General features: G+C 29.2%; 7 protein-coding genes across 8 annotated transcripts in view; 2 read left to right on the top strand and 5 right to left on the bottom strand.

The window, feature by feature from the left end:
* The window catches only part of LOC130670175 (probable basic-leucine zipper transcription factor S), a 4,480-nt gene extending 3,628 nt beyond the window's left edge, over positions 1-852 (bottom strand). The window contains exon 1 of the mRNA XM_057473417.1: positions 726-852. Within this exon, the coding sequence (XP_057329400.1) occupies positions 726-782 (57 nt within the window). The 5' untranslated portion in view covers positions 783-852. The remainder of the gene's footprint in view (positions 1-725) is intronic.
* Positions 853-2,775: 1,923 nt separating this feature from the next.
* On the bottom strand, positions 2,776-4,146 carry LOC130669979 (putative ankyrin repeat protein RF_0381). The gene is made up of 3 exons (XM_057473146.1): positions 3,243-4,146; positions 2,893-3,165; positions 2,776-2,819 (listed from the first exon to the last, which is right to left on the bottom strand). The coding sequence occupies exons 1-3, from the start codon at positions 4,144-4,146 to the stop codon at positions 2,776-2,778; spliced, it is 1,221 nt and encodes a 406-aa protein (XP_057329129.1).
* Positions 4,147-11,612: 7,466 nt separating this feature from the next.
* On the bottom strand, positions 11,613-12,605 carry LOC130669978 (cyclin-T-like). The gene has a single exon (XM_057473145.1). It carries the CDS (start codon positions 12,603-12,605, stop codon positions 11,613-11,615), a length of 993 nt encoding a protein of 330 aa, XP_057329128.1.
* Positions 12,606-16,872: 4,267 nt separating this feature from the next.
* On the bottom strand, positions 16,873-18,189 carry LOC130669977 (putative ankyrin repeat protein RF_0381). Its single transcript, XM_057473144.1, has one exon. It carries the CDS (start codon positions 18,187-18,189, stop codon positions 16,873-16,875), a length of 1,317 nt encoding a protein of 438 aa, XP_057329127.1.
* Positions 18,190-22,988: 4,799 nt separating this feature from the next.
* On the top strand, positions 22,989-24,305 carry LOC130669975 (putative ankyrin repeat protein RF_0381). The gene has a single exon (XM_057473143.1). It carries the CDS (start codon positions 22,989-22,991, stop codon positions 24,303-24,305), a length of 1,317 nt encoding a protein of 438 aa, XP_057329126.1.
* A 6,026-nt stretch (positions 24,306-30,331) lies between these two features.
* On the bottom strand, positions 30,332-56,171 carry LOC130670171 (GATOR complex protein WDR59-like). Of its 2 annotated transcripts, XM_057473410.1 has the most exons (13): positions 55,913-56,171; positions 52,993-53,042; positions 52,788-52,929; positions 46,288-46,501; positions 42,597-42,880; positions 41,464-41,770; positions 40,154-40,971; positions 39,927-40,072; positions 35,309-35,515; positions 35,109-35,235; positions 34,808-34,837; positions 34,237-34,651; positions 30,332-30,828 (listed from the first exon to the last, which is right to left on the bottom strand). In XM_057473410.1, exons 1-13 carry the CDS (start codon positions 55,964-55,966, stop codon positions 30,689-30,691), a joined length of 2,934 nt encoding a protein of 977 aa, XP_057329393.1. In that variant the 5' UTR covers positions 55,967-56,171; the 3' UTR covers positions 30,332-30,688. The 2 variants fall into 2 exon arrangements, with proteins under 2 accessions (XP_057329393.1, XP_057329394.1); XM_057473411.1 differs by lacking the exon at positions 34,808-34,837 and having other exon boundaries at positions 30,333-30,828; positions 55,913-56,170.
* A 3,240-nt stretch (positions 56,172-59,411) lies between these two features.
* Positions 59,412-67,873, top strand: LOC130670176 (repressor of RNA polymerase III transcription MAF1 homolog). Its single transcript, XM_057473418.1, has 5 exons — positions 59,412-60,574; positions 63,261-63,410; positions 63,485-63,766; positions 66,671-66,790; positions 66,869-67,873. The coding sequence occupies exons 1-5, from the start codon at positions 60,492-60,494 to the stop codon at positions 66,951-66,953; spliced, it is 720 nt and encodes a 239-aa protein (XP_057329401.1). The 5' UTR covers positions 59,412-60,491; the 3' UTR covers positions 66,954-67,873.
* The last annotated feature ends 4,216 nt before the right edge of the window (positions 67,874-72,089 follow it).

Below are 72,089 nucleotides of genomic sequence, written 5' to 3'. Positions count from 1 at the left end.
CACTCTTTTTTATCAATTGAAATAAAATATTGAATGTCCAAAAATTGAGCAGTGGCCACAAATGGTACCTCCACCCTGTATGTATGCTATTTTTTCCGGCATATCTGGATATATATTTTTTCTTACGGGATGCCGTAAGGGCTAGTAATAAAACTACATTCGTTTTGAGTTTTATTTCTTACAGGTGGATTTTCATGTAGAAGATTAATTATGAATAACTAAAAATTTTTAAGTACAAGTATACCGGGTTTTTCCATTTTAGACATGTATCGGACAATAGTTTTTATGACGACTGTCTATACAATTAAATAGAGAGAAATTTAATCATTATCAGAACAACATTGAATTTTTCAGAGGGGACACAGGTTAGAAATTCACAGGTTAAAATTTTTGAATGAATAATAATAACGAACAAAAGGTTGCAATGCGCCTGCGCGAGCAAATAAATAAGATAGTTGGAGTATGCAGAGACAATACTTTCAAATGAAAATTTATTAACTTAATTAAATTTTTTTTTTTTTTTTTTATTTTTTATTAAAGAAAAACTCAAAACGAAAGAAATACTTTTTTACTTTTCCATGTCTTCTAATATATATATATATATATATATATAAGAAATTCTTATTCAGTTGTATATATTGCTAATACATATAATTGAATCTAATTATCAATATAATAACAACTTTTTTAAAAAATATTATAATTATAATAATTATTGTAATTACCCTCATTTCGGCGATCCCGATGAAGAAGCAAAGAATCGATAAACATTTGAGAGACATTTTATAAACTGTTTCTTATATGTACCGGAATAAAAATTAATGTTGACTGTTCTGACGCTCACTATTTTTTCTAACTAAATATTGTCGTATATATACTCAAACTAATTGTGAATATTATTGTTATCAAGGCCATGATGTCACCTCATGTACGACGCGTTTGACGCGTCAAAAAAATGAAAACGATTCTTCGAATGCTACCATTAGTAAGCAATTTTGGCCCTAATGATCATTTTTATTATTGTTATGTTATCACTATTTGTCATTGAATGTCTTCAGCAATGGAACTTGGTCAACAAAATTTCCCAAATTATTGATATTATAAAAAAATTACAGAAGACATTAAAAACCCTTTGCTAAAGTTTATAATTTTTGCGTATTAAATTAAATGAATAATTTTTCTTCGTGAGTTCTTAAGAAAGCTGAGATAAATCGAGTTATTGCGAATCGATAAACATGATTTTATAAGCAAATTATTGATACCTTTTTGTAGGAAATGGAATTTAGTCAACAAAGTTCCCCAAATTATTGTTACTATTATTTTTTTTCATTATAAGTCATCGGTTTTTTACACTAATTTCAATTTAATGACACTGATATGATAAGTATATTTTTTTAATGTTCAAACGTTCTAAACATTTTTAGCCTCTCATTAAAATTACAGGAGACATTAAAAACCCTCCTTTTGTTTATAATTTTTGGCGTATTAAATTAAATAAGTAATTTTTTCTCGTGAGATTTTAAGAAAGCTGAGATAGATCAGAGTTATTGTGAATCGATAAATAAAATTTTATGAGTAAACTATTCGCGTTACTGATGCCATAAGGGCGTATCCCGAAAAAAATAACCTTCAAAAGGCATAAGGGCGTATAAAAATTTTTTTTCCGGGAATCGACGTAGTTATGCCTGAAACGGGCAGAAATGCAAAAAAAAAAATCTTGTACGCCCTTATAGCACCCAGGGTATCTACCGGGAGCCATAAGGGCGTACGAAAAAATATTTTTCCGGGAAACAACGTACTTTTACTTAAAACGCGTAGAAATGACGAAAAAAAATTTTTTTCAAATTTGAAATTTTTCGGTACGCCCTTATGGCACCCGGAGTACCCACTGGGGGCCATAAGGTTGTACAAAAAAAAATTTTAGGGAAACGACGTATTTTTACTTTGAATGCATATAGATATGATGAAAAAATTTGTTTTTTCAAATTTGAAATTAACTTTGATCAAAATTTTTTGGAATACTTTTTATCAAATTAAAGTTTGGAATATTTATTTAAAATCAATATTTGAAGCAAAAATGTACTGATTTTTTTATGTTATTTAATTATTCTACTTTTACTTTACTTGTTTTATTTTGACATAGTTAGAGAACAATGAAAATACGAATCAAATTGAAAACAATTGCGAAAATTTTGATTGAAGGAAATTAATAAATAATTGTAATTGAAATTATAAATAATTAAATTCTAACTATAAATAATTAAATATTAAAATAAATTGTAACAAATTACACAACATTTAAAAATTACAATAATTTATTTTTGATATATAAAATATACAGATATGTAATAAAAGTAAACGAATTAAATGAATAATTACGATTTTAAATTACAACTTACGAACTACAAATTTATTAGAAATAACTGATGTATTGAGAATTGATTTTTGAAACCAAATTAGAATTAATTTTTTTTTTATGTTACAATCAATTTAATTCTTTTATATGGAACAATCTAAAATAATTAATATAAATAGTTATAAAACTATAAAAAAGTAAAAATAAAACTTAATCGATTTAATTACAAACTTATGAGATAAATAGTAAACTTAATGTCATATGCATAATATATGTATTAAAAATAAATAAACTAAATAAGTAATTACAAATTTACAATACTGCTAATGAAGATCACATATTTATTAATTATACTTATCAACACTACGATGAGTGTAAAACATTTCATTTCAATGATTTTATAATTCGACTTATGGTAACTACTGATTTGATACAAACTTAATAATGTTCCTTAAAAATATTTCTATAATTATTTCATTGTAATTTTTTTAAATCTTTATTGGTTAGCAATTTGAAAATATCCCTTGTAAAAGTACTTGGGAGTTGGATTTCATCGAAAATATCGTTAGTTAAACTAATAGCTTTGAACAACATTTTTTTTCGTCCTAATGCTTTTTTTAAACGATAACTTATCATTCCACCGTACAGTGGAAAAAGAGATGGAATGTCCAAATCAAAAATATCACTATCACTAACATACTTTAAACTAACAGCCAATTTGTGCTCACATTTATTACACAGAACACTATAAAATGTAACATTGCTCGTACAAACATATGTTATCTTCATTTTTTCTATTTCATTAAACACTGAATGCGTAATTCATCGAATTTTTCTTTATTTACGATTGCTAAATTTTGTTTATTAATATAAATATTCGCCGCACTGAGTTTTGCAATATGTTCGATAATTGCGTCATTAACTTTTGGTGAATTATTTAGATTTGAAGTAAAAGCTGTTTCACCATCACTGTTTATTAAATTGATATCAACACCAGCATTTAGAAGTTGTCTTATGATCTTATCGTCGATCGCGAACTCAATTGCATAATGAAGCGCTGAATTTTCACACACTGTCACTATATTTGGATCAACCATACTATCACTAAGGATCAATTCTACTGCTTCCGTGTTCAGGCATTTGACAGCAAAATGTAGAGAACTTCCTATTGAAAAACCAAAACCACTTACACTATTAACGTCTGCACCGTATGCCAGCAGAAGCTTTGTAATTAGTGAGTTTTTTTCACTAATAGCACAGTTTAGTGGTGTTAAAAAAGTAGTAACAAGATTCGGATCTGCATTACTTTTTAAAAGTAGCTCCACCATTTCTTCTTCACTTTGATCAATAGCAATTTGTAATGGTGATTTGGCAAAACACAATTCATAAAGAATCAATGTCCTATTCACATCGTCGTCTCGTTTCAATAAAAACTCAGGAATATCTTTATCATTTTCGGACACTGGATACCGAAAACGAGTAACATAAGGGTCCACAAGTACCCGAGCATTAACATCTGCCCCATAATTGATTAGACTCTCAGTTATAGGCAGGTACTTCATTATGACAGCAGTATGAAGAGCTGTACCCCAGTATCGGCTTTTTGAATGAACATCAGCTTTCTTGTGAAGCAAATAATCCACCAATTTTTTATCATTGTTGAAAGTTGCGATTTGAAGCAGCGTTAAACCACCCATGACTGGAACCACTGTATCAATATCTACGATAACTCCTTGTTCGATCAAGTTGCACACGTATTCGTAGGTATAGGTTAAACGGTTTAATTCCATTGTAATGAACTTTATTTAGTCAATAATTGTTGATTTTTAACCAATAAACTTTTGAGTTTATGAACTTTAACACTTTCCTGTTAGAGTCACTGTTCACTTTATAACAATTTAAAGTCAAATTATTGAAAGCCGCTGATTTCGAGTTTGTGATTTTAATACAAGAGTAACTTTCAAGAGTAACTATATATGCGACTGCTCGTCTCAAGATCAAAAACGATTTTAAATGATGATGTCTATGGTACCTTCCATGGTACCCCCACTCTTAAATATCCATGGTCATAATTTGTAGAGGAAGGGGCAATATAGAGTACTTCCGGAAATACTAAGTTTATGGGGATTCAAATAACAAAATAGAGAGAGGGGGGGGGGCTAGCAAAATAGGCCCCTTAAGTAGTTCTCATTTGTTTTACTTCTTTCTAGCCCCATCCCATGTTGTTGGTCTCAATATGCCACATTTGTTGAAAGTTACTTATCTTTGAATTTGGGGAAAAATGGGCCCCCAAAATAAAAGTTCTAATGTTTGATTTTTTTACCCTTTTACTTTTTCTAGTCATCTGCCATGTATTCGTAATCAGTATGCTCCAAAAATAAAATATTTTAATTTGGGGCAAAATGGGCCCTCGAAGAAATCTACTAAAATTCGGTTATTATTTTATTTCATCTGGAAAGCTAATTAATCAATTTTGATGTTTTGTATACAGATACATATGGCTTGCCGTATTACTTTTTATGTCTTTCAAATTATTTATCCCAATGATAACTCTATCTACAAAAATATTTGTTAAATCAAAATGTTAGTCAATAAAACAATAATAATTTATTTAAAATTTAAATAAACAAAATTACATGGTACTCAAAAACTAAAATCTTTGTCCATATAACTGACATTTTCTGAAATTTTCTAATCAAATAAATTGACATTATATTTATTATTTACTACTTTAAGTATAAAAAGAATAAGTTGTCTCGCTACTCATGTCTTATAGAATTCGAATGCATTGATTATGATGAATATGTAACACTAATTGATTTTAATTATTTTCATCGCTAAAAATATTTTTTTCCTGCAGAAATAACTTGAATTCATGAAATTATTATTTATGTACGATTTCTAGTAAGCAAATTTTTACAATATCATTGATTATTGCAAATAAAGAGTTCTAAACAATTTTTTATGTTTAGTTCAGTAACGCTTTAAGAGTGATTTAAAATTGTCATTGAAATTATTTTTGAAAATAATTATAATACAAGAATGGAAATTATCATCAACGAAAACAGTAATTCAGACTTCGAATTCTAATCATCACCATAGCCACAATTGTAATTCCAACTTTGATTCACAGTTATATCTCCATTCCACCAAAGTTTTTGTAAGTCATAATTTTAGTTTACAGTTTGAATTCAAATTATCGTTAGTGATAATTTTATTTTATAATTCAAATCAATATTGACTCTAAAAATTACTAAAATTCGAAGTCTAAATTAATATTATCTCTAAGAATAATTAAATTTTTAATTCTGAGTTTAAAATTATTGCTGAAAATAACTCTAATTCGCAAATTTAACTGTAGCATTGATATATATTGTAAAAGCATAGTATTTTTACTGCTATTAAAACTGCAAAGTCTTTTTTTCATACGAAAATTAAAGTATTTTTGAATCAGTATTGATGACAATGTTATAATTTTGCATTTAAATGAAATTTATAAAAAAAAAATTAACTTCTCCCAGTGAAAATAATTGTTTAAATTAATATTTTCGACGTGAAAATCCCAAAGTCCCATACAGGTCATTTAAAATTCTTAACGAATTAACGTAATGACACTAATGATGCCTAAAATTTTTGTTTAATTTTAATAATTCAACAACAAGGAACCTTTAATATATCTAAGACGACTATAGCAGTCGAGACGATGAGCCTATTGGGAATTCCTTATTGTTGAATAGACAAAAATTTTAGGCGCCATTAGTGTCATTACGTTAATCCGTATTCAGAGATGAATATTTTCTATAAGCAATTCTACTGTTGAATTGGTATTTGAGCACTAATGAGTGTCGTCAATAAAGCTTCGGTAAGACTTTTTGTGTCTAAGATAGACCTGAGTTAGGTCAAAATATCTCGGTTTATCTTAATGACATACATATACAATTAAACAATAGTACAATATAAATATTTGGAAGACTTGCATTTTCATAAATGTCATGAGCGATTAGCGTTGATGGATTTTTCTATGATATAGAATCTTCAATAATGGCCCAAAATCCATTTAAATTTTAAGACTAGAAAAATGACTAAGATAATTCTAGTTATTGAGAGATAGACTGGACAACTGTGATAGTCGAGACGATGGCATTAGTAAAGAAAAAAAATAATTCTAAGAACACGTTAACACCTGTATGGCGTCTAAAATTTTGCTTTAATTTTAATGATTCAACAATGGAGAACGTTTATTATAACTGAGACAACTATAATGTCTATTAGTCCATCGGCTGAAGAGGAGGTCCCGTAAACATTTTGTTGGCACCGGGTAAATCCAACTGTATCTTATGTATTTTGGGCCAAGGATCACGAAAATTGGGTCCATTTTGTTCTAAAGTGGTGCAAACAATTGTTTATAACAATTTAATTGTTTAAATCGAAATAACTCCCGAACAGCTGGTTTGTTGGGGCAGCGTAGAGGAAAAAAAATGTTCGGAATAAAAAAAATACACAAAAAAGGTATCATGTGTTTTTTTTGCATCTCAAATATTTCGCGAGATATAATAAAAAAAAGAGCCGGCGCTCGGACCTCTCCCTCGCGCACTACCGACTGCCTATGCGCGAGCTCTCTCTCTGCCAAATCGCGTCAGATGCTGGATAGGCCGGAATTTTTCTAAGTTTTTTACATTAAAAATAAAAAAAAAAAAAAAAAAAATCGATTAATTGTCGATACTACCAATCGACAGCATTTTTTCTGAAACGAATTTTTGTCGTATCGTCAAAAGACGTTTTTTTTTTTGTTCACAAATGTTATAAACAAATTGATTTTTTCAAAGTCCGAAATGGATTCAAAAAATCGAAAAAATGTCGATTCTACCAAAAAACATTTTTTGACGATACGACAGAAATTCGTTTCAGAAAAAATGCTGTCGATTGGTAGTATCGACAATTAATCGATTTTTTTTTTATTTTTCTATGATTTTTAATGTAAAAAACTTGTAGAAAAATTCCGGCCTATCCAGCATCTAACGCGATTTGGCGGAGAGAGAGCTCGCGCATAGGCAGTCGCTAGTGCGCGAGGGAGAGGTCCGAGCGCCGGCTCGTTTTTTTATTATATCTCACGAAATATTTGAGATGCAAAAAAAACACATGATACCTTTTTTGTGTATTTTTTTATTCTGAACATTTTTTTTCCTCTACACTGCCCCAACAAACCAGCTGCTCGGGAGTTATTTTGATTTAAACAAATAAATTGTTATAAACAATTGTTTGCACCACTTTTGAACAAAATGGACCCAATTTTCGTGATCCTTGGCCCAAAATACATAAGAAACAGTTTGATTTACCCGGCGCCAACAAAATGCTTACGGGACCTCCTCTTCAGCCGATAGACTATAACGAAGTAATAGGGGAACCTGGGGCATGAAGGCCCCCCTCAAAAATTTAGTAAAACTTTTTTTTCATTTTCGGTCAAATCATGTTATTTTTGATATTTTAAGCTGATCGGCGATATCTGGGGCATAATGGACCACCTGAAAAAAAATTTTCTACAAAAAATTTTTTTTTTTTCTAAACTAAAATAAATTTGAAAAATTTACCAATTAAAGCTCTTTTAGGTCAATACACTAAAAAAAAATTCGCGAAGTGTTTAACAGTTTAATATAAATTCATTGAAATGTTGAAACTCCGGACAGGAGTGAGTTGGGAATGACATAAAATCCACGTCACTCCGAGATCACTTCGCTAAAAAAACTCCCAAATTCCCCGTAAAAAAAAATTTTTTTTGTAATAGAATTTTTCATACAATCTATCACTAAAACTATATTTCTATACTATCTTTGTGTATTCATCAGGAATTCATCTGGAATTCATATATTTGTGTCAAAATATTACTTCTACATGATATTCAGCGGATCACCTGTGGAATACCGCAACTTTTTTTCACGGGCAATTTTTTAAGTTCATTTTTTACTTAAAAAGACTTGAAGATTGGGGGTGTATGCAGCCAGTTTACCGGGTATGGTAAAGATGGACCAGGGTTCGGATCTCCCGAATCTCCGTCGGGAAACCCACACGGAAAAATTATATATCCGTATATATTCGGGCAAATCTGAATATATGCCGCATATATAATTTTTCCGTGTGGGAAGATTGGTGGTAAAATTTGAGTTGCGGTTCATCAGAAAGAATAGTGAAAGAGTTACATGAAATTTTGTTAAAAGTTACTTTACTTTTAAAATTCTCTTTATTTATCATTTTAGTTATTACATGTTTGTTGTTACATAGTTTATGTTTCTTAAGTTATATTATTTTGTACCCGTTTGCTCGCAATTTTTACAAAGTTTATTGATATGTTTTAATTTTGTGTTTTTATATTTATTTAGTGTTTGTGTTTCATTTTGGCTAAAAAATTTTGTTAAAAAAAATCCCTTTATGTTAGAAGTTAGTTCTGAAAAAAATAACAACAATAATAGTCGCATCGGTATTGGCCACCCAATGAGAACTTATTTAGCAGTGGAGGAAAAATTTTCTCATCTGTGAGTGGCTCGCAGTTACCGATACAAAATAATAACAATAGTAATTGCGTCGGTATCTGCGATCCAATGACAATGTAATCCAAGTCACGAGAAAAATTTTGTATAATTTTCGGTGGCCTATAAAAATTATATGGAATTTTTCGGTGCTAAAAATTTTGACACTCGATGATTTTCTTTGACATCTTGGGTACTCAAGTGTAATTAATTTACTTACAGGAATAATAAAATAAAATAATTTTAATTTTTCAATCTACACTTAGAGAATTTTACGGTATTTTTCACGTAATATTTTATAGAAAAATTACTATACGTATCGTATAGCATGACGGCATTATAAAATTTGTAATTTTGACAAAGCAACATATTTAAATTTATATTAAAAATTTTTACTGGCTTCATCGCAATTTATTATACTGAATTAGAGTATTGAGTATAAAATGAAAGCAACAAATGAAAAAAAAATCGGTCTGTCAGTTGACCCTGCGGGCCAGCCCCAAAACTTCCCGCTGTTTTCAAGCTCAAGAACCTCGAAAACATTATTGTGAATACATTTTCGAGCTCGAAAATACGTTTGTATGCTGTTGTTTTCGAAAAAAAACGTTTTTCACCATTTTTTCTCCAACGATATCTCTCAAACGAATAAACCGATTGAGATGGTTGAGGTGGCAATCGACGCGTTTTATCAAATTCTAAAGCTGATCAAATTTTGAATTCGATTTATCGAGTCGTTTTTGAGATATTTCAGAAAAAATAAAAATTTTTTTTTTTTTAATTCTTTCGACAACGGTTCCTTTTGAACGAATAAACCGATTTTGATGGTTGAGGTGGCATTCGACGCGGCTTATGAAGCTCTAGAGCCCAGTTCATTTTGGAATCAATCCATCGAGCACATTAAAAGTTATCCAAAAAAAACATTTTAGCAAAAATTTTATTTTTGGAATATCTCTGAACGAGCCCTACCGATCAAGCTCAATTTTCTCACGGCTTCAAGATGTTGACAATCTGCGTCGAATGACACCTTAAAGTTCAAAAGTGGTTCATCCGTTCAAAAGATACAGGTATTTACATACGTACGTACGTACGTACATACATACACTCGGATATGATCTTGAAATTAGTCAGAATAGCTTCCTAGGACCTCAAAACGTCGACATCTGATGGAAATTCGATTTTCGTAAATCGGACCGAAACCAATAACTTCCCGAATTTTTGAAAATTTACAATTTTCTTAGCGGGAAGTTAAAAATTCATAACTTTCAAAATTTATTTCGATATTTTTTGTCTGCTTCCACTAATAAACCGATTTTTCTCTTCCCGACCTCAAAAATTCGAGAATTTTATATCAATAAAGTTTCTATTTATTTATTTTAATAATTCTAATTTTTGAGAATTATGAAAATCTTAATTTTCAAATTACGGCTTTCTTTTTAGTCCTAAGAAAAAATAATAAAAGACATTTCCTTTTTTTAATTAAATTCTGAACAACTTTTACTCGAAAAATTTGTTTATACGGCCAATATTTTCACCGTAATTCTAAAATTAATATTCATATGAATAATTCAAATTTTTGATAATTGTGGAAATCTTAATTTTAAAATTACGGCTTTCTTTTTAGTCCTAAGAAAAAATAATAAGAGACATTTTTTTTTTTAAATTAAATTTCCTAGGACTTTCGCTTGAAAAATTTTTTTCGACAACCAATATTTTTTCCGTAATTTCAAAAATTTGACACCAGTATTTATTATTGCTTGATTTTAAATTAAAGCAAAAATCTTGGCCCTATTTATGACACTGAAAGTAGCCGACGTCTAATTTTTGAATTTTTTTTTTAAACATGACATTTTAGAAAATTGCACCTATAGTTTTTTTAATTTTATATATGAGCAATTTTTTTTTTTTTAATAAATTCTTGAAAAATACATTTGAAAATTTTTAACTGTCTGCTAACTTCAGGATCATATTTTTTTTTTAAATTTTGTATTCGAAGATAATTTGTATTTTTTAAAAATAGAAAGTGATATTTTGAATTAAATTTTTGATTTTTATTCTGCATTCATTAAAAAATTTTATAAAAATTTAATTTGGAAAAATTAACTAAGTGCAGTAGACATCCGACAATTTTTTAATTACATCTAAAAAAATTAACAAGTAAAGTAATAAAATTTTTAAAAAATGCATCTACTGAATTTCGAATTGTCTAAATAAGAATTTTTTTTTTTTATTTTGTAAACATTTTAATTTATTATTTCAAAGTTTAAAAAATTGTCAGATGTTCGCTAACTTTACTGTCATAAAAATTAATTATTACTCTTAAAATAAAATTACTTATATAAAATAATTAATTATATTAAAATCAAAACAAAAAGAGGATTTCGTTTTATTAATATTTTATTTTTCAAAAGACATGATTAAGTCTATGGTGCATTATCATTAATTTTAATTACATTATTATTTAATTATTTACAAAAAATATATTAAACTTATTAAATAAAAAGTAAATTTTTAAAATATAGTTTACTATTTTACTATTTACTATTTACATGAAATACTTAATATTTAATTTATGAAAATAATAAAACCTACAATAATATTTTACAATAAAAAATAACTGGATGATAAATAATTATGTACAAAAAATTAAAAAATTATTGAAACTACAAAAGCTTACGTCTCTTAGCAGAACACAAAATACTGCCCATGTCGTAATTATTTTGACGCTTACGGCTTAATTAAATTCCAATGGAATTATCCTGAACTTCTACATCAGGAGGTGAAGAAGTCGATGATCCATCTGATTCAGATTTTTTCTTCATCAGTCTATCACGATACTCGTGATAGCTGATTTTTCGTCGAGTCCTTGGCTTCTCGACTTCAGGGTTACCGGAAACAATTTCTGGATCCGATGAACTGGGGGTCGTCGCTATCCGATTCACTGCAGTCACTTTGACCGATGGATTTTTAAATAATCCCATCACCCGGTTTTTTATCCTGGGTGACATTTTATCTAAAACCGCTTTGAACTCCCTGTCCATCTTAATCAGTAAATCGAAGGTCACTTTGGTGTCGAGGAGCCAAAACCAAAGATTCCCGTCTATGACTTGGGGAATCTTCCACTGCGATGATTGGATGGTGAAATAAATACAGAATGACGCCACAACTGCCGGTTTATATTTCACGCACATTGACGTCAACTGTAAAGTGTAATTAGCCATCTGCAGGAAAATCTTGCATAATTCCTTGCAAGCTTTTATTTCCCCACAGAATTTCTTGATGTAATAATGAGGGTGACTAACCCCCATCTTGAATCCAAGTGTTCCCAGAAGAAGTTGCTCATTTGAAGTTAGTGCCTTGACCTTCTCCTGGTTCTCGGCAAAAGTAGTGTCCAGTTGGTGAACTTCATATTTGTTGAGGCAGACATGAAGAGCGCTGATGACCGCCTGCGATTTTTGTGGCTCTTCTTCCACCTTTGCCGCCAGAAAAATCGCTGCCGTGGCAATTTCATACCGGTGAAACTTGGCTAATGAATGGTGAATAAAGATTCTGTGCATGTACACAATGGCAGTGTGCACACAGACTTCTGACAACTTTAGCCGCTTGCCCAAATCAGTTATAAGGTAAGCGGCTTGTTGTTTGTGATCTAGCTCCTTCTCCGCGCTGATGCCATCCTTGGAACTAGGAGAGTTCTTCAACTCTTCTTTGTTGAAATACCACTTTTGAGCCATTTTTATTCACAATTTTTCACTGTTAATTTCACTTCACTGGAAACTTTCTTACTCTGCACTGGAACAGCTTAAGCACTTTGAAATAACACAATTTGGTTTTTTCCGTAACTTTTGAAATATTCTGAGACGAACTGTTGGGTATGAAGTTCGAGAATAAAGTGAGGAAATATTGACAAGACACTAAAATTTGAGGGATTTTATAACAAAAGAAATTGTCACAACAATGGGTATAGGGGTAATTAAAAAGTAATAGTTTGGGGCTGAAGAAATGTACCTGATGTAATTAGGAAAAGGTAATTAGACTTAGAACTCACAATATTATGGTCATTAAGGTCTGCATATTCACGTGTGAACGTAATTACTATTCCTGTGAAAGACCAAATGGCAAATAATTAAGTTTGTCATTATATATTTATGCCGAAGTCTCAAATAATAGATTTGAAATTTCCTGAAAATTGAAGTATACGGAAATAAATTACCTGTGTACATTAAGAGGCGACAAATAACATAATGACGGTAATCAGTAAATAGTATCATCTTAAATAGGTATTCTTTCATTTACAATTCAAACGTAAATAATTATAAAATAAATATTAAAATTTATTGTCTATACAGGAAAAATTAATTTTTGGAATTTAAAAATTGTAATTTGAACATTAAAAATTTATGATGTGTATTATAAAATATATTTTTTATATTGACATCCAGGTTTCGGGTTTTAATTTTAAACATCACCCGTGTAAAAAATTGCGAAATTTCGCCGGTAATTCACAGGTGATCAGCTGAATATCATGTGTAAGTCATATTTTGACACAAATATGAATTTCAGATGATTTTCGGATGAATATCAAAAGATAATATATAAAAAAAAGTTAGTAATAGATTGTAATGATTTTATTATAAGTTGACACGTAAAATAGGAGATATTTTTTTTTAAATCAGCAGTAATAGTCCATCGGCTGAAGAGGAGGTCCCGTAAACATTTTGTTGGCACCGGGTAAATCCAACTGTATCTTATGTATTTTGGGCCCAGGATCACGAAAGTCGGGTCTATTTTGTTCAAAAGTGGTGCAAACAATTGTTTATAACAATTTAATTGTTTAAATCAAAATAACTTCCGAGCAGCTGGTTTGTTGGGGTAGTGTAGAGGAAAAAAAATGTTCAGAATAAAAAAATACACAAAAAAGGTATCATGTGTTTTTTTTGCATCTGAAATATTTCGCGAGATATAATAAAAAAACGAGCCGGCGCTCGGACTTCTCCCTCGCGCACTAGCGACTGCCTATGCGCGAGCTCTCTCTCCGCCAAATCGCGTCAGATGCTGGATAGGCCGGAATTTTTCTAAGTTTTTTACATTAAAAATCATAGAAAAATAAAAAAAAAATCGATTAATTGTTGATACTACCAATCGACAGCATTTTTTCTGAAACGAATTTTTGTCGTATCGTCAGAAGACGTTTTTTTTTTTGTTCAAAAATGTTATAATCAAATGGATTTTTTTTAAAGTCCAGATTGGGTTCAAAAAAACGACAAATTGTCGATACTACCAATCGACAGCATTTTTTCTGAAACAAATTTCTGTCGTATCGTCCAAAAACGTTTTTTTTTTGTTCACAAATGTTATAATCAAATGGATTTTTTTTAAAGTCCAGATTGGGTTCAAAAAATCGACAAATTGTCGATACTACCAAAAAACGTTTTTTGACGATACGACAGAAATTCGTTTCATAAAAAACGCTGTCGATTGGTAGTATCGACAATTTGTCGATTTTTTGAACCCAATCTGGACGTTGAAAAAATCCATTTGTTTATAACATTTGTGACAAAAAAAAAAACGTTTTTGGACGATACGACAGAAATTTGTTTCAGAAAAAATGCTGTCGATTGGTAGTATCGACAATTTGTCGATTTTTTGAACCCAATCTGGACTTCGAAAAAATCCATTTGTTTATAACATTTGTGAACAAAAAAAAAAACGTCTTTTGACGATACGACAAAAATTCGTTTCAGAAAAAATGCTGTCGATTGGTAGTATCAACAATTAATCGATTTTTTTTTTATTTTTCTATGATTTTTAAGTTAAAAAACTTAAAAAAATTCCGGCCTATCCAGCATCTGACGCGATTTGGCGGAGAGAGAGCTCGCGCATAGGCAGTCGCTAGTGTGCGAGGGAGAGGTCCGAGCGCCGGCTCGTTTTTTTATTATATCTCGCGAAATATTTGAGATGCAAAAAAAACACATGATACCTTTTTTGTGTATTTTTTTATTCTGAACATTTTTTTCCTCTACACTGCCCCAACAAACCAGCCGTTCGGAAGTTATTTTGATTTAAACAATTAAATTGTTATAAACAATTGTTTGCACCACTTTTGAACAAAATGGACCCAATTTTCGTGATCCTTGGCCCAAAATACATAAGATACAGTTGGATTTACCCGGTGCCAACAAAATGTTTACGGGACCTCCTCTTCAGCCGATGGACTAAGAATAATTATTGTCCTTACCCTCATTTCGGCGATCGTGATCAAGAAAAAGAAAATCAATAAATTTTTTATAGACATTTTATCAAGTGTTTTGTTTACATTCACCAGATAAAAAATTAATTCTAGACTGTTTTGATGATTACTATTTTTTCTAATGAAATTTTTGCCGTATATATACTCAAATTAATCGCTATCATTATTATTACAGGGCCACAACGCCACTCATATACAACGTCCAAAAAATCGAAGCGATGTTTCAAATGCTAACGTCAGCAAACCATCTTGGCCCTAATGATATTACTGTAATTGTAATTTTGTTATCGCTATTCGTCGTCGAAAGTCTTTAGCAACCGAATTTAGTCAACAAAGTTCCCTAAATTATTGTTACTATTATTATTTTTCATTAAAAGTCATCGGTTTTTAACACTAATTTCAATTTAATGACACTGATATGATAAGTATATTTTTTTAATGTTCAAACGTTCTAAACATTTTTAGCCTCTCATTAAAATTACAGGAGACATTAAAAACCCTCCTTTTAAGTTTATAATTTTTGGCGTATTAAATTAAATAAGTAATTTTTTCTCGTGAGATATTAAGAAAGCTGAGATAGATCAGAGTTATTGTGAATCGATAAATAAAATTTTATGAGTAAACTATTCGCGTTACTGATGCCATAAGGGCGTATCCCGAAAAAAATAACCTTCAAAAGGCATAAGGGCGTATAAAAATTTTTTTTCCGGGAAACAACGTACTTTTACTTAAGACGCGTAGAAATGACGAAAAAAAATTTTTTTCAAATTTGAAATTTTTCGGTACGCCCTTATGGCACCCGGGGTACCCGCTGGGGGGCCATAAGGGCGCACAAAAAAAAAATTTTTCGGGAAACGACGTATTTTTACTTTAAATGCATAGATATGATGAAAAAATTTTTTTTTCAAATTTGAAATTAACTTTGATCAAAATTTTTTTGAATACTTTTTATCAAATTAAAGTTTAGAATATTTATTTAAAATCAATATTTGAATAAAAAATGTACTGATTTTTTTATGTTATTTAATTATTCTACTTTTACTTTACTTTTTATTTTGACATAGTTAGAGAACAATGAAAATACGAATCAAATTGAAAACAATTGCGAAAATTTTGATTAAAGAAAATTAATAAATAATTGTAATTGTAATTATAAATAATTAAATTATAACTATAAATAATGAGATATTAACATAAATTGTAACAAATTACACAGCATTTAAAAAGTACAATAATTTATTTTTGATATATAAAATATACAGATATGTAATAAAAGTAAACGAATTAAATTAATAATTACGATTTTAAATTACAACTTACAAACTACAAATTTATTAGAAATAACTGATGTATTGAGAATTGATTTTTGAAACCAAATTAGAATTAATTTTTTTTTTATGTTACAATTAATTTAATTCTTTTATATAGAACAATCTAAAATAATTTATATAAATAGTTATAAAATTATGAAAAAGTAAAAATAAAACTTAATCGATTTAATCACAAACTTATGAGATAAATACTAAACTTAATGTCATATGCATAATATATGTATTAAAAATAAATAAACTAAATAAGTAATTATAAATTTACAATACTGCTAATGAAGATCACCTATTTATTAATTATACTTATCAACACTACGATGAGTGTAAAACATTTCATTTCAATGATTTTATAATTCGACTTATGGTAACTACTGATTTGATACAAACTTAATAATGTTCCTTAAAAATATTTCTATAATTATTTCATTGTAATTTTTTTAAATCTTTATTGGTTAGCAATTTGAAAATATCCCTTGTAAAAGTACTTGGGAGTTGGATTTCATCGAAAATATCGTTAGTTAAACTAATAGCTTTGAACAACATTTTTTTTCGTCCTAATGCTTTTTTTAAACGATAACTTATCATTCCACCGTACAGTGGAAAAAGAGATGGAATATCCAAATCAAAAATATCACTATCACTAACATACTTTAAACTAACAGCCAATTCGTGCTCACATTTGTTACATAGAACATTATAAAATGTAACATTGCTCGTACAAACATATGTTATCTTCATTTTTTCTATTTCACTTAAACATTGATTGCGTAATTCATCGAACTTTTCTTTATTTACGATTGCTAAATTTTGTTTATTAATATAAATATTCGCCGCACTGAGTTTTGCAATATGTTCGATAATTGCGTCATGAACTTTTGGTGAATTATTTAGATTTGAAGTAAAAGCTGTTTCACCATCACTGTTTATTAAATTGATATCAACACCAGCATTTAGAAGTTGTCTTATGATCTTATCGTCGATCGCGAACTCAATTGCATAATGAAGCGCTGAATTTTCACACACTGTCACTATATTTGGATCAACCATACTATCATTAAGGATCAATTCTACTGCTTCCGTGTTCAGGCATTTGACAGCAAAATGTAGAGAACTTCCTATTGAAAAACCAAAACCACTTACACTATTAACGTCTGCACCGTATGCCAGAAGAAGCTTTGTAATTAGTGAGTTTTTTTCACTAATAGCACAGTTTAGTGGTGTTAAAAAAGTAGTAACAAGATTCGGATCTGCATTACTTTTTAAAAGTAGCTCCACCATTTCTTCTTCACTTTGATCAATAGCAATTTGTAATGGTGATTTGGCAAAACCCAATTCATAAAGAATCAATGTCCTATTCACATCGTCGTCTCGTTTCAATAAAAACTCAGGAATATCTTCATCATTTTCGTACACTGGATACCGAAAACGAGTAACATAAGGGTCCACGAGTACCCGAGCATTAACATCTGCCCCATAATTGATTAGACTCTCAGTTATAGGCAGGTACTTCATTATGACAGCAGTATGAAGAGCTGTACCCCAGTATCGGCTTTTTGAATGAACATCAGCTTTCTTGTGAAGCAAATAATCCACCAATTTTTGATCATTGTTGAAAGTTGCGATCTGAAGCAGCGTTAAACCACCCATGACTGGAACCACTGTATCAATATCTACGATAACTCCTTGTTCGATCAAGTTGCACACGTATTCGTAGGTATAGGTTACACGGTTTAATTCCATTGTAATGAACTTTATTTAGTCAATAATTGTTGATTTTTAACCAATAAACTTTTGAGCTTATGAACTTTAGCACTTTACTGTTAGAGTCACTGTTCACTTTATAACAATTAAAAGTCAAATTATTGAAAGCCGCTGATTTTGAGTTTGTGATTTTAATACAAGCGTAACTTTCGAGAGTAACTATATATGCGACTGCTCGTCTCAAGATCAAAAACGATTTTAAATGATGATGTCTATGGTACCTTCCATGGTACCCCCACTCTTAAATATCCATGGTCATAATTTGTAGAGGAAGGGGCAATATAGAGTACTTCCGGAAATACTAAGTTTATGGGGATTCAAATAACAAAATGGAGGGAGGGGGGGGGGCTAGCAAAATAGGCCCCTTAAGTAGTTCTCATTTGTTTTACTTCTTTCTAGCCCCATCCCATGTTGTTGGTCTCAATATGCCACATTTTTTGAAAGTTACAAATCTTTGAATTTGGGGAAAAATGGGCCCCCAAAATAAAAGTTCTAATGTTTGATTGTTTTACCCTTTTACTTTTTCTATTCATCTGCCATGTATTCGTAATCAGTATGCTCCAAAAATAAAATATTATAATTTGGGGCAAAATGGGCCCTCGAAGAAATCTATTAAAATTCGGTTATTATTTTATTTCATCTGGAAAGCTAATTAATTAATTTTGATGTTTTGTATACAGATACATATGGCTTGCCGTATTACTTTTTATGTCTTTCAAATTATTAATCTTAAAGATAACTTTATCTAGAAAACTATTTGTTAAATCAAAATATTAGTCAATAAAACAATAATAATTTATTTAAAATTTAAATAAACAAAATTACATGGTACTCAAAAACTAAAATCTTTGTCCATATAACTGAAATTTTCTAATCAGATCAATTGACATTATATTTTATTATTTACTACTTTAAGTATAAAAAGAATAAGTTGTCTCGCTACTCATGTCTTATAGAATTCGAATGCATTGATTATGATGAATATGTATTATAAGACGAAATAACACTAATTGATTTTAATTATTTTCATCGCTAAAAATATTTTTTTCCTGCAGAAATAACTTGAATTCATGAAATTACTATCTATGTACGATTTCTAGTAAGCAAATTTTTACAATATCATTGATTATTGCTAATAAAGAGTTCTAAACAATTTTTTATGTTTAGTTCAGTAACGCTTTAAGAGTGATTTAAAATTGTCATTGAAATTATTTTTGAAAATAATTATAATACAAAAATGGAAATTATCATCAACGAAAACAGTAATTCAGACTTCGAATTCTAATCATCACCATAGCCACAATTTTAATTCCAACTTTGATTCACAGTTATATCTCCATTCCACCAAAGTTGTTGTAAGTCATAATTTTAGTTTACAGTTTGAATTCAAATTATCGTTAGTGCGGATAATTTTATTTTATAATTCAAATCAATATTGACTCTAAAAATTACTAAAATTCGAAGTCTAAATTAATATTATCTCTAAGAATAATTAAATTTTTAATTCTGAGTTTAAAATTATTGCTGAAAATAACTCTAATTCGCCAATTTAACTGTAGCATTGATATATATTGTAAAAGCATAGTATTTTTACTGCTATTAAAACTGCAAAGTCTTTTTTTCATACGAAAATTAAAGTATTTTTGAATCAGTATTGATGACAATGTTATAATTTTGCAGTTAAATGAAATTTATAAAAAAAAATTAACTTCTCCCAGTTAAAATAATTGTTTAAATTAATATTTTCGACGTAAAAATCCCAGTCCCATGCAGGTCATTTAAAATTCTTAACGAATTAACGTAATGACACTAATGGCGCCTAAAATTTTTGTTTAATTTTAATAATTCAACAACAAGGAACCTTTAATATATCTAAGACGACTATGGCAGTCGAGACGATGAGCCTATTGGGAATTCCTTATTGTTAAATAGACAAAAATTTTAGGCGCCATTAGTGTCATTACGTTAATCCGTATTCAGAGATGAATGTTTTCTGTAAGCAATTCTACTGTTGAATTTGTATTTGAGCACTAATGAGTGTCGTCAATAAAGCTTCGGTAAGACTTTCTGTGTCTAAGATAGACCTGAGTTAGGTCAAAATATCTCGGATTATCTTATCTAAAATTAAAGTATTTTTGAATCAGTATTGATGACAATGTTATAATTTTGCATTTAAATGAAATTTAAAAAAAAAAATTAACTTCTCCCAGTTAAAATAATTGTTTAAATTGATATCTTCGACGTAAAAATCCCAAAGTCCCATACCCCAATAGGCTCATCGTCTCGACTATTATAGACTTTATAGTTGTCGCAGTTATAATAAACGTTCTCCATTGTTGAATCATTAAAATTAAAGCAAAATTTTAGACGCCGTAAAGGTGCTAACGTGTTCTTAGAACTATTTTTTTTCTTTACTAATGCCATCGTCTCGACTATCATAGTTGTCCAGTCTATCTCTCAATAACTAGAATTATCTCAGTCATTTTTCTATAGTCTTAAAGTTTAAATGGATTTTGGGCCATTATTGAAGATTCTATATCATAGAAAAATCCATCAACGCTTATCATTCATGACATTTATGAAAATGCAAGTCTTCCAAATATTTATATTGTACTATTGTTTAATTGTATATGTATGTCATTAAGATAATCCGAGATATTTTGACCTAACTCAGGTCTATCTTAGACACAAAAAGTCTTACCGAAGCTTTATTGACGACACTCATTAGTGCTCAAATACAAATTCAACAGTAGAATTGCTTACAGAAAACATTCATCTCTGAATACGGATTAACGTAATGACACTAATGGCGCCTAAAATTTTTGTCTATTTAACAATAAGGAATTCCCAATAGGCTCATCGTCTCGACTGCCATAGTCGTCTTAGATATATTAAAGGTTCCTTGTTGTTGAATTATTAAAATTAAACAAAAATTTTAGGCGCCATTAGTGTCATTACGTTAATTCGTTAAGAATTTTAAATGACCTGCATGGGACTGGGATTTTTACGTCGAAAATATTAATTTAAACAATTATTTTAACTGGGAGAAGTTAATTTTTTTTAATAAATTTCATTTAACTGCAAAATTATAACATTGTCATCAATACTGATTCAAAAATACTTTAATTTTCGTATGAAAAAAAGACTTTGCAGTTTTAATAGCAGTAAAAATACTATGCTTTTACAATATATATCAATGCTACAGTTAAATTGGCGAATTAGAGTTATTTTCAGCAATAATTTTAAACTCAGAATTAAAAATTTAATTATTCTTAGAGATAATATTAATTTAGACTTCGAATTTTAGTAATTTTTAGAGTCAATATTGATTTGAATTATAAAATAAAATTATCCGCACTAACGATAATTTGAATTCAAACTGTAAACTAAAATTATGACTTACAACAACTTTGGTGGAATGGAGATATAACTGTGAATCAAAGTTGGAATTAAAATTGTGGCTATGGTGATGATTAGAATTCGAAGTCTGAATTACTGTTTTCGTTGATGATAATTTCCATTTTTGTATTATAATTATTTTCAAAAATAATTTCAATGACAATTTTAAATCACTCTTAAAGCGTTACTGAACTAAACATAAAAAATTGTTTAGAACTCTTTATTAGCAATAATCAATGATATTGTAAAAATTTGCTTACTAGAAATCGTACATAAATAGTAATTTCATGAATTCAAGTTATTTCTGCAGGAAAAAAATATTTTTAGCGATGAAAATAATTAAAATCAATTAGTGTTATTTCGTCTTATAATACATATTCATCATAATCAATGCATTCGAATTCTATAAGACATGAGTAGCGAGACAACTTATTCTTTTTATACTTAAAGTAGTAAATAATAAAATATAATGTCAATTTATCTGATTAGAAAATTTCAGTTATATGGACAAAGATTTTAGTTTTTGAGTACCATGTAATTTTGTTTATTTAAATTTTAAATAAATTATTATTGTTTTATTGACTAATATTTTGATTTAACAAATAGTTTTCTAGATAAAGTTATCTTTAAGATTAATAATTTGAAAGACATAAAAAGTAATACGGCAAGCCATATGTATCTGTATACAAAACATCAAAATTAATTAATTAGCTTTCCAGATGAAATAAAATAATAACCGAATTTTAATAGATTTCTTCGAGGGCCCATTTTGCCCCAAATTATAATATTTTATTTTTGGAGCATACTGATTACGAATACATGGCAGATGACTAGAAAAAGTAAAAGGGTAAAAAAATCAAACATTAGAACTTTTATTTTGGGGGCCCATTTTTCCCCAAATTCAAAGATTTGTAACTTTCAAGAATGTGGCATATTGAGACCAACAACATGGGATGGGGCTAGAAAGAAGTAAAACAAATGAGAACTACTTAAGGGGCCTATTTTGCTAGCCCCCCCCCCTCCCTCCATTTTGTTATTTGAATCCCCATAAACTTAGTATTTCCGGAAGTACTCTATATTGCCCCTTCCTCTACAAATTATGACCATGGATATTTAAGAGTGGGGGTACCATGGAAGGTACCATAGACATCATCATTTAAAATCGTTTTTGATCTTGAGACGAGCAGTCGCATATATAGTTACTCTCGAAAGTTACGCTTGTATTAAAATCACAAACTCAAAATCAGCGGCTTTCAATAATTTGACTTTTAATTGTTATAAAGTGAACAGTGACTCTAACAGTAAAGTGCTAAAGTTCATAAGCTCAAAAGTTTATTGGTTAAAAATCAACAATTATTGACTAAATAAAGTTCATTACAATGGAATTAAACCGTGTAACCTATACCTACGAATACGTGTGCAACTTGATCGAACAAGGAGTTATCGTAGATATTGATACAGTGGTTCCAGTCATGGGTGGTTTAACGCTGCTTCAGATCGCAACTTTCAACAATGATCAAAAATTGGTGGATTATTTGCTTCACAAGAAAGCTGATGTTCATTCAAAAAGCCGATACTGGGGTACAGCTCTTCATACTGCTGTCATAATGAAGTACCTGCCTATAACTGAGAGTCTAATCAATTATGGGGCAGATGTTAATGCTCGGGTACTCGTGGACCCTTATGTTACTCGTTTTCGGTATCCAGTGTACGAAAATGATGAAGATATTCCTGAGTTTTTATTGAAACGAGACGACGATGTGAATAGGACATTGATTCTTTATGAATTGGGTTTTGCCAAATCACCATTACAAATTGCTATTGATCAAAGTGAAGAAGAAATGGTGGAGCTACTTTTAAAAAGTAATGCAGATCCGAATCTTGTTACTACTTTTTTAACACCACTAAACTGTGCTATTAGTGAAAAAAACTCACTAATTACAAAGCTTCTTCTGGCATACGGTGCAGACGTTAATAGTGTAAGTGGTTTTGGTTTTTCAATAGGAAGTTCTCTACATTTTGCTGTCAAATGCCTGAACACGGAAGCAGTAGAATTGATCCTTAATGATAGTATGGTTGATCCAAATATAGTGACAGTGTGTGAAAATTCAGCGCTTCATTATGCAATTGAGTTCGCGATCGACGATAAGATCATAAGACAACTTCTAAATGCTGGTGTTGATATCAATTTAATAAACAGTGATGGTGAAACAGCTTTTACTTCAAATCTAAATAATTCACCAAAAGTTCATGACGCAATTATCGAACATATTGCAAAACTCAGTGCGGCGAATATTTATATTAATAAACAAAATTTAGCAATCGTAAATAAAGAAAAGTTCGATGAATTACGCAATCAATGTTTAAGTGAAATAGAAAAAATGAAGATAACATATGTTTGTACGAGCAATGTTACATTTTATAATGTTCTATGTAACAAATGTGAGCACGAATTGGCTGTTAGTTTAAAGTATGTTAGTGATAGTGATATTTTTGATTTGGATATTCCATCTCTTTTTCCACTGTACGGTGGAATGATAAGTTATCGTTTAAAAAAAGCATTAGGACGAAAAAAAATGTTGTTCAAAGCTATTAGTTTAACTAACGATATTTTCGATGAAATCCAACTCCCAAGTACTTTTACAAGGGATATTTTCAAATTGCTAACCAATAAAGATTTAAAAAAATTACAATGAAATAATTATAGAAATATTTTTAAGGAACATTATTAAGTTTGTATCAAATCAGTAGTTACCATAAGTCGAATTATAAAATCATTGAAATGAAATGTTTTACACTCATCGTAGTGTTGATAAGTATAATTAATAAATAGGTGATCTTCATTAGCAGTATTGTAAATTTGTAATTACTTATTTAGTTTATTTATTTTTAATACATATATTATGCATATGACATTAAGTTTAGTATTTATCTCATAAGTTTGTGATTAAATCGATTAAGTTTTATTTTTACTTTTTCATAATTTTATAACTATTTATATAAATTATTTTAGATTGTTCTATATAAAAGAATTAAATTAATTGTAACATAAAAAAAAAATTAATTCTAATTTGGTTTCAAAAATCAATTCTCAATACATCAGTTATTTCTAATAAATTTGTAGTTTGTAAGTTGTAATTTAAAATCGTAATTATTAATTTAATTCGTTTACTTTTATTACATATCTGTATATTTTATATATCAAAAATAAATTATTGTACTTTTTAAATGTTGTGTAATTTGTTACAATTTATGTTAATATCTCATTATTTATAGTTATAATTTAATTATTTATAATTACAATTACAATTATTTATTAATTTTCTTTAATCAAAATTTTCGCAATTGTTTTCAATTTGATTCGTATTTTCATTGTTCTCTAACTATGTCAAAATAAAACAAGTAAAGTAAAAGTAGAATAATTAAATAACATAAAAAAATCAGTACATTTTTGCTTCAAATATTGATTTTAAATAAATATTCTAAACTTTAATTTGATAAATTTACACTAGAAATTGGCAGGGATGTAGTATCAAGTAATTATAAGTTTAAAATTTCGTTTGTAGTCATCAATTGTAAATTAAAGGCTCTATTGACGATTAATTTAAAAAAAACATAATAATTAAGAACGAGCTTGCTGACCACAAACAAGGTTTAGAAAACAAGATTCTAAAACGAGTAAGTACAAATGTCATATTATAACGATCCAGCCTTCAACTACATTCGCTTTCATTGCTTGCATTGCAACGATTATGTTACAAATTCTTGTATTCATCGTAAATTTTCCATGTGTCTATAACAATTTCCATCAGGTGGTCAACATGATCCGACTTTTCTATGACATCATAGCATTTCGAATAAGAATAATTTTTCAGTGTTTCAAAATTAAAGATGGAATTTTTAAGTTTTAATTGATAAATTTTCAATTGGATTTAGTTTTTCAAACTATTTTTTCTCGAAAATATAAGTAGAGTAATAGATTTTTTTATGTCAGAAACACTATCGTACTTTTCCTGTTTAGAAAATCTCATGGAATCCAATAGATTTTCATAAATTCCTTTAGAGATTTTATACGGATAAATCGGTTCTATGAGAATTCTGTTGCTACAGCAGGATTTTTTCCTGTTGCAGCAACAGTAAATTTTTTTCCGTGTGAGAAGTGCTATAGTTAAGTATCGGACCTTATACATACAGATATAAGCATCTATCGGAATTTTAATCAGGGTTATCGTAAAAATAGTTATTTTTAGAGTATATTTTCATGAAATTGTACTAAAAAATAATGAAACAAATAATGTAATTTCTAAAATTATTGAGCTGTCACCCTTATCCAAAATTTTCATGATCTTGAAGTTAGCAGACAATTGACAATTTTCAGATTTTTAACTTCCCGCTAAGAAAATTGAAAATTTTCCTAAATTCGGGAAGTTATTGGTTTCCCGGGTCGAAAAAAACTCTTAATTATGACTTAAAACTAAAGTCGAAATTCTTCAAATTTCAACTGTTAATTTTATTAGTCAGTGTAAAATTTTCATAACATTTGACTTAGATTTGACTTTTTGTGGCTTAGTTAGGATCGATTTAAGACAAAATAAGTCACGTTTAGTACAAAACTGGTTCAGTTTGACTCTATTCCCTTTAGATTTAAAACAAAAAAAGTCACGTTCAAGTCAGAATTGCGTCGATTTAAATACATTTGACTTAGATTTAAGTTAAAAAAAGGTTCATTTAAGTCAAAATTGATTCAATTGAAATATATTTTATTCAGATTCAAGACAAAAAAAGTTATATTAAAGTCAGAATAAAACAAAATTAGACAGTTACAACGCAAATTTTGAAAATACTTATAATTAGTAACATGTAATTAATGATTGTAATAATTATTAGCGACAGTTATAATAATAATGTTAATTGTAATAATAATAATAATAAATAAAAATGATAATAATAATAATATGAACATTAATAACTATGCCGAATCTATTATTATTATTATGATTATCATTGTTGTTATTGTCAACATTAATGGTAGTAGCACCAGCAATAGAAGTTAGACATAATGTTATGATAACAATTATGTATTGAATAATAATATTACTAATTAAAAAAATAATTGTTATATTCTTCAGGAACAGAATAAAAAAAAATCATTGCAATAAAAATTTTTTTAATTGTAATTTTAATTTAATCAGAAATAATTTATCAAAAATTTGCTATAATTAAAATTGAGTTTTAATTTTAAATTAGCTTAATTAATAGATAAGTATAAAAACCACATTCGATTTGACTTAATTTTTAAGTTAAAATTAAGTCAAATATAGAACTAGATTTCGAATCGATAACCATTTTTTTTTTTAAGACAAAATAAGTCAAATTTAAGGCAATGAAATAATTTAAGTCAAAAAAAGCTAAATTAAAGGAAACTAAACAACTTAAGTCAAAAAAAGTCTAATCTAAGGCAAAAAAGTTAAAAAAAGTCAAGATTAAGTCAATATTAAGCCAAAAAATCGGTCTATCCCTATAGGGTGCAGCTGCGGGCCAGCCCCAAAACTTCCCGCTGTTTTCGAGCTCGCTGAACTCAAAAACTCTATTGTGAATACATTTTCGAGCTCTTCGAGCTCGAAAATACTTTTGTATGCCGTTGTTTTCTAAAAAAACATTTTATAGCATTTCTTTCTCCCACGATATCTCGCGAACGAATTAACCGATTTTGATGGTTGAGGCGGCAATCGACGCGTTTTATTAAGTTCTAGAGCTGAATAAATTTTAAAATCGAATGATTCAAATTTTCTGTAGATACCTAAAAAAAACGATTTTCACTAATTTTTTAATCAACGATATCTCGTAAACGAATTGACCGATTAAGACGGCTGGGGTGGCAATCGACGTGTTTTATTGAGGTCTAGAGCTGATAAAATTTTGGGAATGATTGGTTTAGTCGTTTCAACGATATTTGCAAAAAAACCGTGTTCTACTGTTTCTTTCGTTGACGATATCTTTTGAACGAATTATCTGATTGAGACGATCTTGGTGGCAATCGAAAGCTTTTATCGAGTTCTAGAGCTGATTAGATTTTGGAATTGATCGATCTAACAGTTTTCACAATACCCAAAAAAAACGAAATAAAGATTTTTTTTTTTTTTTTCGTATTTCTTAAATATCCCAGAGTTTATTCGACTAAATGGTCTAAATTTTTTTTGAAAATCTAAGTTCAGAAGATATCTTTCGAATGCTGCAAGACCCATCTAAATCGGTTCATTCATCAAAAAGATATGAGAGGTTTACATCCACACACAAACATACACACACACATACATAAATACATACAGACATCGCTCTGAAAATGTCAGAATAGCATCCTAACACCTTCAAATGTCGACATATGATGAAAACTCGGTTTTTGAAAATCGGGTGAAACCAATAACTTCCCGAATTTTTTGAAAATCCTCGATTTTCTCAGCGGGAAGTTAAAAAAGTTTAAAAAGTTGAAATGTGGAATACAGTTGTCGGCATATCGACGACTTCAGAGGAAATTAAGTTAAATCAAGTCAAATTTAAGATTTTTTTTTGACCGGGTTCGGTCCGATCTGCAAAAACCGAATTTCTATCAGATTTTGACGTTTTGAGGTTTCAGAAAGCTACCCTGACTAATTTTACGATGATGTCCGAGTGTATGTATGTGTGTACGTACATACGTACGTACGTATGTATGTATGTAAATATTTATAATTCTTGAACGGATGAACCGATTTTGAACTTTAAGGTGTAATTCGACGCGGCTTGTTGATATCTTGAAGCTGTAAAAATTTGAGCTCAATCGGTAGCGTGGGTTCGGAGATATTTCAAAAATAAAATTTTTTCAAAAATGTTTTATTTGGATAACTTTTAGTTTGCTCGATGGATTGATTCCAAAATCTATTCAGCTCTAAAACTTTATAAGCCGCCTCAAATGCCACCTTAACCATCAAAATCGGTTTATTCGTTCAAGAGAAACCGTTGACGAAAGAATTCAAAAAAAATTTTTTTTTTTGGTTTTTTTGAAATTTTTAAAAAACGGCTGGATGCATCAATTTTAAAAGTTAATCAGCTTCAGAACTTGATAACACACGTCGATTGTTGCCTCAACCGTCTTAATCGATTTATTCGTTTACGATATATCGTTGATTAAAAAAATAGTGAAAAACGGTTTTTTTTCGGATATCTACAAAAAAATTGAATCATTCGATTTCAAAACCTAATCAGCTTTAGAACTTAATGAAACGCCTCGATTGTTGCCTCAACCATCAAAATCGGTTAATTCGTTCGCGAGATATCGTGGGAGAAAGAAATGCTAAAAAATTTTTCTTTAGAAAACAATAGTACACAAAAGTATTTTCGAGCTCGTTGAGCTCGAAAACAGCGGGAAGTTTTGGGGCTGGCCCGCAGGGTTAACCGATAGACCGATTTTTTTTTTATTGTGATCGATAATAAAATATTATTTGTTACAGCGTGGATATTGTTGGTGATTTCATTGCACTACATGTAGAACAAATTTTCTCGTAGTATTGATATTTTTAATACTAAAGCCTTAAATTTGTATGATTCTGTTTACTCTAGACTTTGATAGCCTGTTAGTATACGAAATATCAAGTTTACAAATTCGACTCCCAGGACTTTCTTTTAAGAAATTTAATGCCATACAAGAATATTCTAAAGCCGAATTTCTGTCTCACATGGTTCAAAAGTTATAATATCTTTAACCCTTTAGAGTCAGAGGATCTCGAAACGTCTCCGTGTGAGACTAGTGGGGAGAGCGCGAATCGTAGAGTCCCATGAGCATGTATGAGTGACATGTGAGAGTAGTAGTGTGCCTGTGAGTACCCTTCCACTCGTTTAAATCTCGCGCTGTGTTCATCGACAGTGCCGTAGTTAGTATTGTTGACGTGAGGAAATAGTCTCCGAAAGTAAGGTTAGAAAAATTAAAAAAATTTTATACATTGCTATGTAATTGCAATATTACTTAACTATATTTATAATGAAACCAAATGTTGTTCTTACTTTTAATTTAAGTCCTTTGATATTTATTATTTAATAAATTAAAAATAAAAAATAAAATAATTTTTAATTCCCGCTTAGGTGAAATTTTTTCTCTTATAATACGGCCCTGTCACATTTGCTTCGCGCTCTTTCTAATTCTATCGGGCTCCGCCAGTTCGAAGAGTGGGGTTTCAAGGTCAGACTCTAAATGGTTAATTAAAAAAAATTTTTTTGCATGTTATTTAAATGGGAAATTTCAACTGGCTACCAACACCTTTTAAAATTGAGCTAGAAATTTTGCCCAATGGGAAAATTTTTTCCTCGATATATAGGTCCTTTGTAAGACGTAAATTCGATAAGTTGGTTTTTTTGGCTCACCCTACTGCTCATACATGATCGTACATTGTCCTGCATGATCAAACCTGCTCATACATGATCATGCAGGGCTATTTTTCGGATCTGATCAGATCTGAGTATTCATACATGATCATATCTGAGCATTTTTTCCCGAGTATAGATTCAATCACTGTTTTTTTTTTTTTCAGATAAGCCGATGAGACGAAATCGTAGAGGAAGTGAGCATTCTTTTTTTTCGAGGCAGGTGTCTCCAGAACTGTACAACTTACGTTTTAATGAAGATTTTTATTTGAAATTTATTTTACATACTCTTGAAATATTAGTGAATAAATAATAAAAGTTCGAAGTTCTATCTTTTTATTGATCGGCAAAAAAAATTCCCAAAAAACAGGCCATCACATGGAGGAACCCCCAAACTTGAAATTAAGCAGCTAACTTCTCCCTGTTCTGAAATAGTTCTGTTTTATCCCTTGTCACACAATATACTATTTAGCAACTACGCCGTGAAATTTATTACAACAGATAGATTGAAATCTACCCAACAAGAATCGTAATACTAATGGAAAAAGTTATTTACATTTATTTTTACACATTATCGGTATCTCAAAAACTTATGCTTTAATTTTATATACATTTATTAATAGTAACAATATCTGGACAATTAATATTCAATTTTTACAAATTTTTTTACGAAGCTTACAAATTTTCATAATTTTAACAAATTTGTACTTTCTTGAAGACAAGCACAGCCACAACCGGTTGGACAAACTTTTTCGTTAGTAAACCACGCTGCAAGATGTTGTGTATGTCCACCATGACCACAAACAATACAAAATGTACTGTGACCTACAATATAACAAAACAGTAGTGTAAAAAGATGAGCATAACTAAATAGTATCTTATATATTTTACGGAATTAATATGATATTCAATGTCACTAGATTTCTAAAGTCAGCGTCACCCTGCCCGAGAAAAAATGATTTTGCCAAATTATATATGATTATATATAGAATATATATGGTTATATATAGACTTATATATAATTATATATAGCGACATTCGTGTCCATACTTAATAATAACTATTGAATTCGTAGGAAATAGGACCAGGAAATAAATGAATTACTTTAAATAAATTGAACGTTTCGTCATTTATTTATGACTTCCTCAGCAACTAAAAACAAAATAATATTAGAACAATTGTTATGTGCTGAAAAAATAGTTTGTGTTTTTATTTTGTTTTTAGTTGCTGAGGAAGTCATAAATAAATGACGAAACGTTCAATTTATTTAAAGTAATTCATTTATTTCCTGGTCCTATTTCCTACGAATTCAATAGTTATTATATATAGCCTTATATATAACTAAATCTAATTATATCCCGGGACAAAATGATTTTGCCTAATTATATATGATTGTATATGGAATATATATAATAGTATATACCCATACATAGTTATACATGGGTCTATATATGATTAGATCTGATTAGACCTGACCTATATAGACCCATATATAGTAATTTTTATTATATTTTAGATCTTTAGATCTATATATAATCAAATATAAATTAATTATTTATATATATATATATATATATAAGTTAATATTTTATTTATAGAATATATTCAATATTTAGTTTTTCTTATTTAATATATTAGATGCTCTATGGTCTTGATTGATATTTAATAATCAATACTCGTTAAATGCATTATAGTTTTAGGTGTATATTTACAGAAATAATGATTACAATTTTACTATAAATTATAATTTTAAAATATTTACGAAGCGTTACATTATATTTTTCAGTCTGTTAAAAAAGTAATAAACTTATGTATAGTTAATAATACCCAGTTACCAAACAGTTTTTAAAGTGTTTGGTTTTTTGCATACATAATTTTCAACTCTTATGAGTTGTGTTAATATTTCAACATTGGAATAATTAATCAGCATTCTCCTATCACTTTCTTTTATAGGAATTACATGCTCAATAATAGATTTGGTTTTGATGCTATATGATATATATGTATTATACATAATCATATCTAATTATATATGAGCATATATAACTTATATATGATTATATATAAATTATATATAATTAGACCTGGCCAATTTTTAGATCTAATTATATATAAGGTCTTATATATATATATATATATATATATATATATATATATATATATATATATATATATATATATATATATATATATATATAATTAGGCAAAATCATTTTTTCCCGGGTGATTAAAAACTATAATTAAATCCGAAAGGAAAATTCTAATCTACTTTAATTGGAAATTTCCGAATGACTTTTAATCAGTTTTGGCCGAGTTCTTCATGGGAGAGATAAACTGGAGTTTGTTATTCGGCAGATAAACTTATTCCGGGGTTAAAATTTCGATGGTTGTCTTCATCAGACCGACGGGTTAGCTATCCTATGGTCATGTATGTGTGACTGTGAGCTACAGTACCTACTCTAGGAATCCTCCAGACCCAAATTTAATGTATGTACTTAAAAAATCTTTACTAACTACTTCTCCGTTCTAATAGAAGTTTGTTACTCATTATTTGTTTACGCTAAATTATCTGAAGAAAATGGAACTATTCTAATGATATTATTAATTGCATTTGAGATGAAAGTGTCGAATTTTGGATAATTAATTACAAATGTTTTTCAAATGAATGAATAAGTAAAAAAAAAAACTACTTTTAATAATAATTTTCACAAGTGGGAAGGAAATATTATTCATTTTATATTTGACATTCGAAGAATCGTTGTACAAGTATGTACAGTGCCATGTAAACTCTACACTGTAGAGTTTTTACGCACACACTGACATCAGTATGTTAACTGCCAGGTATAAAGTCAGCCCAATTTGTATCTTTAGGACAAAAATATTCGGGGGTTATTTCTTAAACTAGTGTGAAGAAAACGAAATCTCCAGTTAACTCACGTTAACTAACGGATAACTTTAATCGTAGGATAAGTACGAGTGAAGAAATCGGCCATTAATCGGGAATTTCAGAATGAATTCGATTGACAGTTAATCAAAAATCACAAAGTTAATCGGAAAAAACTATTATTTTCCGATTAAATCTGATTACCAAATTTTAACCGGAATTAATTGGGTTCAGTCGGAAAATAATTGAAACAAATTATCATTTTCCAATAAAATCTGATTGAAATAATCCCGTTGTTGAGAAATTTTAAAAATACTAAAAAAAATGTTTTTTTTAATTTTTTCGACAACGGTATCTCTTGAACGAATGAACCGATTTTGATGGTTGAGGTGGCATTCGACGCGGCTTATAAAGTTTTAGAGCGGATAGGTTTTGAAATCAATACATCGAGCAAATTACAAGTTATCAAAAAAAAAAAACATTTTTTAAAAAATTTTATTTTTGGAATATCTCCGAACGCGCCCGACCGATCAAGCTCAATTTTTCACAGCTTGTAGAAATTAACAAGCCGCGTTGAATGCCACGTTGATCAAAATCGGCTCATCCGTTTAAAAGTTAAAGATATTTACATACGTATACGGAGAAAAAAATTATAGTAAATAATATTACAGTAAATAGCACGTGGTAGCAAAACTCATGATCCATGTTATTTTTTAAAGTAACCACGTTTGCAATTTTTCGACGAACATTAAAAAATCAACACTGTCATTTTTAGAAGCACGATTTTTACAACCATACAAACAATTTATGTTACTTTTACTTGTTTTTGATGGAAATTCCATGTTTATAAATTAGAAATTTTTTTTGATTGAACGAAAACAATTTTTTAATTCATAGAAACACAACAATTTTAAAGAGAATTAAGTATTTATTATTTATATCAGCTGATAGACGTATAGACACATGACACATGTAAGCATTCATTATTTAGCCTACTTTGAGTAGTTATAGCTTTAGCCACCAGTTGGCGTATCAGAATTCTAAGTTTCCCAATACACATAGATATACTTATAGATAGTAAGACTGCGCATGCTTCTATTTTTAATAGCTCTACCTTTTAAGAGTAGAAGGGGTACCTCTCTAAATATTTTTCCTGGAACCAGAGCCGTGAGTCTGCTATCTTAGGGGGGGGGGGGGCACTGTAGTTTAATCTATATTAAATCACACTTTCGACTAATCAAAAAGGATTGTATTTTAATATAAAATTTTATGAGGCTGACTTTAGCCCGTTAGCGGCGGATTCACCGGGTATGAGTTACATAAAAGATTATTATCATTAATTTAGTTACCTCTAACTGATAGATGACAAATAATACATTGAAACGATAAACGTTTACAACCAGTACATTGCGGTCCTCGATTTGTATGCATACAAAGATGACACTCATTTTGAATTTTTACATCCTTTTGCGAATCAATATGGGCAACACTAACATGTTTTAAAATTTGTGCTCTTCCATCGAGAAGTCTCCATCTGTGAAGGACTTCTGCATATACTTTTTTGTAACGGTCGTACAACACAGTATTATTTTCATCTAACAATCGAATACTGCGACCTGTGTCACTCAATGAATCTTGGGTAGTCTTTAACTCATCTAGAGACTCAGACCATGAGCTCGATCGGTTTTGTTTCAAGCTTTGAAAATTCCAACCCTCGATACTAGTATCTGCTGGGTGGATTGTGTGATATGGTGATCCTCCAGGCTGAAAGAAGTTACAATTATACTAAACCAATTGATTTCGATTACGAAAAAATTGTTATATATTCCTTTGATTATTTTCATATATTAGATTGATGCATTTTTTAGTAGTGAAAATGTTAAATTCTCATCGACAAAGAACTCGGAGAACCGACCTTACCTTCAACCACCTCTTTCCATTGAATTGCGACTATAACAGAGATAGCAAAGATAATAGTGTAAATTTTTTGAAAATTATTTAATGGTGAGTTGAATATATCGTGCAGTTAGTGAATAGTAACTACGAAAGTTTGTTATATTATTGTTAATATAATAGTTATATAAATTTAAAGACGAGGTTCTCGGAGTACTCGGTCGGCAAACATTTTACTGACCATTTGAATTAATGTACCTCAAGAAATTATATTTAATATTTCATATATTTCGTGCATTTATACTATTAGTTAAAAATGGAAACTTACGCTAACATTAACTGATTTACTTGACAAATATCCATGATTACTGTCAAGATTTTCTGAACGATTACTGAACACGCAGCTCAACATTCCAGCCATCTGAATGTCAGACTGATTCACGTAGTGCTGAATTCTATTAAAGTCCATTTTAAACAAACAAACATAATAATAATTTACTAATGATCGAATATTTTAAATTTACTTACAGTGAATGAACAAGTTTCTGTCCAAATGGATGAAGCGGCCAAGGCAAAAGTATGTCTTGGATTTGACAAGAATTTAGTGATGAATTCGATAATGGCGAAACCACAAGAGCAGATAAACACCAGGCTTGAATTAAATCAGGACGATTTAATAATGAAGCAGTATTTGCATTATGTTGACACATAGCCGGAATATCTGTTAAATTTAAGCTATAGAAAAAAATCCAATTATTTTCTGTACCGTAGAATCTTTTATATTTGACTCATCCGTCCAGAATCTCTCACTGTATTTGACTCGTCCTTTCGTCCCCACTACAGCAACACTATTGTCTCTTATGCGCAGGTCTGCGCGGCTTAATGCGCAGTGTGCAAAAACAGTTTCTATGATCCCTGACGGTTTTGAATCACCCTAGAAACACCCTGGAATCACGGTGGTTACACGGTGTACCCACCTTGATTCCACGGTGGTTACACGGTGTACCCACCCTGATTCCACGGTGATTACACGGTGTACCCACCCTGGTTTCATGGTGGTTACACGGTGTACCCACCGTGATTCCACGTACACCGCGTAATTACCGTGGAATCTCGGTGAATACACCGTGGAATCATGGTGGGTACACCGTGTAACCATCGTGGAAACATCGTGTACAGTCGACTCTGTCTAAAGATTCTCTGCCTAAAGGTTCCCGCTGTCTATAGGTTCCAGGATACATTGCTTAAAGGTTCCCGGATATTCCCCCACCCACTTTTTCGAGTGACGAATCACAATTCAGTTTTCGAGCGCTAACTTTAAATTCACGTTTTTTTGAGGTTATGTTTACTGCGCAATGTGTTCGTTTTAGCGTGCGCCTCGGCGCTCGAGGGGAATATATTGTAGGGGAAGTGCTGATGGTGGGGAGGGAACCTTTAGGCAATGGTCCTGTCCCGACGTGGAACCTTTAGACAGAGTCGACTGTAACCTCAATTACTAAATAGAATATTGTATTGTGCAATAAAAAATATCAAATAATTCAGAAAATTTTAAGGTAAGTTAAAATATTATATATCTTTAAAGTAAGTGATTAAAATTCATTAGATTAATAGAACTGGATGTTTGTATTCATATCCCAAGAACATTCAAATTTACCCGGGCGAAAAGTCTTAGTGGGAGACAGGATTGTCAAATATAGAGAGAATTAGGTCAAATACAGAGGGCGGTCAAATATAAAGAGATTCTACTGTAAATTATTTTATGTAACTCATGCCCGGAAAATACGCCGCTAACTGGCTAAAGTCAGCTTCAAAATTTTATATTAAAATACAATCCTTTCTGATTGTTCAAAAATGGGATTTAATATTTATTAAATCACTACTTCTTATATTAAATCATGAAATTTTAGAGTAATGGGCGGAGTATATTTCTACTCGATGATTCTAGCCAATAACGAATCTCGAACCTCCCTCACCTGAATTTTATAACCTTACATATTTTCCTGGCACATGGCACTTGCAGGGCCGTTAGCCCGTTAGCCATCTAAAGAAAAAAAAAACCTCACATATTTCTATTAATTGACACGACATAACACCAAAGCTGACGTTTTTTTATCGTAGTGTCTAAAGGTACAGAAAAAAACCTGTGTTCGGAATAGCCTACCGTGTGGCACGTTATCGTGCCGCACGCTTATCTCTTATTCTATCCCACCTATTTCTGTACACTTATCCGTGTCGTTTTTTTATGGAGTAATGTTTTAAAACATGCAACAATTGTTAAATTATTAGTAATGAACAAATTATCCAATTCCATAAAGTATACGGAAAGATTGGAACCCGACTGGTTACCATTCTGCACCCGACTCAGTACGGTGCTGGAAGAAAATGCTCGATTGTGGTGCAGTATCATACTAATTACTGTGCAGAACCTGACTGAGCGATATGCGCACACGACTCAGTCAGGTTCCGCATAGTAATTAGTGTGGTGCTGCACCAAAATCGAGCATTTTCTTCCAGCACCGTACTGAGTCGGGTGCAGAACAGTAACCAGTCGGGTTCCAATCTTTTTCAATAATAATAAACCCTATCAAAAAAATCCATGTAAGAATCCAGCATAGATTCCTATATAGATTCTTATGTGGTTTCTCTTGGGAATCCACGTCAGTCCGGATCCATATGGGAATCTAGTATGGATTCTTATAAAAAAATTTACAATGATTTCCCTTTCAAATTTCCTATATTCAAAACTAGGAATCCAGATTCCTGTATGGATTTTTTACATAGGAATCCAAATCCTATATATATATATACATATATTTTATGGAATTCCAACTACTCACATTTTTCTATGTCTATGTGGATTCTCTATATGGGAACCCAGGCACTCATACTTTTCTACATAGATTCCTGTATGAATTCATACTTTCCTATAGTGATTCCTACGGATCCTTATGTAAATCTATACTTTTTTACATGGATTTTTTTGATAGGGACGTAAACTATTTGTTATCTCCGACTGCATGACGCTGACTTTAAATATTCAACGGCGTTTTTTCGGGCATTCATTACATAAACTATTATTACATCTAGTATAATACCGACTTTACAAGATGTATAAAATACTATCTAATTTTATTCAATGCATGCCTGATTATCGTGACTTATCATATCTGCAAAGCAAACCCTAAATGACCGTTTGCCGATCGGTGGTTAATAATTCGTCCAAAAGCAAATGGCGTTTCATGTTGCTCAACAGCGTGTGTTTATGAGGTCATAAACAACCGCATTTAAATCCATAAACACATTCCCAAAAGCCATTATCGACCGTTCTCAAAAAAAAAACTCTACTATTATCACTAAATCAAATAATCTCGACACTAAATATATTCAGAATGAGTAGAACACTCAATCTAACAACTTTAATGTCAGTGTCTACGTATGAATACTAGGGTGTCCGTTATTTACCAAATTAGATTTTTTTACTTGGGTATGATATAAATCATATATTTGTGATCCAAAAATAATAAAAAAAAAAAAAAAAGTTTATTCTAATGCCGTTTAACCCTGCCTAAGTAATAATACATTCTCATTTCAGTACAATGAGAAAAATGCAATTACTTGCTTAAAAATGAGTGCACAGTAATGACTAATACATATTTTTGTAGGAAATTTCCCGCTCTTCAAAAAAGGTCTCTTATGTTTTTTTCGTGAATCCAACTGTTTAAGAGATATTGAAGGTCAAAGTTAGATTTGTTTAAAAAAATTTGCGTTTTTGTTTGAAATTTTATTACTCTTTAACACCTAGACATAAAATTAAGCGCTGTAAAGTTTCTTGTAGGAAATTTATTGCTCTTCAAAAAAGATGTCCAACACTTTTTCCCTAAATCCAACCATTTGAGTGATATCGAAGCTCAAAGTTGATAGATTTAAAAATGAATGTTTTTCGATTAAAATTCTATAACTCTCCAGCAAACGAATATTTACGTAGGCTTTTAACGGCTTTTCGTCGGAAATTTACCGCTCTACAAAGAAGGATTCTTCAATTTTTTTAATAAACTCAACCGTTTAAGAAATATTTAAGCTTTAAGCTGAAAGAAAAGTTTCACAAACCAACACAAAATTTTGCTCTGATGATATAAAAAATTTCTTTTTTTTCGAGCTTAAATATCTCTTAAACGGTTGAGTTTATCGAAAAAATTAAAGAACCCTTTTTTGTAGAGCGGTAAATTTTCGACGAAAAACTGTTAAAAGCCTACGCAAATATTCGTTTGCTGGAGAGTTATAGAATTTTAATCGAAAAACATTCATTTTTAAATCTATCAACTTTGAGCTTCGATATCACTCAAATGGTTGGATTTAGGGAAAAAGTGTTGAATACCTTTTTTGAAGAACAAATTTCCTACAAGAAAGTTTACAGCGCTTAATTTTATGTCTAGGTGTTAGAGAGTTATAAAATTTCAAACAAAAACGCAAATTTTTTTATAAAATCTAACTTTGACCTTCAATATCTCTTAAACAGTTGGATTCACGAAAAAAACATAAGAGACCTTTTTTGAAGAGCGGGAAATTTCCTACAAAAATATGTATTAGTCATTACTGTGCACTTATTTTTAAGCAAGTAATTACATTTTTCTCGTTGTACTGAAATGAGAATGTATCATTACTTAGGCAGGGTTAAACGGCATTAGAATAAACTTTTTTATTTTTTTTGGATCATAAATATATGATTTATATCATACCCAAGTAGAAAAATCTAATTTAGTAAATAACGGACACCCTAATGAATACGTTAGTTATTTTGTATTAATTAAAATAAATAAGAAATGAGTGGTGAGAGAAGTCAAGAACTAGATCATATAAATCCCCACCCGATTTAGGGTTTACTTTGCTGACATAATAATTCGCGAAAATCAGACAATTGTTGAATAAAGTATAGTGCATATCACGTGGGTTAAGTCTTTATCCGTCAAACACAATGTTCTTGGCATTCGTCTCCGGTTCACACCGGGCACTTGCTGGCGCCCATGCGTGTGCACCTACGACTCGTGTTAAAAACATTGTGCTTCCCGGATAAAGACTTACCTAACCCACTTGCTATACAATTAACTATTATTATAAATATAAGTTAATAATATAAAAAATTATTTACACATATTTTTCAGCAAGTTCCTTGTTCACAAAAAATAATAATGAAGTATCATATACAGTAACTAGTGAATAATAATTTTTACTGAAACAATTTTGACTTTGATCTAGAGACGAATTATAAACATTTTTCCGTGCCAACCTTTGTTGCTGTCGATAATAATAAACATATTAACAATTATTAAAAATACAGTTTTCAAGTAAAAATTAAAAAAAAAAACATATACATACACGTTCGGGAAAATAAAATGAGCTAATAGACATAGTATCCCCTGATTGACGGTATGGACTAGAATACATATTCATATACAATCCGCCATTTCCAATATTTCCTAAAGCTGAAAGAGAACGCGGTGTGGTTCCGTCTGGTTTAATGATAGACGATCGTCTAGTTAAAGTCGAACGACCGAAACAAACAAGAATTCCTAAGCTGCAAAACTTAGCACCAGATGTTCTCGGAAATGGAATATAATTATCTTGATAATTAGTACATATAGCCGTTGAGTTTAAAAAATCGGCATTAGATTGAATGTGATAATCTAGGAGATTTGATTCACTTTCATCTGGGACACACATTTGTTCTAAAGTTATTACAAGTTGTCTCAAGCAGGGCTCTAAGCAAGTTCGATTTTTTTTGACTCGTTGCTGCGAAGTTTGTTTGAGAACTCTTAGTAATTTAGCCATCGTTGCATTATCAACTGTTGTGCCCGAGCAAAATTGAAACGTAGGCTGTGCACTATAGGGATAATTTCCAGGAAAATTAACTTTCAGTATAACGTAATAATTTTTATTTCTTGCTGTTACCGTGCAACTTCTCTCTATTACATCCATGGAATTTAATTCTATGTTAGGAATATTCATATTTATTAAGGAAAATTCTTGTTGCAATGTCTTTGGTTGTGTAGGTGACGGTAATTCTTTATCATTATCTGAATTAGCATTGATTTCATTGGGTATTGTTTGCATGTCAGCTTTAATAGAAGAATAATTCGACTCATTATCATTTTGAGAATCATTAAGTTGAATATCTTCAACTGATTGTAATGCTCCTAAGAAAAAATTTTGTTTAGATTAGTAATTTAGTTTGGAAATTATGCTTTTTTTTGGCGCATTGAGAGAAAATTGTTAATAAGTAACGGAAGTGCGCGCGCACCGCTAATAAGCAACATGTCAGATTATACAGCGCTAGACCATACTGGTTTTCATCCTAGATGGTAACCACATACATCTGGATTATACTCAGTACCATCTCAGATTATACTCAGTACTATCTGAGATTTAACTCAGTTACAACTCAGCCATTTTTTTTCTAGCGCATGCGTATCTAGTATACTAAACGCGCATGCGCTACAAAAAAAATGTCTGATATGAATACAAAACTTTTTTTTACACCAAGAAATCCTTTTTTTCTGTGTACGAGTTATTCGCATACGAAACTAAATTTCTTCTAGTCACGCCAAAGAAGTACAACTTCTAACGTGTGCAAATAAGTACACGCACCCACTTTTTTAAAAAAATTGCAATAAATTTTATTAGCTTACTTAAGTTTGTATCTTCAGAATATTGAGCATATAGAGAAGAAGCATCGTCCATATCATGACCACATAATTTTTTTAAAAACGTATCAATTTTAAATATTCTCAAACATTGATCTTTTGACCACGTTATCAATTCGTAATCATTACTATTTATTTTAGGATGTCGCCATTGAAATTCTAAAACAACGTCTGTATGACCAACAAAGGTGTAAATTGGTGTATTGAGATTTGCAATATTCCATAATAAAAGGCTATTTTCTCCCCGACGAAGAGGCGGAACAACAATTGTTACTAAACTTTCTCCAAATGGCTAGAAAAATAAGTAGCCTTTAGAATAATTAAATGTTACTGCACTGATAGAAAAACTATCTTGATTCAAGAAAAATTTTTTCTTCAAAATGTGGTTCTTGTTTCAAAATTTTTAATTGTTTTAATTCAAGAAAGAAATCCTTGAACCAAAAAATTGAAATTCTCGGATAGAGAAAAAAAATTCTTTGTTTGAGAATTTGATTTTTCGATGAAGCCTTTTTTGTTTTGAAACAAAATTCTGACATATTTCGCTCAAGAATTTCTTGCTCTTGGATTAAGATAGGCAAAATGTAGGTTTAAGACATTACCGACTCGTTTCGAGAATGGCGCGGTTTTTAAATCAAGATATCAATTTACTCAGCTTGAAAAAAAACTTTTTTTTTTATTTTAAAAATAAAAAGTTTTAAAGTGATTTTTTAGGACTACATTCATTTACTTCAGATATGTTAAAGTAGAAATTTATTTTAAAAAAAAATTTTTTTTTCATTACTTTAAAAACATCTTCTATTAAGGAATTATTACTTGAACCAAAAATTTAAAGTTCTTAAAATAATAATACGACATTTTTAGTTGAAGACAAGTGGTCTTGCTTGAAGAATTCGATAGTATCGATTGAAGATAATATAGTTTCGGATCAAGACACGAGAGTTATCCATCGAAGATACAAAATCTATCGAGCCAAGAAAATCTAAATCACGACAAGAATTTCTTGAAGCAAGACAATTGGTTTTCTTCAGAAATAAATTCTTGGCTCAAGAAAATATTTCTTGAGTCAATATAAATTTTCTATCAGTGTGTAAGCAAAAAAATAAAAAAAAATTAAAAACCGTATATCTAGCTCTCCAAACAGGATAGTTAGTTGACAAAATACTGTCCGCTTTACGCGGGTTGCAAATATCAAAAACTTTTACAGAACAATCTTGACTGGAGGTAGCTACTTGGTTTTGTTGAAATGGACACCAGTCTAATCCATGAATTTTAGTTAAATGAGCTGCAATATACTGCACGGGACTATTGCTTTTTCTTTTATCCCATATTTTAACATCCCCATCATGAGCCGTTGCCAGTGTATGCGATAACAATGGACTCCATTTTACTTGTGATGAACCCGCTAAATTGAACGAAATTAATTATATTATAATTAATCAATTTGTCGCTCAAATAATTCACTAATGCAAAAAATTAAAGGAACGGAAAATTTTCAGAAATTTTTCAGTGATTTTTGAAATGCTATAAAAATAATCGTATCGAGATCTCAAAACGGTTTTTTAACCCGTCAGCACTCACGTTATGAGCACTTTGCTCACGCTCGATTTAAAACAATGATACAGTCGAATCGCGTTAAGTCCGCTTTCAGGGGGTGTAGGGGAATATAATTCTAAGAATTCATGTACCCCCACTTCTGCTCAGCAGTTGAACGCCGTAACTCACACTTCCCATACAATTCAAGCGTGTGAGTGTGTACATGATTATTTTCGTAGTCATAGAGGAGGAATGATTTCCAAGAAATGTAAGTCGGCGGCCTTATAACGCGAATAGACTGTAACTTTTTTATTTCAAATGGAAAGGGTAGATGAAATTTTTTCTACCTTAGAGTAATTTTATCTATTTTCAAATTATGAACTTTTGAAATGCCTTAATGTTATATATAATTTATAAAAAAATATTTTACTCATGCGCGTCGGAAATTGCGAGCATTCTTTTCATCACGGGATTATAGATGTAACGAAAAAAAATTTACTTCCGGTAACGTTCGGGCTAGTTCGTGTGCCTTCGTAAGTGAATAGCTGTTCGGCCGCACTCGGCATACTTCGTAACTTTTAAGCTTATCTTCCGTTACAAGTGCGCTAAAGCGCGCGAGATGTTAGACGCATGCGCATAGAGCGTGAGCGAATCTCTTATCATGAGAGTAATGATTACCGAAAAGTTCACGTGAGTGCAGACGGGTTAAAGCTTAAAATCTTTAGTTTCATGATCTGTTGATAAAAATTTTTTAAGAGCTACGGTTCTTGCGCAATTATGAAAAATAGCGAGACAAAAAATTTCGAAATTTTTAACTTCCCGCTAAGAAAATTGTAAATTTTCAAAAATTCGGGAAGTTATTGGTTTCGGTCCGATTTACGAAAATCGAATTTTCATCAGATGTCGACGTTTCGAGGTCCTAGGAAGCTATCCTGACTAATTTCACGATGATGTCCGAGTGTATGTATGTGTGTACGTACGTACGTACGTACGTATGTATGTATGTAAATATTCATAACTCTTGAACGGATGAACCGATTTTGATCGTTGAGGTGTCATTCGACGCGGCTTGTTAATGTCTTGAGGCCGTAAAAATTTGAACTTAATCGGTAGGGTGCGTTCAGAGATATTTCGAAAATAAAATTTTTTCAAAAATGTTTTATTTGGATAACTTTTAATTTGCTCGATGGATTGATTCCAAAATCTAATCAGCTCTAAAACTCTATAAGCCACGTCGAATGCCACCTCAACCATCAAAATCGGTTCATTCGTTCAAGAGAAACCGTTGACGAAAGAATTCAAAAAAAATTTTTTTTTTGGTTTTTTCGAAATTTCTCAAAAACGACTCGATAAATCGATTTCAAAATTTGATCAGCTTTAGAACTTGATAAAACACGTCGATTGCCGCCTCAACCATCAAAATCGGTTAATTCGTTCGCGAGATATCGTGGGAGGAAGAAATGCTAAAAAATGGTTTTTTACAAAACAATGGCATACAAAAGTATTTGCGAGCTCGAAGAGCTCGAAAATGTATTCACAATAATGTTTTCGAGCTCAACGAGCTCGAAAACAGCGGGAAGTTTTGGGGCTGGCCCGCAGGGTCAACTGACAGACCGATTTTTTCTTTTAAAAAATCCACGGGCCTGTGAATTTCATTTCGATTTTAAGTAGATTTCATAGAAACCTATCTTTTGCATTCGTCCTCATGGTGGAATTTTCAAAGAATTTGACCATAATCTATCATAATTCATCGAGTAGGTACCAGAAATAGCACTGGTTCAAATGTTTATATATGTAATACAACGCGCGTTGTTGCGACGATAGCGGCCACAATTTTTAACGGAAACTTGGCAGACTTATTCTATGAACGATTATTACAATAAGTTCGAAGATGAGCCAAATCGGTCAACTAGTTTGAAATGATGGCCATTTAAAATTCTAAAAATAAGAAAACATGCTAATTATTTAGCTTTTTTCGTAAATAACTTTTTAATGGACATATCTACTCTCTAAACATGAATAAGTGAAAATAAGTGAATATCCACTAATTCCAAGTGCAAACCGAACCACTAATTTCAAAAAGTGGTTCGGTTGGCACTCAGAATTAGTGAATATTCACCTATTTCACTTATTCATGTTTAGAGAGTATCCTTATTGTGTAATAAAACATTAATAACTAATAGAATAAGCTATATTTTCCTTTTTTTAATATTTTGTTTTACGATAATTTTTCCAATTTTGATAAGGGTTCAAAGTTACATGATGGACTCTTGTGTTATAGTAAAAAATAACATTAACTCATTATTATATACCTTTGAAAGTTTTCGACGGATGATTATAAAATTTTGTATACTTATTCTTCAGGCAATTATGTTGATTCAATTTGAAAATTTAAAAAATCGGCTAAGTATTTGGGAAATGATGGCAATTTAAAGTTTCCAAATAAATGAAAAATGTTGCTTCAAAAAGGGCTAAAATTTTCAGGAAGTTTTTTTTTTATTGTCTACAATAAAATTTTCATACAGGCTAAGAAAAAAAAAATGTTCAAAAAAATAAAAATTAATATGACGAAATCGAGTTTTTCATTTTCAGGCGAGTATAGAGCATAGCCTCAGCGCTTCGCGCTCAAGGCATGCAAAAAAGAGCCCTAGTATACATACTTGAGGAATGTTTACCCCTTAAAATTTAATTTTCGGAAAAACCTCAAAAGATATATTCTCTACTTTTTTTTCCTCTTTCGATCGCTGTGAGTTCCGTTAAAATCCATTGAATAGTTTTTTTTTATAAAACTTTTGTCAATTTCAACCCTTATAACTTTTGTTCTATTAAATACTTTATTAGTAAACCAAAGGCATTTTTCATAATTTTTCACCCCGAAAATGATGCCGTTGGTCCCATTCGATTAGTCAAACTACAAGTATGCAAAACTTGAAAAACACCCCTTCGGAGCCTAAACTTTGAGGGATGGTTTCACCTCCTAGATGTTTTTCCGCAGCTAAAAAAAAATACGTATCCCTGAGATTTCGACGGAGAATAACATATCAGGTAAAAGAAAATCGATCTCAATACGATTATTTTTCATTGAGTTACAGCTTTTTGAAAATCACTAAAAAATTTATAAAATTTTTCTGTTCCGTTAATTTTTGGCATTAGTGTATAATTATTATATAATTAATATGCATGATTAATAATTCACTTAAATTGACTTAAAATTTGTCTTATACTATTGTAATACAAATTTTTTAAATTAATGTTGTTTGGGTAAGTTTTTCTCACCTACTGCTGATAAAGATAAAGAAGGTTTTCTAGAATCTCTCAGATCCCATATGTGAATAAAAGTATCGATACTGCAAGAAGCTATGATGTCTGGTTCTTTTGGATGCCAATTTAGATCACTAACAACTCTATTGTGAGCTTTCAAGCTGTGAATTGTTGGCAGGTCTTGACTACTGCTACCAGCAAAATTTAATATTTCGATTCGCGTGTTACTCTGTTAAAAAGTATTGAAAATAAATAACAAATGTTTATAATATATTGCGAGGTGTCATTTCAGTGCAATATTTTTATTTCTATCTACCGACGAATCATATTTTTGTAATAAGATGAAATAAAAAATCTGTTTAAATATGCGGGGTTGATTTGAACAGTTCGTAGTAAATGCCTCACCGCAATTTTCTTTTCCATCTAAATTAGATGAAAAGAAAAATCTTACTACATTTCGAATTTTATAACTTACTGTTGGTTCGTCAGACTGCATATTCTATTGGCAGGGAGCGCGACGAAAACGACATCTGATGGCCACAAAAAATCATGCTCGAGAATTATAAAAGATATATAAAATCAGTGTAAAAAATAAAAATTTGTTATAAAATCAAAATATAAAAATTTATAATGATATAAATAAAAAAGTGTAATTGTATTTTTGATAGAGAAAATTAAATTGAATATATTTCGATAAAAAAATTAAGTATAAAAAATTTTAATAAATAATAAACACTATTATTTTAGAATAGACCCTATCAAAATAAAAATACTGTTTATGAACGGTTTTTTTTCGGTTTAAGTGTTTTACTGTTCATTTTCAGTTTTTCAACAGTAAAATAATTACAATTTTATGGTTACAATGTGCGCAAAACAAACTTATCTTATACCCACTAAAAGCTGTTAGTTTGCAGAGATTTTTCAGTCATTATCGGAAATTTCGACTGTAAAAAGACATATAAAAATACCAAAACTTATAACTAAATACTCCTTGAGTGAACTATTTATAAACTGTCATACAACTACCTTAGAATCATATGTCTATGGTAATACAGCTCAAGTTCTGATCTTACCAACCAAGTTAAAACCATAAAAAAATGGCCGAAAAACTGATATTTGATAGCTCGAACTCAGTAAAATCGAAAATTCGATAATTTTTTTTAAATGATTATCAAAAAATAATTTTTTGATTATTTTTCAGTAAGACTGAATTTTTTATCAAATTATCTTAATTAAATTTAATTTTAATCAAAGATTTTATATTAATAACAATTATTCATTTTTATTATTCCTTTATATATAATTAACATGAAATCGTTTTGAAAAACATAATATATAAATATAACACTAAAAAATTTTCATAGAGAAGCAAATTCAATTTTTTCACTATACGTAAGTATTAATAAAATTAGAAAAAAAAACTAAATATCATTTTCTTGCAACAAATGCTTTTATCATATTTTTTTGAATTAGCAAATTCAGCAAGTAAAAACTATATAAAATTATCGTAGTTTTATCTCATCTTTCTCATAAACCGCTAATAAGAGCCAAAAAGAAAACCTGCGTAACATTATACAGCTTTCACTGTACTTTAAACTGAGTCTTAAAAAAAATAAATCGATAACAGATCAACACCTTTTTCTATCGATGAAAGTGATGGTATTCTTATAGTTCTAATGACAATTTTTTTACAGTTTATTTACAGTTTACTTGATATAAGTTGGAAAACCGTTATAAAACCATTTAGTTAGCGCACATTGTAACCACTAAACAACTATCAATTTATAGTTATTAAACAAGTTTTCATTTTTGATAGGGCGAATAAGGTTAATCGATAAAATCAAAACAAATAATATATGACAACTACAATGATAATGGTTTAAAAAATAGTAGAATAGTCAATTAATTTTTTTAACAAAATTGACGAAAATAATTTTATTTTAATTCATGATAATTTGCTTGTAAATCGTAACTAAAAAAACATAATGTTTTTCTAACCTTCCGTTACACGCGCTTTCTCTAGTGTCTCACTCATATTCACGCCAACTCTATTAGCTTAAGTAGTGTTGTACAGAGAATCATCGTATAGCGCGAGTAACGAAGGGTTAAAAAGTAATTTTTAGGCAATGATAAAAATCATTATCTAAACCGGATTTGAATCAATAAATTATAAAATATTGTTTTAACCTCAAACGATGAGCAAAGGCAAACATTAACGACACAATAACTATTATGAACTATTTTTAAACTTAATTTTCACGTGTTTATATTCAAAGAGAGCATGATTTAACGAAATTGTATCCACAGCGAGCGCTGCGATCGTTTCAGTTGTCCCCACCATATACTAGGCTCCCTGCCAATAGTACATTTTAAAGAGAATTAAACGATCTTTTACGGTAGATTTCTTTAGGAATCGGACTATTACAATAGGTATCATGATAAAATTATCAAATAATTTTATCGCCACCCTGATAGCCAAGTTGGCGATAAACTGACGTCAAACTAACAGCCGCAACCTGTCGCCAAGTTGGCCACAAAAGTAGGTATTTCCAAAGTTGATAGACACTTTCTGAGAAAGTTGGTGGCAAAAGTTGACAATTCCATAAGTTGACGGAAAGTTGCCTTCAATTTTCTCAGAAACCTGCCTTCGAATCGCGGCTATTCACTGGCGCCAACTTTCTCAGAAAGTTGGCAGTAACCTGTAGCCAAAAGTTGCAAAAGCTAGAGTTGTCGACAACTTGTCGCCAAGTTGGTCGCAAACTAATGAATACCAACGTTTTGACGAGCAACTTGTGCTATCAGGGCATATGTCTTATTTTACCTAGTAGAGTCAAAATTACCATCCACCCAAAATTTTATATATGTATATATGGGGCATTCCCCGCCAAATTAATGACTTTGGAATCTGACCCCTTTCGATTTGACTGAAAATTTTTTCTTATTTTGAACCCAATCAACAATGTTTCGATAAGCCATAACTTTTTCAAAAATCGACTTATTAGGACATTATTTATTTATTTATTTTTTTTTAAATTATCATTTCTAAATGTTTTATTATTTTGAAAAAATAAAATAGAAACCTCTTATTTAAAGTTGTCTTCTATTTTTTTTCTTACTTTTTCAAAAAAAATCAAAAAGTTTTCGATGATTATCACTTGTTTTATGAACTTTTTTTTTACACTCTAAGGTCCCTTGAATGTCCCGATAAATTTCTAGAATGGTGTTATAAGAAATAAGCTTAGTTGAAAAAAAAAATTATTTTAAAATTTAAAAAAAATAAATCGAAATCGAAAGAACACCACTTTGAAAAAATTTGAGAAGTTATAAAAATGTCAAAGTTTTTAATAAAAAAAATTAATAATTTGGAATAAGAAATCTGCCTTTTCATTCCGGGTAAGGTCGGATGAATCTTTTTTTCATGCAACTAAAATGGGAAACAAAAAATCGCGATGGGGTATTTTGTACAAACTGTTAATATTAACCGGTCATATTTCAACAGACTTCTGATTTCACTCAACTGGAAATATAATCTATTGGTAAATCGAAATAAAAATTTCAATCTTAAATGGTCTACCTTTAATATTTAATGATACTAAAAGTAGTAGACATCAGACAATTTTGTAATTTTTATAAAAGACTTGCTTGTAGATTAAACAAAATTTTTAGAATATGCACAAAAAGTTTTTAATATGCAATTTTTATAAGTTTTTTTTACAAGTATTATAGTTTTTCACTTAAAATAAATAATTTTTTAAATATTTGCTACTTTTAGTACCATAGTAAATAGGGGGCATTCCACGCAAAATCGGACGGTTTCAAAAATTGATTTTTCCAATTTTCTTAATTTTTTTGAATTTTTTTGTACCCCTCAAAAGAGGCTTCCTGGTAAATTTTGAGATTTTTTTGATCAATGGTTCAAAAAATATCGAATTTTCAAAAAAACCGCTCTTTTTATGGTTTTTTGATCATAACTTTCGTAATAATGGTCGAAATTCAATGGTTATTTCTAAATAATTTCGTTCTTAGATGGCCTTCACAGCGAAAAATACAAAACGAATATACGAAATATTTTTTATATAGATTTTTTAATTTTAAGTTTTCAACCGTGTTTTTAAAAAAAGATGTATCCTTCGATTTTCTTGAAAATTTTCTTAAACTTCTATCCTTTCTGCAACTTTTAAGCCCGGTCCAGTAGTGGGCTTTCCATAATTACTATTTTTTTATGATTTTTGAAAATTGAAAAAATTTTTTTTTCGCTATAAATTATTATCAGTACCGATTTTTGACAATGCACACTTGTTTTTCTTGCATATTATAAATTGATTTCGATATTGTTTTGTTCTGAATAGGGATTTAAAAACAGTAAGTAAAAGTTAATGCTATTTATAAGCAGTTATAATAAATATTTTTATTTATTTAGAAGCAACTATTTCGAAGCAAAAGAAACATTAGATTTGCAGAATGGATATAAGTTTAAGATAGAAAATTTTTAAGAAAATCGAAGGATACATCTTTTTTTAAAAACACGATTGAAATCTTAAAATTCAAAAATCTCTACACGGAAAGAAAACTATGGGAAGTTTTGCTATGCATTATGGGAATGGTTCCCATAATGGTATGGGAATAGTACTTATACTACTATTGAGATGGTTCCCATACTATTATAGGAATGGTTCTCATATTGGCATAGGAACTATTCCTATAATATTATGGGAACTATTCCCATAATGTTATGGGAACCATCCCTATAATATCATAAAATTTTTTTTTGCACAATACTGTAGATATTTCCCAAAATTTGAATTTTCTTGAATGTTTTGTGCTGACAAAAAATTCTTGTTAAAAATTTTAATGTTTTTTTGCCAAATACGATTTTTTTTTTCAATGTTTGAATTTTTGTTTTTATGTTTAATAATATTTCTGTGTATTGTAGAAGTGATTACCACACTTCTTTAAAATAATTTTTTCATGATAATATGGGAACCATTCCCATAATATTATAGGAATGGTTCCTATAATAGTATGGGAACTATTCCCATAATATTATGGGAATGATTCCCATAGTGGTATAGGAACCATTCCAATTGCATTATGGGAATCATTCCCATAATATTATGGGAATAGTTCCCATACTATTATAGGAACCATTCCCATAATATTATGGAAATTGTTCCTATAATATTATAGAAAGTATTCCTATAAATTATAGGAACCATTCCTATAATTATGGGAAACATTCCTATAATTAGAGGAATTGCTCCCATAATTTATGGTCGTAACCCTGATTAAAAAAATGAGTTGAAAAGTATTGAAAATTATCTCAATTCTTTTCAATCCCTCGGCGGTTTTGGAAAGTATTGAATGGAATTGAAATTTCGATCGTTTGAATACTTTCCAATTCCAAAGTGGAATTCGAAAGTATTGAAAAGAATTCAATCTTTCATCATTTCAATTTAGGTATTGAGAAGGATTCGCAAAGATTCAAAAATTTCAATTCATTTTAATCTTTTTCAATCCCACTCATGACCCGAAATGTGAAATTATTTAGGTATTGAGAAGGATTCAGAAAGATTCAAAAATTTCAATTCATTTCAATCTTTTTCAATCCCACACTTGATCCGAAATATCGGACTATTTAGGTATTGAGAAGGATTCAGAAAGATTCAAAAATTTCAATTCATTTCAATCTTTTTCAATCCCACACTCGATCGAAATATCGGATTATTTAGGTATTGAGAAGGATTCGGAAAGATTCAAAAATTTCAATTCATTTCAATCTTTTTCAATTCCACACATGACCCGAAATGTGATATTATTTAGGTATTGAGAAGGATTCAGAAAGATTCAAAAATTTCAATTCATTTCAATCTTTTTCAATCCCACACTTGATCCGAAATGTCGGATTATTTAGGTATTGAGAAGGATTCAGAAATATTAAAAATATCAATTCATTTGAATCTTTTTCAATTCCTCGGAAGTTCAGAAATTCTTTTATTATTTTGGGATTGAAAAGTATTCATTTTATGTCAAAATGAATACCTTGGGGTATAGAAAGTATTCGAAAGGATTCATTTCTCATCATTTTCAATACTTTCAATTCACTTTTTTAATCAGGGAATTTCTATGATGGTATAGGAAAAAATTTCACAAAATTATGGGAACCGCTGCCATAATTTTCTTTCCGTGTATGAAAAACATTTCGTATATTCGTTTTGTATTTTTCGCTGTGAAGGCCATCTGAAAACGAAAATTTTGAAAAAAAAAACCATTGAATTTTCGACGATTATTACGAAAGTTATGATCAAAAAACCATAGAAAGAGCGGTTTTTTTTTAAATTCGATATTTTTTGAACCATTGATAAAAAAAATCTCAAAATTTACCAAGACGCCTCTTTTGAGGGGTACTAAAAAATACCAAAAAGTATAGAAATTCGGAAAAAACAATTTTTGAAACCGTCCGATTTGGCGTGGAATGCCCCATAGGCATAATTAATTGTATATTCTCAATTACTCACAGATATAGCACAGAAATTACAATTATTTATTGTAGGATTCCATTCAGCAGATCCTACTTCATATTTACTTTGCCTTGGAAACTTTTTCAACGTATCATATTCTTCGCTATCGTCTAATTTTTTTATTGCCAAAAATCGGCGTCTAAAAATGATGTGGTAGAATACAATAGTAAAGAAATTTTACCAAGAAATAAAATAAACTTACCCAGCTAATAAAACATAAGTTCCAGTAGTATCCAATGCCATGGTATTGGCCTGTAAATTAGATAATAATGTTAATTTGCACAAAATTTTATTTTGAATTAAATATAATATACATATTCAATGGAATCGTATGTACGTGAATAAAATTTCCACACTGATAGAAAATTTATATTGACTCAAGAAATATTTTCTTGAGCCAAGAATTTATTTCTGAAGAAAACCAATTGTCTTGCTTCAAGAAATTCTTGTCTTGATTTAGATTTTCTTGGCTCTATAGATTTTGTATCTTCGATGAATAACTCTCGTGTCTTGACCCGAAACTATATTATCTTCAATCGATACTATCGAATTCTTCAAGCAAGACCACTTGTCTTCAACTAAAAATGTAGTATTATTATTTTAAGAACTTTAAATTTTTGGTTCAAGTAATAATTCCTTGATAGAAGATGTTTTCAAAGTAATGAAAAAAAAAAATTTTTTTAAAATAAATTTCTACTTTAACATATCTGAAGTAAATGAATGTAGTCCTAAAAAATCACTTTAAAACTTTTTATTTTTAAAATAAAAAAAAAAGTTTTTTTTCAAGCTGAGTAAAATGATATCTTGATTTAAAAACCGCGCCATTCTCGAAACGAGTCGGTAATGTCTTAAACCTAGATTTTGCCTATCTTAATCCAAGAGCAAGAAATTCTTGAACGAAATATGTCAGAATTTTGTTTCAAAACAAAAAAGGCTTCATCGAAAAATCAAATTCTCAAACAAAGAATTTTTTTTTCTCTATCCGAGAATTTCAATTTTTTGGTTCAAGGACTTATTTCTTGAATTAAAACAATTAAAAATTTTGAAACAAGAACCACATTTTGAAGACAAAATTTTTCTTGAATCAAGATAGTTTTTCTATCAGTGCATGAAATCTTATTTATTATAAAAAAAATTTTATCGGTATTTTGTTGTTTTCTATTGAATCCAACTAAAGTATCTAATGAGGGATCTTAAAATATGATACAACGTAAAGGGCCCAGTTATTGACACTGTCCTAGTTTCTGTCACTTTCGACTTTATTTTAAATTAATAAAAAAAAAATCGGTCTATCGGTTGACCCTGCAGGCCAGCCCCAACACTTCCCGTTGTTTTCAAGCTCCTTGAGCTCGAAAAAATTGTTGTGAATACATTTTCGAGCTCGAAAATACATTTGTATGCCGTTCTTTTCGACAAAAAACGTTTTTTACCTTTTATTGCGAATCTTTAAAGCTCAATAACTTTTTACCCGTTAGGATTACGAAAAAACTAATTCAATACTTTTTTGTAGAGAATTAAATTTCCTACAAGAATAATTGGTGGAACATTCAGAGAAAAATTTTTTTCGTAGTTTAACCGGATGAAAACGTAAAAAAAATTTTTTACGTGTTATTTAAATGGGAAAATATAAATGTATTGAGCTTCTTGAAGAATTGAGATATCAAGCTACGCTTTGGAGGGATTTTTTTTTATACCTTAGAGAAGCTTTTGGAATGATAGCCAAAAAACTTTTTTTTTTAGACCACTTTAATATACATGATAATTATGTTCGCTAAATAAAGTTATTCAAGTATTAAATTGGTTTCAATTTATTATTTCAATGAATTTTTTCAATCAGGGTCATTTTATAACCACACAGAAAAAAAAGATTTCTTTGCGCAAAAAATTTTTACTCACTCAAAGAAAATTTTCACTTGACCCAAAAATTTCTTGTATTATAAAATGATAACAAAAAATTTCTCGGGTGGAAAAAAAATTGTCTTGGAACGCGAAAAAATTTTTCAAGGCGAGAAAAAAATTCTTGAGCCCAAAAATTTTTCCAGTCCTAGAAAAATTTTTGTCTTCAATTCATAAAACAAAATATTTCTTGCGCCAAGAAATTTTTTTTTCTGTACATGTAACTACAAAAATATAATAAAAAATACATGGATAGGTGAATAACTAATTGCAATTTAGTTTAAACTCTGGTGCAAATTTTTCTTACTTCTCTCTGAAAAACTGAAAAAATCTTTCGAACTTTAGAACTGAGTTTTTTAGAGAAAATTCCGAAAAATTTCCACCAGGAAAATGTTTAGGTATCATATTAAATAACGTATTATTATTAAAATGTGAGTGCCAATAACTAGGCCCAATTTTATCGCTATGTGCCAGTTATTGACTCTCAGACTCAATCATGATTTTCAATATTGTTGATAATTCGTTTGCTTATGTAAATATTCACTAATATTTCATAGTGTAATTTAAATTGTGTATGTCTTTAAAAAAGTTGTGTTCTATTTATAATAAATATGTAATTTATTTCTCAATTAATAACAGTAATTTATTTAAACTTAATGACATAACCTTAAAGACAATAAATCATTTTTAAATATCAGTGTCAGAAACTACAGCATAGGAAATATTGAGTGTCAGAAACTAAGTCTTCAAACAATGATCCTGAAGTTAACAGACAATTTATAATTTTAGGAATTTTTTTTGCAACAAATTTATGAGAAAAAAAAAAAACTAAAAAATTGCACATGTAGAAAATTCAAAAAACTATATGTGCAATTTTTCAAAATATTTTTTTTTTATGTTTTATCATCTAAAAAAAAAATCAAAAAATTATTAGACGTTTGCTAACTTCAGTATCATCTTCAAACATCATTTTTTGAAGCATTAAATTATTTATTAGCCCCGAATAGTTATTTTACGCTCATGACCTTATTTAAAAATTCAAAACTTGTTAATTATATAAAATACTATTTATTTAATTAAATTTAATTTTACATTATTTATCATAGAATAACCTCAGCTGTCACTATTAAAGTGTCAGAAACAGGGCCCTTTACCTCAGACAATTCATAAATACTTTTTATTTTTAAATACATGCATCATAACTCTGTTGCTATTATAAATTTTACCTGTAAATCTCGATGCTCAGTGACAGCATAGTCACTTACCCAACGTTTTAACATTTTATACAAATATATTTATTGTTATCACCATTCTTTACGGTTATAAACAAATAACTTTGTTTACATTCTTGTTTTTTTATTTTAATATTAAACGACCAATCAGCGCAATCTCTCTCTCAACCTTATTGACACTAGACCGGTAGACCGACTGGACTAACATCGTAGTATCGTAGACATTCTATCTTTGTCTGGAATGTAGGAAGTTCGATTCAAAGTCGATTCTTTGGAATCGATTCTTATATGTCGACAATTCATTTTTTTGAATCGATTCTTGCCAAAGAAGGCAGGATGACAATCGTACTCCGAATTTCTCTGCTCTAAGCCAACTCTACTCAAAATGGATATTTAGGTGCAGCTATGGTTTTTAGAAACTCTATACTCTATTACTCTACTCAAGGAAAACTCTACTCCATTAAAACTTTACTCAATGACATCACACTCAATGGTACAACTGGTAACATAGTGAATGGTGGTAAGATAGAAATACATAATTTGACTACAAGTATATATTAGAGTGTTTCAAAAAATCGACTTTTATTTTTTTCTTGAAGAACATTGAAAAATCGACAGAGTATCTCTAGACAAAGACCCTGTTAAAATATGAGACCTTAATATTAATATTTAAAGGTGGCGATTCACAATTTTCTATTTTCCATTTAAATAACATGGGAAAAAAAAAATTTTAATTTTTGAATTTTATACCTCGGCGATGGCTTATTGAACAGATAAGTTCATGATATATTTTTGTAGGAAATTGAACGCTCTACAAAAAAAGTCTCTTATCATTTTTTGATAAATCCATCTGTTCAAAAGTTATTGAAGCTCGAAGTGAAGTTAGAGTAAATTTCGAGATCTTTTTACTTTTCCGGCGAAATTATCGGACTTATCACAAAATGTCATGAGATCTTTTTTGTAGACAATTTTATTCCCTACAAATTATTGTTGATAAATTTTTTTCAAATTCTGCATTTTTTTCTAGTTATTTCTATTTTAATGCCAAGTTCCTAAAAAAGTAGTGTTCTGATCGATTTTAAGAGCTTGGCACTAAAATGAAAATAACTAGAAAACGATGCAGAATTTGAAAAAAATTTGTCAACAATAATTTGTAGGAAATAAAATTGTCTATGAAAAAGATTTCACGACATTTTAGGATAAGTCCGATAGTTTCGCCGGAAAAGTAAAAAGATCTCGAAATTTACTCTAACTTCACTTCGAGCTTCAATAACTTTTGAACAGATGGATTTATCAAAAAATGATAAGAGACTTTTTTTGTAGAGCGTTCAATTCCCTACAAAAATATATCATGAACTTATTTGTTCAATAAGTCATCGCCGAGGTATAAAATTCAAAAATTAAAATTTTTTTTTTCCCATGTTATTTAAATGGAAAATAGAAAATCGTGAATCGCCACCTTTAAATATTAATATTAAGGTTTCATATTTTAACAGGGTCTTTGTCTAGAGATACTCTGTCGATTTTTCAATGTTCTTCAAGAAAAAAAAAAAAAGTCGATTTTTTGAAACACTCTAGTATATATAGTTATCACTAGGGTCAGGATTTTTGCGTTCATTTCAAAATAATTAATAATTAATAGTGTGAAATTTTTTATATTACGGGGAAAATATTGGTCTTATGAAAAAAATTTTTAAACAAAAGTTGTAGAAAATTTAATTTTCTAAAGAAAATGTCTCTTATGATTTTCTTGTACGACCAAATTTTTTGACCGTAATTTCAAAATTAAGATTTTCATAACTCCCCAAATTTTGAATCATTCATTGTGAATCTTAATTTTCAAATTACGGTGAAAATATTGGTCTTATGAAAAAAGTTTTCAGACAAAAGTTGTAGGAAATTAAATTTTCTAAAGGAAATGTCTCTTCTGATTTCTTTGTACGACCAAATTTTTTGACCGTAATTTCAAAATTAAGATTTTCATAACTCCCCAAATTTTGAATCATTCATTGTGAATCTTAATTTTCAAATTACGGTGAAAATATTGATCGTATTAAAAAAGTTTTCAGACAAAAGTTGTAGGAAATTAAATTTTCTAAAGGAAATGTCTCTTCTGATTTTCTTGTACGACCAAATTTTTCCACCGTAATTTCAAAATTAAGATTTTCATAATTCCCCAAATTTTGAATCATTCATTGTGAATCTTAATTTTCAAATTACGGTGAAAATATTGATCGTATTAAAAAAGTTTTCAGACAAAAGTTGTAGGAAATTAAATTTTCTAAAGGAAATGTCTCTTATGATTTTCTTGTACGACCAATTTTTTCACCGTAATTTCAAAATTAAGATTTTCATAATTCCCCAAATTTTGAATCATTCATTATGAATCTTAATTTTCAAATTACTGTGAAAAAATTGGACGTACAAGAAAATTATAAGAGACATTTTTTTAATAAAATTAAATTTCCTACGACTTTTGTTCGAAAACTTTTTTACTAAGACCGATATTTTCCTCGTAATATCAAAAATTTAAATTACTCATTTAAAAAATAAGGCAAAAATCTTGTCCCATAGTTATCACAAAAGGGACAGGGATTCATATTAAAGAGAAGTCAGCTCGCGACATCTAGCAATTATTCAACAAAGTAACTTCAAAAATCAAAAGGTAAAAAATATTTCTATACACCCTAATAGCCACTTTAGCTTGAAATTGACGGTAATTTGATGTTGAAATTACCTGAAATTTGCTGCCCGAATTTGCCGACAATTTGACAGCATAAGTTGAAAATCAAAATTTGCGGTTAATTTTTCTTCAATTTAAAGGTAACTTTTTACGAAAAAAAAAGTCAGTAGTGTTCTTTCTTATCATTTCAGGTAAGCAAATTTATACATAAAATTGTCTACAATTTGACGGTAAAAAAATACTCAACAATTTTTCAAGTCAAATTAACAACAAATTGTTATAAAATTTGCCTGAAAATTAACAACTTTTTTCTAGTCAACTTTTGAAGTAAATTTGCATTCTAATTCGGGTAGCAAATTTACGTCAAATTGTAGAGGAAGTTGCATACAAATTGTGGTAAAAAATGGAAAAGTCCGAAGTTGACGGAAGAAAAAAAAAAATTTGAAAAAATTGCACCTGTAGTTTTTTTAATTTTTTACATGTGCACATTTTTATTTTTATTTTTTTTCTGATTGATTTGTTAAAAAAAAGATCCAAAAATTTTTAATTATCTGCTAACTTCAGGATCATACAAGCGAGCCAGTCAATGATGAAATGACCATAAAAATAAGCTATAGTATAGTATAGAAAAGTAACAATAAAGAAACTATAGTTCTCATGTTGTTTTACGTACTTAGTCCCTGAAATAAATGCTACAAAATATTATGCGCAACAGCTACAAAATTAAAGCGCACTGCGCAGAAGGAGTAAGTACACAATAAAAGAAAGACAGGAAATACAAAATATCGTGAAATAGAAAAAGACATGAAAACAAAGTAAAAAAAAATTGTGCCAGAGAGAGAACAACACCTTAAAATGCTTTGAGTTATTTTTATCGACGACTGTATAGATATGTACTGTATCTACATAAGAATATTTATATTCTCTTAACGTTGCAAATAATCTATCGCTGTTGTTTTTCAAGTGCGCATTTCATTTATGCAGTTGTTTTAAATTACTCAGTTACAGAGTTCACTTAAACTTTATTATTTTTGTCATTTTTTTAACAACAGTGTCAAGTTAGAACCATGTTTGTGATTATGGATTGTCTGCTACAGTAGCGAAAAGTGAAAAAAAAAAAAATATTTTCTTGATTTGCTTGTGCGTAAAATTTACCAGCTAAAACTTTGTTTTCTTTTATTGTACAAAGAAACTAAAAAATAAATTCTCGTTTGTTTATCGAGTGAATATAAACTATCTCACTCTTAGCGTCTAGTTTGTCTATATATATATCTATATATATATATAGATATATATATGTATATATGTGTATACATATATATACTGATTACAAACGTCAGTGACAAGTAGATTAGGAAAAAAGTTGTGAAATTTAAAATTTAAAAAATAATTTACGTGTTTTTGTTTTCTGATAATTTTTGTGGGCAGCCATTTTTGTTTAAGTAAAAAAATATAAAGGATTTTATTTAACTGAATACTTAATTAACAGGAAAAAAATAATAAGTAATTTTGTAATGTACCGCAAGTGTAGCACTGAAGAATACGCTGTTACATCAACAATTAAATTCGTCCACTCGAAGAGAAAAGGAATTTTTATAAATATTAAAAAAATGTTGAAAAACAAGATAAGTCGCCGTGATCAATTAAATTTCTTAATACTTCGTTGGAATTGAACTACTTATTTGACATAATAAATTTAAATAAATTCATTAAGTTGAAAAAGTTTTGTCTGAGAGCTGACAACTCTTGTGAAGAAGACAAATACTTATAATATGGTGAAATCTTATTGTTGAGATCTTATTTTAAGAGATATTTACGATTTTCATCAATTTACTGCTGAAAGTAATTTTTTTTATATTTTTTTTGACCAATTAATTTAACAATAACAACATGAAGCTGCTTGAAAGTACTAGATTTGAAGCAATAAACAGTGCGCTCTGTATTAAAACTGGCGACTGTAAAATAATCGGAAGGTATTTATTGTTAATATGCATGTACATTCCCAGATTAAGAAAAGTAATTAGAAATGATTGTAAAAAAATTTGAATTTTATGAGTGTAAATGTAGCAGACATGAGACAATTTATAAATTTTGAATAAATAAATAAACTTATTGAAATAATGAAATTTAAAAAATCGCGCGGGCTGATTTTTCAATTATCTTCATACGCATTTTTTTTCTACTTACATTTTACTCATTTATTCAAAAATTTAAAATATCGCTGATTGTCATAATCCTGAAGTTAGACGATTAAAAATTTTCGGATTTTTTTTTCAACAAATCAATTACAACAAAATATGCACATGCAGAAAATTTAAAAAACTACAGGTGCAATTTTTTCAAATTTTTTTTTATAATTTACCGTCTAAAAGAAAATCCAAAAATTATTAAACGTCGGCTAACTTCAGTATCATTGATTGTCAGTTACATTAACACTCATTTAATATTTTATAATTTTTCTTAATTCTCAATAAAAATTATAAAGTATTTGAAGCGATTAAAAAAATTTTTTGGTGATAGAAAAGTATTTGGAAGTATTCAAGATAATTGAGTACTTTTGAATTGTTATAAATCTCCAGAAATCAAAATTCCACTATTATTTAGCAATAAGAAAAAATTTTTAAGTATTTAAAAATGTCAATGATTTCAAATCATTCCAAATTTTGCTATTTAATGAGATTTCGCTATTACTTAGTGATTGCACAGTATTTGGAAGTAAAAAAAAAAAAATTGATAACTTTTGAATCTTTCTAAATCTCTCCATGAATTGGAATTTCAGTATTATTTAGGGATTAAAAAAAGTTTTAAAATATTTCACAACTTTAATAATTTCAAATCTTTCCGAATCTCCCTAGAAAATTAGATATTTTTTAACGATTAAAAAATATTTTAAAGTATTTAAAAAAATTGATTACTTTTGAATCTTCCTAAATCTTTCCACGGATCTAATTTCACAATTATTTAGTGACTAAAAGTTATTCCAAAGTATTCAAAAACATTAATAATTTCAAATCGTTCCAAATCTTGCCATAAAATGAGATTCAACTTTTACTTAGTAATTTGTAACTACTAGGAAGGATAAAAAAAAATTAAGTATTTTTGAATTTATCTATATTATTAAGAGAATAAGGGAAATTTTGTTCCCGCCATATCTATATGATAGAATTAGTTAATGTTATTTAATTTAGTATCGTTAGAAAGATCTCGACTTGAATTTTTGTCTTCTCATAGTTTAAACTCTTTTTTATTGCTAAGCATTGAAATAAATCGATTTATCTATATCATATGAAGTACATTTAAATTACGCGGGAAAAAAGGCAATCGTGTTTATTTTCTCTCGACAAATTAATATTTTAATTATTCTGTCTCTAAATATGACTGAATGTCACCGAATATATAGCTATATTATTTATATCGCGTTACTAATTCCAAAATGATATATTTTTATACTCCCTTTTGGATTAAGGAAGCTTCCTAAAGCCATAAGAGCGTACACAGAAAAAAAAGGATTCATTAACACCAAAAATCGTTACTCACCTAGAAAAAAATTTACTTACCCCAAGAAAATTTTTTCATTGTGAATTAAAAACAAAAATTTATTTAAACTAGAAAAAATTCCTTGGCGCAAAAAATTATTTCTTGCCCAAAAAATCTTTTCTCGCCCCAAGACAATTTTTGTATTCAATTCATAATGCATAAAATTTCTTGGTGCAAGTAAAAATTTTATGCAGCAAAAAATTATTTTTTTCTGTGTATTTTATATATTTATTTGTGATATTTGGGCAGTTACGTAGTGACTGCAGGTTGCTTGTCTCAATCTAAATGAAAAATATTCAAAAACTGTGTACCTGAGGATCCAAACGTTTTTCGCTCAATGAAAACAGAAAAACCTATGTAATTTGACTGCTTAAGAGGTAGTTGCAGGTTGAGATGGCCTAAGATTTTCGGCTGACATACCAGCATCTATATGCGAAACATTTCAGAAATCTAGTCATCAAGTGGATGTTTTACTTTCCAACTTTTTCTTTTTTCATTGCGCGAAAAACGTTCCGATCTTCAGGCTCATCAAAAACTTTAGTGATTTCAAATTATTCAAAATCTTTTTAAAAAATGGGGTTCAGGTATTTTTTAGTGATTGAAAAGTATTTGGAAGTATTAAAAAAAATGGAGTATTTTCAATTTCTAAATCTCTCCACGAATCGAAATTTCAGTTTCATTTAGCGATTAAAAAAAATGTTAAAGTATTTGAAAATTATAATAATTTTGAGTTCTTTTGAATCTCCGTATAAAATGGAATTACATTTCTATTAACTGATAGAAAAATATTTAAGACTATTTAAAAAAATTTTTAATTTTCGAATCGTCCCAATTCTTTCCACTATTAGAAAATTCGACTATTATTATTTAGTAATTAAAAATTATTGTGATGTATTTAGAGATTTGAATAACTTTAAATCTCCCTAAGTTGTTGAATAACGGGTAATTTGGAATTTTTTAAAAGGATTTAATGCCTAAAAATTAGGAGAATTTAATGTTTATGGAAAACTTAAAAAATAATAAAAATTTTTTTTTTTAATCTTTCAAATCGCTTTTCTTAATCGAGATTAATTATATTATCATAATTATTATTATTGTCATTACATGTTTATTTATATTCAGAATTGAAAGTTACTCATGTAAAATGGCTGGAAATGATAAACAATTGTACAAACGATTCAATTCTGAGCAAGGAGTTACACCACATGACCTTCAAGCTTTATCTCCACCACAAACATCTCTTGGCACATCACCAGCTCAATCTTACTACAGGTATTTATTTTAAAATATATTTATTTGACACAAAAAAAAAATACAATACAGATTATAAATATAAATATTTACAGTAAAAGTATTTCTGGAGATGAAGAGGGACCATTATGTGACACAATAAGCCGAAAAACTTTATTTTATTTAATTGCAACTCTAAATTCAGCTTTTTATCCTGATTATGATTTTTCTGATGCAAAAAGTCACGAATTCAGTAAGGAGCCCAGTTTGCAGTGGGTTATGAATGCAGTTGACAGTAATCTTAGTGCTACTGCTGGTGATCATTATCGCACTCTGAGATCTGCACTGTGGGCTGCAGTAGAAGATGAAATATCAATGAGCGAATGTGATATTTATAGGTCATTATAATAAATGTCTATTACATTTTAAAGATTTTTAGTACACAGTTTATAATATCAATATTTTTATTTACTTCGACACAGTAAACAATATTGTGTTTAAATCAACAATCTGTGTGTTAGAAACGGTTGTGTTATTTTTTAACTCAGACTATTTATGTTGGAATTTCAACACTGAATTTGTGTCAAAATTTCAACACAAAATTCGGGTAATACGAGAAGTAAATTCGACACTTTTTAAATGTCAGTGGCGACATAAAAAATTTTAACTTTAACATTTTATTTTTGTACCATGGATATTCATGGAATATAATTAATATCCCTGATTAACCCTTTAGCACCCGCGTTAAAACAACGTAAAACATTACCCGCGTGATGAGAAAAAGTCTCACGCTTCGGCGCATCGTAAATTTTAAGTTAAATAAAACAAAAATATTATTTACTTTTCCAGTTATGACGTAATTATAATTTATTTGAATATTTCGCTTGTTTTTATTTTTAAATTTTCTATAATGTACTTGTTTTTTACTTTTTAATTTTGTAAAGACAGATGTGAAGGCTGAAAAAAATGACGGTGATTGCCGAAAAGATTCGGAACTGTCCGAACTGAGTTGAACCGCATTAATTTTTACGTCTTACTTTATTCGCGTGATGAGAAAAAGTCTCATGGCTTTTTAAAATAAATCTTTTGAAAATATTTTTTATGTTCGATTTTATTACGATAAAAAAAATTTCACTAGGTCATTCCATTTGAAATTACTTAGAAAAAAATATTTGAACTCAAGTGTGAGAAAAAAACTCATAGCGCGGGTGCTGAAGAGTTAAAAAAAATGATTCAATGTAATTCAAAACAATTGAATGTTAATGTTAAGTAGATTAGGGTGATCCAAAAAATGACAAATTTTTTTTTTTTTTTTTTAGAAATAGATTCAAAAGTTTCATTTAGATAAAAGAAGACGCCTGTGAAAATTAGAGCTCTTGATATTGACATTAAAAGGTTCCTCATCGCACTTTTCTATTTTCCATAAGAATAACATAGAAAAAATTTTTTTCCGTCTTCTGATTTTTATAAGTAGCTAACGATGCGTCATAGAAATAATTGGCAGGCCTATTTTTGTAGGTAATTGAATGCTCTACAAAAAAGGTTCCTTATCATTTTTTGATAAATCTATGTGTTCAAAAGTTATTAGAGGTTGAAGTCGAATTCATATTAAATTTTGAGATCTTTTTATTTTTCTGGCGAAACTATCAGAACTATTACAAAATATCATGGGAGCTTTTTTGTAGACAATTTTATTCCCTAAAAGTTATTTCTCATAAAGTTTTTTCGAATTCCGCATTGTTTTCTAGTTATTTTTATTTTAATGTCATGCTCATAAAAAAAATAGTTTTCTGATCGATTTTAAGAGCTTGACATTAAAATAAAAATAACTAGAAAACAATGCGGAATTCGAAAAAACTTTGTTGAAAATAACTTCTAGGGAATAAAATTGTCTACAAAAAAGGTCCCATGATATTTTGCAATAGGTCTGATAGTTTCGCCGGAAAAGTAAAAAGATCTCAAAATTTAACATGAATTTGACTTCAACCTTAAATAACTTTTGAACAAATAGATTTATCAAAAAATGATAAGAAACCTTTTTTGTAGGGCATTCAATTACCTACAAAAATATGACTGCCAAACATTTCGATGACGCATCGTTAGCTACTTATAAAAATCAGAACACGTAAAAAAATTTTTTCCATGTTATTCTTATGGAAAATAGAAAAGTGCGATGAGGAACCTCTCAATGTTAACATTAAGAGCCCTAATTTTCACAGGCGTCTTCTTTTATCTAAATGAAACTTTTGAACCTGTTTCCGAGAAAAAAAAAAATTTGTCATTTTTTGGATCACCTTAATGTAGATATACATTCTACATTGAGTAAATCATTTTCTTCAACCAGATTGGTTTTTAATTGTCAAAAGTGACAACAATTATTTTTTAACATTCAACTGTTTTTTGATAGTCTATATTATTACGAGAATAAAGAAAATCTTGTTCCCACCATATCTATATAATAGAATTAGTTAATGTTATTGAAACTGGTATCATTAGTTAGGTTTTTACTTGAATTTTTGCCTTTTCATAATTTAAACTCTTTTTAATTGCCAGTAAAAATCTTCTTTAGGCGAGTAAAGATTTTTTGTGTCAATGAATCCTTTTTTTTATCCACACTTTTTTGGCATTGAGAAGCTTCCTAAAACCAAAAGGGAGCATAAAAATCTGTCATTTTGGAATAAGTAACGCGATATAAATAATATATTCAGTGACATTCAGTCATATTTAATGACAGAATAATTAAAGTATTAATTTATTTAAAGAAAATAAATACGATCGTCTTTTTTCCCGCGTAATTTAAATGTAATTCGAATAATATAGATAAATCTATTTATCTCAATACTTAAATTAAAAAGAGTTTAAGCTATGAAAAGGCACAAATTCAAGTCAAGACCTATCTAATGATACCAATTTCAATAACATTAACTAATTCTATCATATAGATATGATGGAAAAAAAATTTTTCTTATTCTCTTAATAATACAGATAATAAAAAATTTTTAATTCACATTCAAAAATGTCGATTTGACTATAATTTTTCAAACAATTCTTTCGTGACTATCAATTGAGTTTTCAACATAAACTTCGTGTTAATTTTAAACTAACACTTTATAAATATTGATAATTGCAATTTTCGCACCAAATAACACTTCTCAAGTGATAAATAGAAGTGATTAAAAACTTTTAAGCAACACACAGAAAGACATAGAGTTAAAACACAAAAAATTTAACATAGTCCGTTTTTACTCAGATACACAATATTTTTACTGTGTATGTCTAATTTGAATTATTGTGATCTATAGCTATAACCCAGACTTGGCGTCGGACCCTTTCGGTGAAGATGGTTGTCTATGGTCATTCAATTACTTCTTTTACAATAAAAAATTGAAACGCATTGTTTTCTTCACTTGCAGAGCAATAAAGTGAGTATTTACTCAATTGTTTATAACATAAATATTATCGCATATGTATAAATATATAAAAATTTTCTTTCTTTGCAGTCCTTTGTACGCCTTAGATTCTGGAGTCGGTAGTGATTTCGCTATGGATGAAGACGATGATGACAATGATAATGATAATTATTAGGCGATACATCTGTTGCAACTTAACAAATATTGTTAAGTTAATGATTTAATTTTTTCATTTATTTATTTAACGATAGCTTAAGATGACAGGTAGTTTTTTGAGAACACCTCTTATTTGAAATTAGACATAAACTTTGTTCACGCGCTATTTGACACATAGTACGGCATTCAATTCTATGATTAAACATTTAGGGTCAGTTTTTAAATCTGTCTTATGTAAATCCGTGATTCAGATATAATCAAGTGTATCTATATATTTAATATATATACATATATATTATAGTAGAAGCACCAATAAATGCATTCGGATTAAACTAAAGATGAGTACAAAAACTGGCTCGTAATTTTATCTGATATTTAAAGTTATCTATTGTGATTAATTTTTTTCGTAAACCCACCATAGATTATTCTATAACAATTGTAGTAATTACAAACATATCACAGTGTTGTATTAATTGATAATTTTTTTTGGGAAATGGGATCTCGTATGTTCTTTGATTAAAACTTTAGCTCCTTAGAATACAAACTATGAGTTATTGAAACAATACATATATATTTTAAATGGTTTAATCATTTTTTCTATTTCATGTATGGAAGTATAATCCAATAATTATAAACACTAAAAAATACGTAGTAGTATTTACACATTGTGCAGTTTACCTGCGGTTTTAAGTATAATACAAAAGATGCATATATTTACTATGTACTTGCAAAGACGATCGCTTATTGAATTTAAGATTTGATATGAATATCCGATTGAATTGTAAATGAGTGAATACAGAAAGTTTGATGAAATTGTTTAGATTTAATATTATTGCTGTGTTATATCCTATTGTTCTATATTTTGCCTCAAAATTATTTCTATTTCAATTTTTAAATTTTGAGTGAATCAATAAATAGTTTATCACAAAGAGCACAAAATATTATCATTTCGCAATATCCTTTTGTAAATCGAATAATCAGTTAACAAAACTGTTGAAGTACTTCTTAAGGGGGGGGGGGGGGAAGAATCTGAGATACAAAAAATTTTGGAAAATCCAAAAGTGCACGACTCATAATGCTCATTTATTATGAAATAATAAAATAATAATAAAAAATGGCGGAAAGCACGAATAAATTTAAAATATATACAATTGTCTTTCATTAGAATTTGTCATGTTTTTTTTTTTAAATTATATTAGTATTTTTTTTATAATTATAAAAGAACCTACTCAAAATATCTTGATTAAGAACAAAAAAAAAATTAAACAAATTGAATTGAAAAAATTCAGGCTCACCAATTAGCAAAAAAAACAGCTGTACTAGGATGGTAATGCGCAGGCGCCCTTGGTGGAATAAATGTATGTATAATGTATAGATTAGGGTGGTCCGTTTGGAACGACTATTTTTATTTTTTCGCTCCCACTGAAAAATATTGTTGTAGACATTGAAAAAAAAATTCTCTGAAAGTTTTAGCTCTTAATTTTAATTCTAAGTACTTTACATTTGATTTTGAAATTTTCCCATTTAAAATACATGGGAAAGTTGGGATTTTTTTTTAATTCTCTATCACTCAGCTGCATTTTAAGTTATCGGGTCGCCGTTTGCGGCATTTTTTAGGTAATTTGATACTCTTCAAAAGTTTCCTCAATAGTTTTACTCGGACTTTAATTGTTTTTTCTGTATCAGTTCTGAAAATAATTTTTCTAATAATAATTTGGGTTTTTAGTTGATATTAACTAAATAACGAAATTTACAGAAAAAGTGCAGATAACGATTTTTTAGGAAATTTTATTCGCTACAAAAAAGGTCCTCTTAGTTAAGTGGCTCAAGTTCTTCGTTCACGTGATATAGGGATTTCAGTAATTTTGTAAATAAAATATTTGTTAAAAAATTTCACCAAATGCTATTTCATTTCAATTTTAAATCAGCAAATAATTTTCCTTTCATTAATTTAATCCAGTCATTAAAATCAGAAGGGGTCAAATTGATGAACTTCGGAAAAATTTTTGACAAATATTTTATTTACAAAATTACTAAAATCCCTATATCACGTGAACGAAGAACTTGAGCTACTTAACTAAGAGGACCTTTTTTGTAGCGAATAAAATTTCCTAAAAAATTGTCATCTGCACTTTTTCTGTAAATTTTGTTATGTAGTTAATATCAACTAAAAACTCAAATTATTATTAAAAAAATTATTTTCAGAACTGATACAGAAAAAACAATTAAAGTCCGAGTAAAACTATTGAGGAAACTTTTGAAGAGTATCAAATTACCTAAAAAATGCCGCAAACGGCGACCCGATAACTAAAAATGCGGCTGAGTTATAGAGAATTAAAAAAAAAATCCCAACTTTCCCATGTATTTTAAATGGGAAAATTTCAAAATCAAATGTAAAGTACTTAGAATTAAAATTAAGAGCTAAAACTTTCAGAGATTTTTTTTTTCAATGTCTACAACAATGTTTTTCAGTGGGAGCGAAAAAATAAAAATAGTCGTTCCTATCGGACCACCCTAGTATAGATATCCCTAAATCCATGTTAATTTTACATAGATATAGTCATACAGCCTTTTTTATTCTTTTATTAATTGTAATTAAACGACACTGAGTTACCTAGCCATTCACAATAGGGGACCTACAAATCGTTCAAAGAATTTTTTTAAAAAGAATTTGATTCAATTACTGGATTTTTTCGCAAGTTATCATGTGTACGGGTTCCATACTTGACGGACAGGAAATTTTTTTAAACTATTTTGATGTTTTTTCCGTTTTTATTAAACTAAATAAATTTTTTAAAAGTATGGAATTAATCTCCATTAAATTATCTTCAAAATAGTATGCAACATATCTTAATTCCATGAACTAACAAAGGTATAATAATTGAAATAGTTGCCGAAGTGAGGCGAAAAAAATTTTTCGATCGTAAAGCACACTCTGATGCTTCGCATCATGAGTCGTGCAAAAAAGCATATTTTTGTGAATTTTTTTTTAGAGTACTTTTTTTATTAAAATTCTCGAAAGTTTGGAGATTATTAAGCATCATTTGAAGAATATTCTGCTAAATTTTTATTAAAAAATATTGGAAAATAAGCCAGTGGTAGTGGGAAAAACCGAGTCATCTTAAAAAAAAAAATCTGTCTATCGGTTGACCCTGCGGGCCGGCTCCAAAACTTCTTGCTGTTCTCGAGCTCCCTGAGCTCGAAAAAATTGTTGTGAATACATTTTCGAACTCGAAAATACTTCTGTATGCCGTTCCCGATGAAAAAAGATTTTATACAATTGTATAAGATTGTATATCAATTATATATAGACTACATATATAAATTGGATAGAAAAAATGGCCCGATCCAATTGTATACAATCTGTATAGAAATTGTATACAATTCTATACAATTTGATCGGGCCATTTTTTCTATCTAATTTTATACAATTGTATAAAATCTTTTTTCATCGGGTTGTTTTCGAAAAAAATCGTTTTTTACCATTTTTTCTCTAACGACATCTCGCAAACGAATTAACCGATTGAGACGGTTTAGGTGGCAATCGACGCGATTTCCTGAGTTCTATATAGAGCTGATCAGATTTTGAAATTGATTTATCTAGTCGTTTTGTCCTACCGATCAAGCTCAATTTTTCAGCTTTCAGATATTGACAAGTATTGTAATATAGCTACACTAAGATAATAAAGACAAAAAGATAAAAAGATTGCACGTCGAGGGGTTTGTGGTTAGTCGTTGTATTCCAGTACCAGATTTTTGACAGACGTCCTGAAGGATGGGTAGGGTCAACCAAAGAAGTTCACATCCGAGCAGATAGCATTGACCGAGTTAGATATTCTGTTGATACACTGTTAAAAAAATTGTTTGAATTTTCAAAACATTGTATATAACGCAATAAACATATACATTTGTGCTTGAAATTTCATTACTAATTTCATATAGAATTTAAAATACATGTTTTTGAATTTTCAAAGTAACACTTTGGATTTTCAAATACTTCTTTTTGAATTTTCAAATACTTTTTTTTTAATATTCAAATACTTTTCTTTGAATATTCAAATACTTTTTTTTGAATTTTCAAATACTCTTTTTTTAATTTTCAAATACTTTCTTTTTAATTTTTAAATAAATGTATTTGAAAATCTGAAGCGTTTATTTAAAAATTCAAAAGCGTGTATTTTAAATTCTATACGATCGTAACAATGAAATTTCAAACACAATTGTGTGTGTTTATTGCGTTATATACAATGTTTTGAAAATTCAAACAATTATTTTAACAGTGTATATCACATTTAATACTGTATCATTTTATCATTTATCATACTGTCAATGATGTTCAGTTCAGTCACAGGTTTTATTTACTTTATATTATTGAAGAAATAAAAACTTAACAATAATAAAGTCTGATGTACACCGCTCACATTACTCACACAGATATTATATATATTTCACTACACAATCCTTGATTACTGAACGCGCAGCACGTCACGCGCAGAAATTTCATATACAAGCATTTGAATTTTCAAATAAGTATTATGAAATTTCAATTGGAATTATTAAAATTCAATATGTCTTAGAATTTTCAATACTTGGTTTGAAAATTTAAAAAACAAGTATAAATTTTAAGTACGTATATTAAAATTCATATTTTTTATCTTAATTTTCAGTACCAGCTTGATTATTAAATAAAGTATATTAAATTTGAAGCTTTTTTTATTGAAAATACAATTCAAATATCTAGTTATGAAAATTAAATTCCTTTTGTATTTCGCAGTATTTAGTAGCCGGCTATGTCAGAGGCCCGTTTTGGGGCAGTGAAATTTAAACTGTTCAAGTATTTCTGGGGAATCAATGTACCCGCTGAAGAATATTTACATACAGACGTCTACGTATACACATGCTTACATCCACTCAAACATCCTCTTCAAAATAGTAAAGATAGCTCCCTAGGACCTTAAAACGTCGAGATCTGTTGAAAACTTAATTTTCGAAAACCGGACCGACACCAATAGCTTTACTTTTTTTTTAAATTTCCAATTTTCTTGGTGGGAAGTTAAAAAAATAGTGAGATATTTGTCGTATGGGAAAATATTTTGGATAAAATATAATATAGTGTCATTTATAGTGAAAAAAAAACACATTGATTGCACTAAAT

The sequence above is a fragment of the Microplitis mediator genome, chromosome 6 (genome assembly GCF_029852145.1).
Source record: "Microplitis mediator isolate UGA2020A chromosome 6, iyMicMedi2.1, whole genome shotgun sequence".
NCBI classification, from domain to species: Eukaryota; Metazoa; Arthropoda; class Insecta; order Hymenoptera; family Braconidae; genus Microplitis; species Microplitis mediator.
This window is presented reverse-complemented; position numbering and strand designations above follow the sequence as displayed.

Bases quoted from the DNA above. Each gene is read 5' to 3' on its own strand.
- LOC130669979 (XM_057473146.1), bottom strand. From the start codon at position 4,146: ATGGAATTAAACCGTTTAACCTATACCTACGAATACGTGTGCAACTTG. The intron at 3,166-3,242 runs GTGCGGCGAATA...TTACGCATTCAG, and splicing joins CGAACATATTGCAAAACTCA to TGTTTAATGAAATAGAAAAA. The intron at 2,820-2,892 runs GTACTTTTACAA...AAATAATTATAG, and splicing joins CGATGAAATCCAACTCCCAA to AAATATTTTTAAGGAACATT.
- LOC130670176 (XM_057473418.1), top strand. From the start codon at position 60,492: ATGAAGCTGCTTGAAAGTACTAGATTTGAAGCAATAAACAGTGCGCTC. The intron at 60,575-63,260 runs GTATTTATTGTT...ATTTATATTCAG, and splicing joins GACTGTAAAATAATCGGAAG to AATTGAAAGTTACTCATGTA. The intron at 63,411-63,484 runs GTATTTATTTTA...AAATATTTACAG, and splicing joins CCAGCTCAATCTTACTACAG to TAAAAGTATTTCTGGAGATG.
- LOC130669977 (XM_057473144.1), bottom strand. From the start codon at position 18,189: ATGGAATTAAACCGTGTAACCTATACCTACGAATACGTGTGCAACTTG.
- LOC130669978 (XM_057473145.1), bottom strand. From the start codon at position 12,605: ATGGCTCAAAAGTGGTATTTCAACAAAGAAGAGTTGAAGAACTCTCCT.
- LOC130670171 (XM_057473410.1), bottom strand. From the start codon at position 55,966: ATGTTAAAACGTTGGGTAAGTGACTATGCTGTCACTGAGCATCGAGAT. The intron at 35,516-39,926 runs GTAAATAATTTT...TTTTTTCTATAG, and splicing joins GAACTTGCTGAAAAATATGT to CTTAAATTTAACAGATATTC. The intron at 34,838-35,108 runs GTAAGTTTCCAT...TCTCTGTTATAG, and splicing joins GTAAATCAGTTAATGTTAGC to TCGCAATTCAATGGAAAGAG.
- LOC130669975 (XM_057473143.1), top strand. From the start codon at position 22,989: ATGGAATTAAACCGTGTAACCTATACCTACGAATACGTGTGCAACTTG.